The following is a 70889-nucleotide window of genomic DNA, read 5'->3' on the forward strand; positions in this document are numbered from 1 at the left end:
TCAGAAAACACACATTGATGGAAAGAAGCTCAATCGCAATGACCCAGAGGCACAAAGCAACTTGTTTTTGTATTATTATAAGACGTTAGGATCAAAATATTTCCACATCTGACGTCCATCCATATTGACGCAACTGTGATAAAAAACGGCACATCACAACCCTTTACCCTCATCTCTTTCTCACCTGTCTGATACCGATCCGATCGCACTGCGTGGAATGTACCACGTGCCGGGGGAAAACCGCGGGGCAGGGGTGACAACAACATTCAGTTTTATTGCCGGGACACTGACCTTGATTCTCACTATCACATGAGCTTAAACAGGGTAATGGAAACTCGAACAGACAAACCAGGCGGTCATATGGAGACCTGGAGACATAGCTCCCTTCCTTCTGCATTTCCATTTCCACTGGCAAATATTGCGAAACCCACGGCCGACCCAAACGCCCACACACCTAAAAAACAGCATACTTGGGAATCTGCAGTTCTTGATTTGCAGGTTAATGTTTCACCGCTGTTCACAGACACAGAACCTGGAGCTATCACTTGCTAACCTAACAGCTAACCTAAAATCACTGACATTATGTGTAATTTGTAAGGAAACGAACCGAAAGGGGCAAAGTACAACATTTGCAGTATGAATTTGCCAACTCTCGCCCGGTTTGGTTACTTTGCATCTGAGCGCAGAATGTGTCCCTTCAATCAAAGATCCGAACCAGTTTAGATATTAAAGACCAGCGACATAGACCAATGGGAACGGTCTAAATGAACGACTTGTCAATGCAAGCCAGTGGGCTGCAGGAGAGGTCTTCGTTCCTCCCGAAAGTTGCACCCAACACCCGACTGGACTCGAGAAATTTTGACCTGAGATTCGATTGGAGCAGAACCCAATTGGCCGTGATAAAATGTGGACCCAAACCCCTAAAGGGTCCTGGGGCGGGCCTCAGTTGGTGGTCAGGTCGAGCCCTGAAGACCTCTAGCATACGGTAGGCTACCTAGTAATAGAGCCCAAGGTAACAAAGCAGCACTGGGCCAAAGGAGATTGGTTGGCAATCCCAGAATGGTGTGCAAACATTGGCAAGGGGGGCACATTTTAAGGAAATTCACCAACATTGCATAGTACGGATCAGGAGGTACAGCCAATGGAGGTGAGGCTCTAAGCATCTCGAGATGGACTCTCAACAGAAAGACATTATTTGAACACCTACACCAAAGCCCAAGCCCAAGGTCACAATCCTAACCCAAAAACCGTCCTCACCTGCACCGTGCTCCAGGTCCTTGTCTCTGACCCGCCACTCCCTGGCATCCTCATCCTCCTCCTCCTCCGCCTCCTGGGCCTCGGTGGTGCAGCGGTAGCCCTTCTTCTTCAGCACGTGGCAGATCAGGACGCCCAGCAGGCCCAGCAGGAAGAAGACCGGCACCAGGACGAAGGCAATATACTTTGGGCTGTCCCCCTCAGAATCCCCTCCACCTCCGTCCGGTATGGTTTGTGCAGTCTGACTCGCTGGAGGATGGAAAGGGGTTAGAAGGGAGGAGGGAACGGAGGAGAATGCCCTACATTGCAAACATGACAATAAGGCGCCATGACAGTCCATAAACATAGAGGGTCCACAGGCAGATTGCGGCCTTAATCGGTGCTGTGTGCCAAATGACAGCTAGGCTCATTCTACAATATTGATATCATCTCAATATATTGGCGTTATCCTAAGTGCCCTTTCACTGAGTCTCGCTATCTTTAGCCGAGGCGGTGGTACATTTTAAACCCAAGAAGAGCAGCTGACGGAAGGCAGTGGGGGCCGGCAGCTGTCATCCAGATGGAATAACGGAACATGACAGAACTTCCGTGTTCCTTTCCCGCCAGAATCCCAACTCTGCCCCCGGTTTCTCCGCCACAGCGCCTGCCCCATCTGACTGAACCGGATGACTGGGTGCCGGCTGTCATGTCCAGCCGTCAAAGTCCCCCACCCCTGCCCCAGTGGGGAAAACACGCAGTGACTTCACCGCCACGGCGCTGACCGCCACTGTCAGGAATACGACATTTGGAATTGGCCGGGAGAGCGACAAGTAGCCAGAGCAGCGGAAAGCGTCGGGGCTGAAAAGAATGAATGAAACAACTTTTGTCATTCTTCTCGGTTCTAGACGGTTGGAGAACAAGTCAAAGAAACTGCAAAGCTCGAGCTCGTATGTTTGCGGACATGAGACGCACGAGTTCATTAGTGAAAGAAATCAGCCCCAGGAGCACATGTCCCCCTCTTCCTACTTCGCCTGTCGCCTCCCGTCATCCTGGTGGCCACGCCTCCCTTTCTTTCATTCAACATTCTTTGTGAGAGGGAGCGAGAGAGAACACCGAGTTAAGCCGGGTGTTTGAGGAAGTGTATACAGCCGAACAACAGTAGAGAGAAAGGATGTTCCCTACATGCATTTACAACATGTCCACAATCTAGGATGAGCACTGATCCCACAGCGGGCGGTAGAGGTCTGACATGGACAAAATAAATACATCGAGACCCTTTTCAAGCTCGCTGATGACACTACAATCACAAACACCGGACGGGGCCATGCCCAATGCAATGATCATTAAGTCTCTCGCGACATCGGCCCTTAGACTCCCGATCCACATGACCACACCTGGACGGGCTAATTCGCACAAACAGAGTCCCGGGACTTTAGACCCATTACGGCTGCTGCGTCTTCCGAGCGCTCTATTGTGGTCAAATTCCCCGGCTGTGCACGGCACTCCACGACAGGAAATGGAAGGCTCAAACCCTAGTAATAAAGTGGGAACTGAACCTGCTCAGCATCAGGATGAGTTTACGGTGATTTATTATGTTTACTACGTCAGAAGCGTTCCAGATGAAAACATTGAGAAGGTGATTGGTGCACTCAATCACAATGGTGGTGATGATTATATATATATATATATATATATCTCTATCTCGGGTGCTGTTGTTCTTCTTCAGTATTCATCCAGGTCGCCAGTTTGCCGACCACAACTAGCTACGCTGCTTTCTCAAATTCACCGCAACTGATTTTACCTTGCAAATGAATAAATAAATGAATGAATGGCCGTTTCTTACGAAACGCCAGGGAAATTAAGCATCAAATAAGGGATTTTAAAACAAAATAATCTCACGGATTACTACTTTAAATTTCTCGGTTTTTAATGAAATTGTGTCATCATCATTTCATTACACTTCACAGCCCCCGTGTTGTGCATTTCCTCATGACACCAAACCGCTTACTATGTTTTTAAGTGAAACGGTGTGACCCCGTGACCGGCTCGGTCCGGAGCCTTCCTGGCCTCCGCTGTTGGCCGACCATGTGAGGCATTCCGACACACACACACTCACACACTCACACACTCACACACTGGTGGCTTTGTCCATTGTCCTGTTCACGCATGCATGCGTGACTAAGCAACCGTGCGGGGGACGTACGCCATACGTTTCCGTACCTTCAGCGTACGGGCATTGTGCTCTGCCGCCCACTGTCCGGAACCCAGCGCGGTTATAAAGGGCGACTGTCCGCGGGGGTGACCGCCGTGAGGCCGGGGAACAGGGTACCAGTGGATTATGGACCTCTGTCCAGGAACCTGGATCAAATCACAGCATGCTCTACGTGACTCGACGGGGACACAGAATCCACTTAGGGTGACTTACGATGAATGAAAGCTCAGACACAACAGGGCCCTGGTTCATACGTCCAAGCAGAGACAGCTTCACACGAAACACTCGTCATGAAGCGTCATAGCTGTCACCTTCGACTCACAGACCAGTTGGGATTTCCTTGCTTGGAGATCGCATAGGGAGTTGTAATTATCTTAAATGGTCCTTCGCTGTCTCACTCACTCAATCTCCACCCAATAGCTCACTTAGTCTCACACAATCAATATCACACTCTCACACAGTCTCACACTCAAGTCGAGTCTGATAATCACTGACGCACCAGCGTTTCCGTTGACCGGTAATTGCCAGCTTTTGACCGGGAAAATCTGTTGAAGGCCGACATGTTTCAATCTCCCCGGTCATAATGTCCGGTGAAAATAATTCCCTCCAAGCACAATTTTAATTAGTGCCGGGTGGATCATTTAAATCATAAAGTCCACAGATCTGTTCATTTCTGCGCTCGGCGAGTTGCAACGGGAAGGGAATCGGTTTGGACGACCGAAGGCTGATCTGAAAGCTTTGCCTCTGACCAATCACGTTTGTCGATATAGAACTACGCCCCACCCCCTCCCTAGTGGACAGATTTTAAACACAGCAGACACACGGAGCGGAGACAGAGACGCAGCGTCCAGAACTCTAAGGAGAAACAGAAAGACGAGTTATCGTCGGGACACATACATCCATAGTTTATTTTTGGGGGATATTTAAGTTCCGACCCAAAGCAGACTGTAAATATTCATTGTGTAAAATATGTCGACGGGACGTCCCGACGAAGACGGACAACACCAAATTTTTTTTATTTAGACCTACTTGCCATATTTATTTTGGTTTTGATTTGATCAAGATTTTATTTTAGTGAAATGTTAATTTAAGAGGCTACACTTGTTACTTATTGTTCATGAACGGAAATTATTTGATTTCAAGTACAGTAGTAATAATCATAATATTTATTTATTTATTTATTTTTAAAATAGCGTTTACTGACGGAAATTATTTTATTTTTAATATTCAATAAAAATATATTATACATCGTTTTTAAGTTCAATAAACACATAATATTTGACCGGAATCCCTCCCATTTGTCCGGCGCGTTGAAATCTTCCAGGACACGTTGACAGGATCAAATTTTTTCCCTCACGGAAACTCTGTGACACACACACACACACACACACACGCACGTGTTGCCTCTTTTCCTGTCCTCTGAACCTCTTTCCACTTCTATTTCCTCTATTTGGTCCAGTATCATAACCGCAGTGCTTCCAGTGGAGTCGATTATCGTCATTAGCGTACGGTGTTCACATTAAGTGCAAGTGATGCAATGATAATGTTCCATGCACACATCAAATGTGCATGTGGACATTTCACCTTCATTTTCCATCTTGGTTGTTCCGATCGTTGTTTTTTTCAGGGGGGAGAAAAAGAAAAAAAAAAAAAAAAAAAAAAAGAGTGGACGAGGATTCTCCAACATTATAAGAAGCCACAGTGACATCAAGCTCCTCCTTCCACCATCAGTTTTTCCACATAGAATAAATACATGTCTGTCCAACTTCCAGGCCATTGCATTTTAAAGGTGCTTTCAAGGGTGGCATCAATGGCAAATACTACACGGCATGGCACACCCTGCCGCGGCACTCCCTGCTGCCACACAGTGATTCTACAGTCACCCTCCTGCATTTCGGACAAAATGACTTTGTAGCAGGGTGAAGTGGTTTCTTCGATAAAGCCATTTAAAACCCACCATCAATACCCCCGAGAAAACCAATTTTTCTCACGAGCTCTGCCTCTTTGCAACCGAGCAGGACGCCCGGCACAGAATCGGCTTCAGCGGGGGGGGGGGGGGGGGGGGACATTCTCATTAGCGGCCCTCAGCGCCGCCTCGAGTATGACCTTCCCTCTCCAGGCTGCGGGACGACACGCTGGGGAAGCGACCCCTCGGCCCAATGGATCGGTCATTTCCTGTTAGACAGGAAATAGTTTTGCTTGCTTGGAACATGCCATTTGGGTCAGGGAGGCGCCACCTCCCAGTTCCAGCTCCTCGAGTTCAATTTTAAGTAAAACCTGGAATTGTAGAACCCGTACAATATGTCCTATTCACTTCAAAACGCACAGCGACACCGCGTTGGCAGCAAAGTGACAAACATTAGACCGAACCCGTTGCTTCAGGCGTTTTTTGACAGGGGTTCAGCGCGAGGCCGACCGTCTTTGGTGTGATCTGCGGGGACAGCTTGACGGCAATTCAAACACAGACGGCGAGATCAGAGCAAACGCTGAGCAATATTGTTTAACGCGACACAATCCCAGAGTCCCATTGCGCCATGCTCCGGTTATTTGTGCATCTAATGCACATAAACCTCCGCAGCCGGGACCATAGCGAGAGAGTTTATGAAATCGCTTGACAATATGGCAGAAATTATTATTGCTGTCGTTATCCATCAGTGATACGATATCTGCTCAGAACTCTAGCATTCCAATAAACGTACTGCTGTAAAAGCTGATAGTGATACATTTCTGGTCCTATCTTCTGATTGACAGATACTCAGACAATAAAAAATAACCTCATAATAAGCAATAAACAGGAAGAACTTGACAATATGGACAGATATAGCTCACAACACATAAATTGTAATATTGAATTATAGTCCAGTCCTTGTTGCAACTCAACTGGAGCGACTCTCAAATCTCGTGGAGGGGCGTGTGTCCTCAGAGTCTATGGTACACACACGATTATTGTCGGTGGTCTCCAAACCCCTCATGCTGAATGTCTCAGCCTAATTGAATTAGAGCTTGGCCTTTAGATGGCTCTGTGTACAGTGTGGGGTGTGTGTGTGTCGTGATTTTCTTTCCTTTTTTTTTGTGTGTGTGTGTTACATTACAATACCATTACCGCAGTATCACAAACATTTTTTGATGTTTCTATATATACACACTGTATATTTAAGATATAATACAAGCAGATATGCATCATTTTACATGGATTCCAGCAGCTCAGTGAGATACGTGAAGTAAGCAGCGAGTAAATATGTATAATAATAAAAAAAAAAAAAAGGTTGGTAGTCTGTGTATGTATTTCAGTAATGTATGTATGGCTCTGTGTATAATGTGTTGTGTTGTGTCTGTGTAAGATACTCTCAAGAATGTTATATTTTAAAAAGGTCAGTATTCAACTTTAATTTTAAATAAATGGGAATAATTAGTAAAAATAATAATAATAGTTATTGGAAAGCACTAGGAGAGGTAGTTACATGGCTATTTACTTGGTGAAATAGCCTATACTCAAGAAAAAGCTTTATTTTTAATTCAAAGATAGCATGATCATAGTATTGTAATACTATCATAAAACTGATATACTATGATTAAACAACGATAATATTATGGTAAAACCGTGTATTACTATGACGACCGTGTGTTACATTTAAAAAGGTCCGCCATGCAAAACAATCGTCTGTGACAGTAATTCTATCTCCAAGAAACCACTCAAACAAAAACTACGAGCTGAATACGTTTGAAACGCGCTTAGCAACTTCCTGAAATTTGTATATGACGAGTGAGAAACGTTTCCCTTGAAAAGATGAAATAAAATAAAAACAAAAAATACACCGAAAGTGCGTGTACACGATTTAAACCACAAACACCACTTGCACGCGTTACACATCATCGTGCAAAAACGACACGACGACAACGGTTCCATCGTCTCAAAATAATATTTCACTTTTTTTTTTATATATATATAAGTTTCTAAAAAAAAAATCAATCAATCAGCAGCAACTTGTATTCATCTGTTACTACTTTTTTTTTTTTTTAAATCTTGACAACGCGTTTGAAGGATCCGAGCAGAGGGAGCGCGGACGACAACACCTTGGGGCAGCCGAGCCGCACGAGAAAGTCCAAATCCTCGGCACAACGCGTCCCAAAGCGCGTGAAACTTTTTAAAAGAAAACCAAAAGCTCAAAGAGTTGCCACAAGTGCAACTTTTTTTTTTGCGTGGGGTGGTGGTGGTGGTGGCGGTGGTGGTGGTGGCGGTGGGGAGCGGAGCATCCCCAAGCAGCTCCCCCGCGCCACGACTCAACTTTCCCCCCGGCCACTGTCACGTCAAAGCAGCCGAATCCACTTAGCTCATGGGGAGGTGCGGGGGATATAAGACGGGTGCATCCATGGATTCATCCCGTTTCTAAATCAACAACAATAATAATAATAATAATAATAATAACAACAACTTATTGTTAACTCACGCGTCGCGACGTGCACGGCCGCGGACTCATCCATCGAGGCGAGCGGGTGCGGTGATTGTTTTGACGTGCGGCGGGGCGCAGGGAGGGCCGCTGGTCCGAGGGACTTGCGCGCCGAGCTTTACCGCCCCGAACCTGCCCTTCCCTTCCCTTCCCTTCCCTTCCCTTCCCTACCCCGCCTCCCCCGCCCCCTAACCCCGCCGTTCCCTCCCTCTCACGGCGCGGAGACGCCCCCGTCCTTCAAGGGCCGCTCCGCCCTTTTTCCGAGGCTCGGCCCCTGACGAGTCACCGGGTGGAAAGAAGGAACCAAACCCCCAAAAAAAACAAAATTCGGTTCGGTTGGTGACGCATTCTGTCGAAATGCGTCGTTTTTGGCGAAACACAACAAAATAAATGTCGTGTGATAGATAATAATATATCGGATACATAGGATCTCGCTCTCTCGCTCAGCCAGCAGAAACTTCAGCGGCCGGTGGGGGCTCGGCTCTCTCTTCTGGTTGGAGAGTCACGGACGAACGACTCTTTGGCCGGAGTGACTCCGGACCCCCGAGTCATTTGATAGATGTGCTCATTTCGAACGAATCGTTCGCGAGTCTTGCATTACTACAGCCCAGGGGGGCGAGGAGCCTGGAGCCTGGAGCCTGGAGCCTGGAGCCTGGAGCCTGGAGCCTCTGCTTCTGATTTGAGCGCTTTGAATGTCTGTGAAATGACATATTTTGCTCTATTTCCATTTTTCTTTTTCAAATTATGAACGTTTTGTGTTGTTTTTTTTTGTGTGTCAAATGCCATACATTTATGGATATATGGTACATCCATAGTTACAGTACTTGGTTGTGGCGTGTTGTGCAACATGCCATAAACCCAGTCATTTGGAAAAGTGTGCTTTCATATTTATGTCCTGAGATATAACTGAAACTGAACTTTAAGAGTTTATTATGACCCCCCTTCCAAGGCCTTTGGCAACCCTGCGAGGGCCTAGCACCCCAGGTTTGGAACCACTGGGTCAAAGACACACACACACAGTGTTTCCCAACTTTTTTTCTTCCACGACACACTTTTTTACAAATAAATAATCCCTCCACACTAAACCCCAATCCTGTCAACCGCTACAGATCTTCAAAAACACATAACTGTGCTTATTCTTACACACGGGCGCGCGCGCACACACGCACACACACAAAATGAATGAAAATATACTCCTATATCCTATACTTTAAGGAAAAATGACCAATATTCTCTAGTGTTGCACTTCCAGCTGTTCAGGGTGAGTAAACAACCTTAGATTGCAATACACTTATCACATATATGACTGAAATGCCATATACAATCAACAGCACAACTAACACGTAACCAGCCATTCGAACTAATAATGACCACTCGGGAGCCGTGACGATGGAAGTGAAAACGTGAGGGCGGCCATCCTGTGACGCATTCCTATTTGTATGCCTATACCTGTATGCCGATTTGCAAGTCACATGTTAACGCCAGGTGTGAGCGTGGCCTTTACGACGCACGCATGGCCCCTGCCGCTGGAAACGGGGGTTTAAGCTGCAGCGCCCCTCTTCGACCTGCGGGCGGCGCTCGTGTCATGCAGCCCTGGCATGACGCGCTTCATTGGGGCGCAAGTAGAGTTACAGTGCATGAAACGGCTCATCGAGATCAATATTCTAAACACGATAGATGCCATTTGAAGATGGATTAGTGATTTAATTGCAAAAAAAAGAGCAAAAAGGGCCTACAGGAGCAGTCAACAAGGACCCAAGGCAACAACGCCATGGTTTATCCCACCAGGACATTTACTCGTATGAGGAATTAGTTCTGGGGAGGTTTGGTGCGTTTCACTACAGACAGTGAGCATTTAAAAGAATGTAAAATAAAAATAATAATTAAAAGTAATTAAAAGTAAACTACAAATAAAAATAAAATTGTCAAATTCATACAAATAGGCAACCAAAATACAAAACAGAAATGGATATATAAAAAGTTTATATGTATATATATATTTGATATAAAATAGATGATATACTAAATAGTGATTGTATAAACTGATATTAGAACAGTTTCCTGTATGTCAGAATACCAGATACACGTATACAGGTAAGTGATTAGGAACTGGAATAAAGGAAACCAGTGCCTTCTTTCCCCACAGAATTAAGTACAAGAAGGTTCTTGGATTTCACTACTATAAAATACAACTGAAGACATTGAGACTTTTTAAGGACCTGCAGACAGTGGTAGAAAGCTCCTTATTGATCCTTATTGATTGAGAGTGGCTGTTGACATTTGGACTGGACTGCTGAATTTAAACTCTTGGGTTGTTGACATGAAGCTTTTCTTTTGACTGGAAAACGTGTATATCTCTAATATCACCATCAAAACTGAAAAGCCTTTTATTATTAGAAGAAGAAGAAGAATCTTTAATTGTCACACAACACACCACACTACAACACATGCATACACACACGTGCTTTGGGTGGTGGCCGGTGAAATGAGGCCTCTGCATTTGACCCATCTTGGCTTGTCCTTCCTGCGGGGGGGGGGCAGCCAGGAGCAGTGGGCAGCATTCGTGGACGCGCCCGGGGACCTGGTAACGAGTGTCCATCGCTGGTCAGACGATGATGGGTGCATGTTTTTTGGTGGGGGTCCATACTGATGGTCGGTGGTGGAAACCCCATGTGAGCACGGGGTGAACATGGAAACTCCCGCCGGATAACCTGCCAGAGCACGGTGCCAACAGCGCCCCAGGTGAGAATTGAACCCAGGAGCAGTGCAATGCACTGCGCCACCGTGGCCCATTGGCCTGTTATGAAGCCTATTTCCAGTATAATTTGACAAAAAATTTTCATAATTAGCTTTGTTCTCTTCCCAAAAATGATCTCTTTGCATTTGTATGCTAAAGTCATTGATTGACCAAATAGTTAAAACCAGCAACCATGAAATCCTTTTTTAGTCAAGTCAAGTCACACTTTATCTATAAAGCGCATTTCATACCAGGGCAACACAATGCGCTTTACAAAGAAATACAATCAAAGGAAGAACATTGCTGTCAGCTGGTCATTTCAAAAGAATGCTCTTGAAACACAACAAGTAAAACAACAACAAAAACAACTACAACAGCAACAGCAACAACAGCAGCAACAATAGCAGCAACAACAGAAACAACAACAACAACAACAACAACAGCAGCAACAACAACAGCAGTAGCAACAGAAACAACAACAGCAACTGCAGCAAGAACAAAAACAACAACAGAAACAACAGAAACAGGAGAAACATCTACAGCAGCAAGAACAGAAACAGCAGCAAAAACAACAGCAGCAACAACTGACACAACAACAGAAACAACAGCAGCAGCAACAACCACAACAGCAGCAGCAACATCAACAAAAACAACAACAAAGACAACACACACTTTACTTATAAAGTGCATTTCATACCAGGGCAACACAATGCGCTGGACAAATAAATACAATCAAAGTAGCAACGTGCTGTCAGCTGGTCATTTCAAAAGAATGCCCCTGAAACAACATCAACAAAATCAACAACAAAAACAACTACAACAACAGCAGCAGCAGCCACAGAAACAACAACAACAGCAACAAAAACAACTACAACAGCAGCAGCAAAAACAGCAGCAGCAGCAGCGACAACAACAGCAGCAGAAACAATAGCAGCAACAACAGAAACAACAACAGCAACAACAGAAACAACAACAGCAACAACAGAAACAACAACAGCAGCAGCAGCAACAACAGAAACAGCGGCAACAGCAACTGCAGCAACAACGGAAACAGCAGAAACAACGGAAACAGGATCAGAAAATGTCTGTGCAATAAGAACAGCCAGTGCGGAATAAAAAGCTCTCACAGCATACGGAGCACACACAGAAGTCAGCTATCGACTGTAGTGAACAGCAAGGTTTTTAACCTGCTTTAAAAAGGGTTCAGCGTGGGGGCCCCTCTCAGGGCCCTCGGCCGGCTGTTCTGTTCTGTTCCATTTGCTCGGGGCGTAGATACAGAAGGCAGCCTCCCCTGCTTCAGAGTTGGTACGAGGGATCGTTATAAGACCACTGCCTGTGAACCTGAGAGTTCTTGCTGGTTCATGTATAATTAGCATTTATTTTATATACTGGGGTGCAAGGCCATTTATAGCTTGATATACAAGTAGATTAGTCGATATAGTCTATGCATCCGTTATATTTTTAGCAACATCTATAACGCATTTTTCTCCACTATACAATCGTTTATCACAGTCTGTCGATATAAGAAATAAGAACAAAGGATAAATAACCTCATCCACCAAGTTATTTGTTTCTTTTTTTACATCTGTGTATCCCACTATATCCAAGACAGTTCCTCCCCAAATGGACTTCCAACTCCCAACCTGCAATGCCTGTCTTTTAAAGCTTATCCCAAATCAATGACACAATCTTTAAATCGAGCTGTGCAAACGCCAGGAACAGGACTCATAGTCCGCTTTCTGTCTTTCCAACTCACTCACTTCATTTTACACTTTTGGATCAAGTTGATCTCAGTACCTAGATGGACCAGCAGGGGGGGGGGGGGGGGGCAAACCTCAAGTTGAATCGTGCACAGCAGCGCCCTCTTCTGGACAACTCTCTGCTGCTCTGTGATGGGACATACTTTATTCATCTTCAGAGAAAAAAATACTGTGGCAACAGCACTAATCGGAAACAAATAGGCAATAATAATAATAATAATAATAATAATAATAATAATAATAATAATAATAAATGTCATTTGTCATGTAAAAAATAACGAATAACTATAGTCATACCAACACTCTGGGAACCTCCCTCCTCAGGAGGTTATGGGGACACACGTTATAGAAACATCAGGCAAACGTTTTAACATTGCAATTTGTACATTTGATCTGTAAATATACTCATTTTCCAGTTAAACATTATTATTGAGTCCCTACCATGCACATCTGGACATCGTTGTCCTTTAATCATTGTTTTCTTTCCGCAAGTTCATCCAAAGTTTCGACATTCTATTTCGGGGCCACGTCCACGATAACCCAAATATCATATTGAGCAGTTGCTCTTCCCACAATACGATAAGTACTTTGGACACACTGCAAGTTATTTAGTTCGTCAAAAGGTACACCACATGAACTTGTACAATAGCTTTAACCTTTGAGCACGTTACAAACGCAGTCGTTTCCGGGTTGTGTTTGGAACATCCCCTGTGGTTTTTTTGTTTTTGTTTTTTTTTTTGACTGAAAGCATGACGTGCAAATCAGAGTCTTCATTATAACGCTTTCTCTCAAGTTAACTTTATTTTTCCTTTTCTAAGTTTTTCTTCTATCTGACGTCATTTTATTTCTGAGGTGGGCACATTTTTCGAAACTGATCCAGTTATTGTACGTGTTTGTTTTGCGCAGACAAACTGAATTAAAAGTAAACTCCGGACAACGACCTTGACTTTCTGTCGCAGCAGGGGTGGGAAAAGCGGTGAGAAGAGAGATACGTTACTAAAAAAGAACGACTCTGGTAAAAGTGATTCACTCATTAGTGACTAGCTGATATTAAAGTTCTTAGGAATCAAAAGTAAAAGCAAATGCTGTGGAGGAAAAAAAGCCTTTTTTTTCTCAGATTTTATTCTGGTTGCTAATGTTTCTGTATTTGTTGAGAGGCATAAAAGGCGCTTCATTCGATAACACGCATCTTTCACTCTGACATAAGAAAACATTTGGTGTAAATATGGCCACAGGTGTTCGGTCTCCATCAGTCGCAGCCGGTGGAGGGTCAGGTGCGGGTGCAGGTAGAGCAGCATCTCCGCTGGGGGAGGCCGTCGCCGTGGGCATAGCTTTCCCTCTGGGACACGCCTGTGTTGCCTTGATCGGCAGCAACGCAGATAAAAATTCAACTTACCAAGGGCAGGGTAGCCAGGTCTCCATGACAAACCCAGCCATCCCGCAGCTGACAAAAACAACAGTAACAAAGACAACAAAATCAACCCGCCCCAACGCTTAAAAAGTAGCCCAATTCCGCGGGACAACCGCAGACCTGGCAACACTGAACGGGGGGGCCCCCAGTGTTTGTTGACACTCCGCTCGCTGCTGGACATGACCCTTGGTTTACAACATGAACCTGGCGATAAAAGGCTCCATCAACGTCACTGGCTGCCAGTTCTCCTCCCATTTTATTAAGTCACGAAGGTGTTCCGGGGGGGGGGGGATGTATCGGAGTAAAAAGAAACTTTTTGAGCAAGGTAAAGGTCAACGGAAATATAATCACTCAAGTCAAGTACAGAGACACTCCAAAAAAAAAAACCCCACTTGAGCGCAGTAAGGAACTATTTTTACACTGTGGTCAGTGCCTTTAGCGTTGCATTCCACGTCCCATGTGCAATAACACTGAGAAGTGAGACTGTGTGTTGGGTTCCACAGGTATTACCACTCTATCCATACTGTTTCCATATTATTCATCATGTACATACATCTAACTATATTCACATTTATACCCTCTCACAGGCTTTTTTTTTTTTTTGTCGTTTATCTTTATTGTATCTTCTGTGTAACTCGCTGCGCATGAAAATGCGTAAAAATCCGCTGAATCCGTTGTTAAAACTTCAAACTGTGACATGGGGAGGAAAAAGGAAAAACAACAACAACAAAAACTCTGCGCAACGGCGAATAGGGGGCGGGTCCAGCGCTCACCTGCGCCCACATGCTCCCGTCCCCCCTGGCGGGGAGGCCGCTCCGAGGGGCCTGGGCCCTGCCCTAGATTTTGGGGGCGGGCGGGGGGGGGGGGGGGGGCAGCCACTCCGCCCGCCGCGTGCCGCCCGGGGTAGGGGAAGAGAACATGTGACGTCACCGTGTACCCGCCGCGCGGAGCACGTGGAACCGAGCATGCTGTGTTCTGCTGCAGCCGTAAGTACGCAACCTGTGCGCAGCACGCATTTCGAGAGTCGAGACGGTTTGTCCGTCACACGCGTGTGTGCATACTGTCACACATGTACGCAGTGAAGTGATGGCACACAATATGTCCGAGGAAAAAAATTAAAGTAAAAAACGTAATACAGTAAGTCGAATACTTATAGAATAAGATACAAATATATAGAATAAAACACAATAACAATAGGAATATGCCTATTGTGGTCTTCGGCCGAGTGCACGTCGACATACAAAACATGTACCGTGCAAAGGAATTCGTCTTGGTAAAGGTCGGCGCATTTGTGACATTCGTTAAAACAAAATACGCTTGCGATGTACAAAATGTGATTCCGTGCACAGGGTGGATTCAAATAAACGGCTACGGTAGGGGTTAAAATAGTAGAAGAATAAAGTAGAAATAATAAAAAAATATTTTTAAAAAAGGGGGGGGGGTCATATGCAATAAACGTTTACAAAAAAAAAAAAAAATAATAATAATAATAAAAAAAACAATAGAAACAATTGCAATATAAAGTACACCCGAAGAGAAGAAAAAAATAATAATACATAAAAAGAAAACGCAAGGGATACGTTTCTCGTTTCCGAGACGCGATAAATGGGCGGCGTTCCACCCGTTTCCAGAAAGTCTTGGCGTCGAGGAGCCAAGCGAAGGCGCTCACGCCACGGCGGGCGAATGGGGCTTCGCAGCTGCCACCGGCACTAGGGGCGGCGGCGGCGCCTCCCCGCCTCCCCCGGTGTTCTTTTCTGTTTGGAGCGTCGGAACCCGGTCGCCGTGCAACGTGAGCGCCGAGCCCCGTGCGGCGCCGGCCGCGCCCCCGCGACCAATGGCGGCGTCGCGGGGGCGCGGCGTCCCGGCGGCGGCGTCCAATGGCGTCCGCCGGCCCACGCCCCCGGCACGTGTATCCCTGCGTGTAAACCGCCAGGGAGGGAAGAGGGACGGAGGAGCTGCTTCCCAGAGACGGAGAGCGGCGGGCGGGCGAAGTCTGCGTTGACGCGTTTATCTCGGGGGTTGTTGTTTCTTTGGCGTGTGTGTGTCCGAAGCCATTCTTCCGGCTGCGCCTCTCCTCCGGGGATTCTAACAGACACCGGCGGCGTTCCGGTTGCGTCCGAGGTAAGCGACCGACTGGGGCTGTGGGGAGCGGTGGCAGCGGGTGCTCTGCGTCGGCGCGCACCTCGCTCGCCGTACGGGCGGTCGTTCGATGCAATGTGTCCGAAATGTGTTCGGAAGAAGTGTGTCCGTAGGCGCGCCGATGCGGTGCGGTGCAACGTCGTATTTGTGGAAAGCGGCTGTTAAACGCGACCGACTCTGCAGGCGCTGGTCCCGCTGCCGTCATGGCGACATGGCGCTCCTTTCCAACTTCCAGTTTCCAACGTAAACATGTTCGACCCGCCGGCTGCTTTGACGGGCGTTTTATTGTTCTTGCGACGTTAGGGCCGCTCGTTTACAAAAAAAAAAAAAAGAAAAGAAAACGGAGTAAAAGGTAATAATAACAATAATAATATTAATAATAATAATAACAGTAAAGAACGGCAAAACCCAATACCCCCCCCCCCGCACCATGATAATAACAACTTTGAAAATCTGGCTTTATACGATAAACGTTTAAAATCAACCACAAACAACAAATAAAATGCTTCTACAGAGCAGGCCCCCACCTTAACAGATAACAACAAAAATAGGAAGAAAAAAAAAAAAAAAAGTCTACACCTAAAAGATAAAGGAAAAAATGTCAATATACAATAAAGCGTAAAAAGAACTAAAACGCAAACAATTGGTTGGTTATACCAATATAATTTATACCGCAATGTAGTGCGTTTGGGTCACCCCCACCCCCACCCCCACCCTGTTTGTCCTAAAATCCACGGGGCAGGTTCTGAAACGCGCTGTGATGGTATTTCGGTCATGTGAAGCACGATGTGCTGAACACTTTGTTCCCACTGTCTGCAATCGCAGTGCAGCGGCGCGGCGCTAACCTCTAAACCTGTCTAATCTGGCAAATCCAATTCCTCCTGTGGGAGTGTGCGCGGCCAATGCATTTGACCCGGGAGGTTTTTAATTTTAATTGTTTTTTTGTTAAATACCCCAACGTTACTCGCGGTCTTCTCATTGCGTCGCGTTGGTGTTTGATTGATTGTCCGACAGTTGTGATCCAGTTATTCATTTAGTAGTTGTAATACCCACTTCCACCACTGGGAGAAAACTATCGCGGCGACACGATCAACAGTTACCGTGAGACGTTTTTTCCTCTTCCTGAATTTAGTTTTCTGTTCATTTATTATTATAAAGTCCGTTTATATTTATCTGGTGGTTGAAATAACATTTTAACATTTATTTCCCATTATTGAAATGGTTAATCACAGTTGAACGTTATTCAATTGTAGTTCTATATTCTATCCACTGGAGGCCGCTATGCTCCACGCAGTAGCTCCCGCGTCGTAGTTGTTTCTTGCTCTGGCCAAATTGATGGCGATACAGATCCTGCACATTTCTTTGCAGGCTTGGTTTAATCCAAGACTTAGACAGCGTATTAATACAGGGTCATATATCTCGTGGATATCAGACCAATGCAGCTGACCGATTGTGCAAAACATTGCTGTGTTTGTGAGAGTCGTGTCATGTGATTTTATGCGTTTTGAGTATTTTCGGAGGATAAATGCAATGCGTCTTTGTGGCCCTCTTGTGGCACAGCTCACCCTCTGTCCAGTCTCTCACAATGTTGCCTTTGTTTTGAAAAGTAATACAAGACCACAGATACTACCGGGCTGTCCAGGCATTTAACACCTCTGCACATTGCAAGTGAAATGCACATGTCAGAAATGCATACACAGCGCGGCCTTCAGTGGGGGAATGGAATAGTGGCGTAGTCAAAACGCCAAGTAACGTTCCTTAATTTGCTGACTGCTTGTCATTTGGGGCTTTGAGCACTTGACGCTCTCACAAACGACGTAGTTAAACTCAGCAATTCTAACACCAGTGGGGAGCAATAATTTTGCGTAGACCGGCCGAGAGAAGAGGTGCAGTGGCTGACTTGGCAGAGATTTCACATGGCAAATGTACACTTTGGATTTGATGCTGTCTCCTGGAGAGAAGACTGCACGGCCACAAAGTTCTTAAGGTTGTCTCGGGGCTTCGTTTACAAAGCTTAGCGTTTACCCTCGACAGGTGATGCAGTACCACCATGTTCCTGTTTTGGATGTAATGTTTGTAACCATGATAGAGCACACGGCAGGATGTGACACTCCAAAATGCAATATCAGCCCTGCTCGGCCAAGGTCCAAACCAGGCCCCCCCCCCCCTGCCCCGGGGAGGGCAGTTAACAAGAAAAAGCTGAGGAAGTTGGAGGCAGAGAGAAGACTCGGCAAGGGGGATGTAGAGCTGGAGGTGCAGAGTTAGGCAAGGACGTCTGTGTGACAGAAAAAATGACTTGGCTTTGATTCTATTATTGGCACTCTTGTCTTCCAAGACTGAAATCCAGGGGGAAAACTCGCCAGCGCCTAAGTCCAACATGGGCCATTGTGCCCGAAGGAGGAATTAACGTTTCATCTGAAGGGTATTGAGGTCTAATTATGCTTAAATGTAACAAGATGAGATTATTAGTGATTATCGGTGACGTCCAGCCACGCATTCTTCAGGCACCTAGCACATTCACCGGGAGGAACTGGAGCAGTCACAGATATTACATAATCGGATTCCACTCTCTTTATACAGTATGTCACTGGGTTTGAAGTGTCAAACGATCTCCAACTACCCAGTGCTCCCAGTACTGTGACCTCCACTTGGGAGCCCTGAGCACCCAAATCCTCTGATTAATTTTTCCTATTTGTGTCCAGTGGATCCTTGTATGGAGCTGTTGTGAACGGCGCCCGTAGTTTCGGATTCAGCATTCGCAGAACACAAACACCATGGACACGGGGGACAGGGCCCGAGTTACTATGAGGTCGTTACTAGTATAGTTACTTTTAAAAGAACCAAGTTAGATATTTTCAAAGTAAAGCATGTGGAGGTCGTTTGCCCAGTCCTCCGCTAGAATAATAACTAAAAGTGAATAACTATAAACAAACATTTAAAAAAAAAAACAAAAAAAAACGAATAAGGCAATAGTACAATAAAATAAATAAAAGTACAATAAAATAAATAGATAAATAATAACTGTAAATAGTAATATATAAAAGAAAACATTGAGAAAAGCCTTGAGACCGATCTGCGACACCCGCTGTGCTGCGTGTCGCCGCGGCACAAAAGCAGCCCGAGCGGCCCTCCCGTTGGCTGACGGCGCCGACCAATCAGCGGCCGGCAGAGCTCGCGGAAGCCACAGCCGAATACACGTGCCTTGTGTGCTCCTGCTCCTGCCCCTGCTGCGGCTGCGCGGCGCCGCGGACGGAGCCTCTCCCCGGGGACGCGAGCGCGCGGCCCCGCGGAGCTCACCGTCGTTGTCCGTTGATGTCAAACGGTCAGACTGACGTCGCCAGCGTGGAATTAGTTGTTCAGCGGCTGCGAGGCGATGTGAAGGGAATTAGGAACAGGTCACACATGTTCACACACGCCGTGCGCTTGCGGTAAGGGAACGTTGTTTTCTCTCGTCTCTCTCTCTCGTGTGTGTGTGTGTGTGTGTGTGTGTGTGTGTGTGTGTGTGTGTGTGTGTGTGTGTGTGTGTGTGTGTGTGTGTGTGTGTGTGTGTGTGTGTGTGTGTGTGTGTGTGTGTGTGTGTGTGTGTGTGTGTGTGTGTGTGTGTGTGTGTGGCTTTATGGGGTGCGTAAACAGCAATCACGCTCCCTGTTTTTATCTTCGTTTTTTTTGTCAATAAATGACGTCGTTGTTGTGTCCCCGTTAGTCTGCGGAGGGCAAGTTCACGTTGGACAAGGGTGCACCGCATCACATAAATATGATGATGAAATCAATTTACAATCAAAATATTCTCTGCGTTAGGGTGCAATTTGTGCTTGAAGTGACAGCGTCGTGTGTTTCTAACGGACACTGATTGCGGCTGATAGCCTCTCCCTCCCAAATTAAGAAACATAGCCCCGCCAAAGATGATAAATAGGCGTAAATCAACTTATATGCCGTAATATATGTGGTGTATAATTCATAACAATTCCACCACCAAGATTATTCCATATTTTTTGCACAACAAAATATTTGAGCAGAAGAATAGGGCTATAGTTAGGGAAAACGTGTGACTCTTATGGCAATCTAGTTTTTTTTCCACATGTTAAAATTGTATTAGTTAAGTTTCACTTTCTTTAACTTAACGCATGCCTTGCTGAACCATTATTTTCGAGCTTAAATATCTACAGTACTTGTTTGCATAAAACCTGATCAAGAAGCGAATCTCATTTAAATGAAATTACACATTTCAGAACCCGTGAATGCTCACTCCTGATTATTCTTCTTAATATCATTTTTTTTTTTTTTTATCCAAACATTCAAAAGCATTTGTCTTGTTTTTTTTTGTATGCATATATTCATATTCCCACAGAAGCTAGGCAGCATTTAACCAAACATTTTCAGGATTTATCAGCCTGTGAAGAGAGAATGCGGTAATGATACATATTGGGGCTGGGCTCTATTGAGTGTATTTCCTGTGAATATCGGTGAGGGGGATTTATGCAGATTTTAGTTTCATGCATGGGTGGCCCATTAATGTGGAATGATGGTTAAGCCAGTGCGTGATCTGGTGGCTGGGTCGCGGGGGCATGGCCCATCCATGTATTCTAGTAGCCTGAGCACAGCCCAACTCTGCGACCTATCTGCTGCCGCTTGTGTGGCCCCTGGAAGTATGCATGGATGCCAGCTGGTCTTGACGCCCACTCACACCCTGCCTGCACCCATATTTCCAGAGAAAAATTACTCCCTCCCCTACTCTGTTAATTCCTAGCGCACAGGGTATGTCATGTGCGAGTGTTGATCTTCCATCTGACCAAACATTGTCTTTGTGTAACATTTTCATAGTTGGCGAGTGGACGGTTTCACTTCATCGTGGCGGCCTTCAAATGGAGAAGAATCAATTACTTGCAGTTGCCCATGCAGTCACTTACACATTGTTCTACTGTCTTGAGACAAATGCCCATAGGCCGTTCTGCCCTGTTTTTAGATATTAATCCGTACAGGTATGCCTCACTTAATGACAGCATGAAACTAATTCTACAGTGTACCCACTGTAATCTACAACAACAGTTTATTACTGTAAATATTATTGGCATTATAAATATGGCTGCCTTTACACTGTTATTTTAGTATTCCTACTGTATTCTCAATGAACAGTATATTACTGAAAAACGATTTAAAAAATTTACATTTCAAAATGAAAACCTCTGAAAATTACTAGCGTAGAAATGTCCACCATTAGTCATTTACATACAATACACTGTAAATTCAACACAAAATAACATAACAGGGTAATGCTGACATTGATAAGATCGCAATTACCTTGTTAAGTAAACCATAGGAGCAGGATGGGTTTAAGTGTGTGGTGTTTATCGGCAGGAGGAAAGCATTAGGTGGTAAAATGCTCCGTCCACTTCGGTGCTGGCAGGGTCAGAGTTGTGGAGGGGATGACGTCGTCCTTTAGGGGCTTAAAGGATTAATTCTAGCGTTATTCTCTATCCAGGGAATAAATATCACTGGACTTTATACTTGCGTAGGTGACACACCTTGAGTGTCCATTCAGAAATAGCCACTGATCTACGCCCACTGACCACTTTATTAGGAACACTTGTACACCTACTTATTCATCAAATTATCTGATCAGCCAATCGTGTGGCAGCAGTGCAATGCATTAAAATCTTGCAGGCATGGGTCAGCAGCTGCAGTTAATGTGCACATCAACCATCAGAATGGGGCAAAAATGTGAGGTGGGCTGGTTTGAGTATTTCTGTAACTGCTGATCTCCTGAGATTTTCACACACAACAGTCTCTACAACAGTCTCTCGGTAACTCAGATAACCACTCTGTACAGCTGTGGTGAGCAGAAAAATATCTCAGAACGCACAACACGTGGAACCTTGAGGCAAATGGGCTACAATCGCAGAAGACCACATCGGGTTCCACTTCTGTCAGCCAAGAACAGAAAGCTGAGGCTGCAGTGGGAACGGGCTCACTAAATCTGGAGAAATGTAGCCTGGTCTGATGAATCTTGATACCTGCAGTGGCACACAGATGGTAGGGCCAGAATTAGGTGGTAATAGCATGAATCCATCCTCTTAATACCAATCAATCACCGCTTGAATGCCACAGCCTATTTGAGTATTGTTGTTGACCGGGTGCATCCCTTCACGGCCACGATTTACCATCTCCTAATGGCTACTTCCAGCATGATAATGCACCGTGTCTCAAAGCAAAAGTCATCTGAAACTGGTGTCATGAACGTGATGATGAGTTCAGTGTTCTTCAGTTTCCTTCCCAGTCACCGGGTCTGAATCCAATACAACACCTTTGGGATGTGATAGAACGGGAAATTTGCATCATGAATGTGCAGCAGACAAATCTGCAGGACCTGCGTGATGCAATCATGTCAACATGGAGCAGAATCTCAAAGGAATGTTTCCAACATCTTGTGGAATCCATGCCAAGAAAAACTTAGGCTGTTTTGAAAGCAAAGGGAGACCCTACCCAGTATTACTATAGTGTGTCTAATGTTCTCAATGAGTGTACAGTATAATGCCACAGAGATCGTGAGCTTTGTTGACCTTGGAATCATTTCAATGAAGTAAAACTAAAATGTCGTTTCCCCCCCCCCCCCCCAGGTCGCCTTTAGCAACTGGAGCAACACAAGAGGGTGAGAAGACCAGCCATAGTGAAGAGTTCTCTCTTTTCTTTTTTTTTTTTTTCACTCTTGCTGGAGCCATTTTTTCCCTCAAGCCTTTTTAGCCCATCTGTTGAAGTGTTTCACGCCAAGAGTTCATCAGCGGAGATTCATCTCCAGAGAAAACTGAAGATAGCAAGGAATCGTGTCTGCTATCATGCTCAAAGCATGATCTTCTCTCCTTTAGTTTTTCAAACCAAACCTCCAGCTATGATACCCCTGTGTAGACATAGCGGCCCTACTTAAAATCACCTTCTGTTCAATTAAATCTAGTTCAGCTGACACCTCAATCCAGCTGTCTCAGCCCCATCAAACCCAAGTATGAGTTATGAAAACTGCAACACTCGTGCTCGGGTGGCCAGGTCCACCGAGAAAGACGGGGGCCAGGAGGCCGGGTCGGGAGCAATGAACTCCCCGAACAATGATGATGACGCCGGCCAGCCTATCCCCGGCAACAAAAGCCAGGAGCGCGGAGGAGGGAGCGGGGCGAGCATCTCCTCCCACGGCAGAGGGTCCCAGTCAGGGGGCTCATCGGGGGAGGGCCGGGGGCCCACCTCGGACGACATGGACGGACTGTCCAGCGGGAACGATTCCGGTGAACGGGAGAGTGAGGGCGGGATCGAGACGGAGAACAGGTCCCGCGGGCACCAGTCCACCCGCAGCTCCCACAGCTCGTCCAACGGCAAGGACTCTGGCATGATGCTGGAGAACACCGAGAGCAACAAGAGGTAGGAGGAGAAACTTGAAAATAATGATTACAGTAACCATTATTATTATTATAACCTTTCATACACCGCATGCAACTCAAAGTGCTTCACAAGAATACATTACATGAAAATAGGTAAATATTCTACTCAATTTCGATTTTCAGTTATCAGTTTAGACCTTGAGAGACCACAGAAAGTGATGCTGCGTTCCACGGAAACTCAAAGTGTAATTCGTGTCGGTATCCCCGCCCCCCACGTGACGCTGCGTTCCATGGGGACTCGGAAAACTGTAATTCGTGTTGGTACCTCCCCCGCCAGCTCCTACCACAAGTACATTTCAGACCTGTGGGAAATACTGTGAAATGTGCAGAAATGAATTGGGATGGGAGAGACGATGGAAGGGAGAAATCTGAGCCAAGCATCTGACTGATGTAACCGTCTGGCATGGTTTAAGAAAATGATGCATGAGAGCTGGTTCGGGAGTGGGAAGCCAAATATGACATAACCTTGCAAAGGGCAGCATGACAGAGCAATGCAGAGGCTCCGCGCTGCTGTAGAACTGCACGGTGTTATGTGATCAATTACATTTCAATGTCACTTTGGTGTTATCACGCCTTCGTCGCTTTTCTCCAATGTTTCAGTTGTCTCTGCCTCGAGCTGCCACGATGATTGCATAATCGCTCGATCACGATCTTTTTGCAAAATAGCCAGATTTCACAGCCATATTTTTCCACAGGATTATACTTTGATGGTGGCATAAAATGAACAAAAAAATGTAATAAATTAAGTTAATGGCAATTATACAGTATGTACCTCAACCAAAATGTCATGATCCTGAGAACCCGACCTCCGCTAGTCCCAGATATATCACTGTATCTTTTCTAGGTAGAAAAAGAAGATTGCATGTAATAAAAGTAAAAGTCAGAATCCTTATTCATGAAAATTAGCTTGAGATGCAAAATCATTAATGGATCAATCTGCAGATTCCGTTATTGATTCCATTTTCCAGCATGATAGAATACGGTTTTGTTAAAATGCACATCGCTAATTCGTATTTCATCGTGTCTATAAACGGCTGACTGACTGCCCCCCATTGTCCCTCAGCTCCAACTCCCAGAGCCTGTCCCCGCCCAGTGGCTCACTGGCCTACAGCCTGCTGTCCACCAGCTCCGAGCACGACCCTCCGTCCACGTCGGGCTGCAGCAGCGACCAGTCGGCCCGCCTCCAGACCCAAAAGGAGCTGATGAAGGCCCTCAAGGAACTGAAGATCCGCCTGCCCGCGGAGCGCAGGGGCAAGGGACGCTCCAGCACCTTGGACGCCCTCAAATATGCACTCAACTGTGTCAAGCAAGTCCGAGGTGGGGACAACATTTTGATTGAGCTGAGAACAGAATCCTCAAATAGGACTGTATGTATGACTCCATTTTCTGTGTTTTATTGTTCATTTCCAGCCAACCAGGAGTATTACCACCAGTGGAGCGTGGAGGAGTGCCACGGCTGCAGCCTGGACCTGTCCACCTTCACGATCGAAGAGCTGGACGACATCACCTCGGAGTACACCCTGAAAAACACCGTAAGCTGGAAACCCATGCTCCTGGAATGCACCAAATATAATGTAACAAATATACAATATTCACGGATTCACGCAATATTCATTCTCAAGCTTTCCTAACCCCTATTGCTCCATTTCTGCTTCTTTCCAGGACACATTCTCCATGGCAGTGTCCTTCCTGTCGGGGAAGGTGGTGTACATCTCGCCACAGGGCTCCTCGCTGCTGCGCTGCAAGCCCGAGATCCTCCAGGGAACCGTCTTCTCTGAGCTGCTGGCGCCGCAGGACGTCAGTACCTTCTACAGCAGCACCGCGCCCTGCCGCCTGCCGCCCTGGGCCACCTGCATCGGCTCCAGTGAGTAGAGGCAGAGGAACGCTGCTGTATGGCACGTTACATAATAGGCAATATAAAGACATAGTAAATCGATCTTAATAACATTTTTAAATTAATGGGAATTATAATATAATTATTATTTTTGGTAATGTTATTGAAATTTTAATAAATTACATTTTTTTATTGAGATAAATTTTTCTTCAAATGAAACAAGAGACAACAGATATAGGCAGGGTGGAACATTTCATACACAAGGGCAATTCAGAGTGCTTTACATGAGACATAAAAGCGATAAAAGAATTAAAAACAGATAATCTCTCTCTCCAGTTTCCCCACCAATGGACTGCACGCAGGAGAAGTCCATGTTCTGCCGCATCAGTGCTGCCGACCGCACGCACGGCGGCGAGATGCACTACTACCCGTTCCGCTTGACGCCGTACCAGCTCACCATCCGAGACTCCGACGACGCAGAGCCACAGCCCTGCTGCCTGCTCATCGCAGAGAGGGTCCACTCCGGATATGAAGGTGATCATCAGTAGTGCTCATCAGTCAATACACACAACTTTAAAATAAGAGGGAGAGTGACTTTCGCTGTGTAAATCAGGGTTCTTACCAGGTACTTGAAGTACTTGAATTTTGTGCTCGGGAAATTTAAGTGCTGGAATACCTGGCAGCCTGAAGTGCTTGAAGAGTTGTGCGTGTGTATAAACACTAGTATAAATAAGTGTGTGTGTGTGTGTGTTGACCCTTATATTTTTGAAAATGAATAGAATATCTCAGCCAAATGCACCAAAATAATCCTGTGAGACTTATCAGTTCCTCCCTTTTTCTGTCCACCAGCTCCTCGCATCCCTACAGATAAGAGGATCTTCACAACCAGCCACACACCAAGCTGCGTTTTCCAGGAGGTGGACGAGAGGTAATGAAAATGATTGCAATAGGCTCAAATAACTGTGATTATGTAATGATTGCGGTAGCTCTACATTTTGACACAATTAAGTTGGGGTTTTTTTTAACACGGCATTTTCGCGAAGGTGTATCTTTGGTACATCTCTGCTATTGCTGCAAAATACTATACTCTGTTAATACTCTATACTAGGAATATTTTATAGTAGTTCTGAATATAGCTGCATTCAAAACTTAAAACCTAGTTTTTATTCTAACTGGTCATGAAGACTCACAACACATTGCTTAAATAACTCAGCTCTTCCTGAACATCACAGGAGCTGGGCTAGTTGAACCCCTCTGCAGCCTTGCATTGAACTAACACAGTTAGCACGCAGAACTGGAGTGTCCCTTTCACTACACGCCTTGAGTCTTTCATTGTGGTTTTAAATATAAGAATGTAAATTCATATGGATTAAAATGTAAAACCTTTAACATTTGCGCAGGGCGGTGCCGCTGCTGGGCTATCTGCCCCAGGACCTGGTGGGAACTGCCATGCTGCTCTACATCCATCCTGAAGACAGGCCCATCATGGTGGCTATCCACAAGAAGAGTGAGTCCACATTCCTCTTTAGCATCTGTACCACCTCTTCAACCTCTGTTTACACTCGCCTTGAATACAGTATCATGAAACTGTTTGATTTGTGATCCCCAGTTCTCCAGTTCGCGGGCCAGCCCTTTGACCACTCCCCTCTAAGAATGTGCACTCGCAACGGAGAGTACCTGACCATCGACACCAGCTGGTCATCTTTCGTCAACCCCTGGAGCCGCAAGGTCACCTTCATCGTGGGGCGGCACAAAGTCAGAATGTGAGTTGGTGTTCACTGTCATTGAAGAAGAAAAACAGGTTTTCATTGCAATTAGAGAACCACATATGCAAATTCCACCCCCCCCTGAAATTCTTTCAGTGCCCCCAGGGGGCCACAGATGCCAGTTTGGGAACCCTTTAATCCAAAACAATTTACTCTTAACACAGTTATCAGTAGTCGTCCAAATGAATGTTCCAGTAATTGTTAGCAGAGCTTTAGAAAACTGCCAAACTGCCAAGTCACATAGTATCTCTATCCAGTTGTCTGTCAACATGCGTATCTTGCTAAAAACGGGTGCTATTTTCAGACACCCAGGGAGAGAGAGATTCGAAATGTCTGTATTCAATTCTTAAAAAAAAAAAAATCAAATCACCAAGCGAAAATCACCGCAAGAAATTACTAAGTGAATCATCAAGGCCCTTTGTCTGGTTTGGTCTCTATGCAGGACAGCTGTCTAACTTCTGGAAATGGACTAAACAATTGTTCTCCATTCAGTGAACTTAACCAGTAGCAACAAGACAAACAAACAGACAGATGGATAGTTAAAACAGAAAGGGGCTTCAGCTGCATATCTTCAATCCTCTGGTCCCTGTCTCTCTCTCCAGGAGCCCCCTGAACGAGGACGTGTTCACCATGCCACGGGGCTGCGAGAGCCGGCTCACCACACCGGATATTGTGCAGCTGAGCGAGCAGATCCACCGGCTCCTGGTGCAGCCGGTGCACAGCAGCGGCTCGCAGGGCTACAGCTCGCTGGGCTCTAACGGCTCGCGGGGTTCACGCCGCTCGCACCAGCAGCGCCTCAGCGCCTCGTCCAGCGACAGCAACAGCCCGCCGGCCGAGGACACCGTCGCCCGACACAAACCTGTAAGTGGACCTGTAAGTGGACCTGTAAGTTTCTTTGTCGCCCCGCCAACGGGGCGACAAAGAAAAACAACTCCATTTATCTGTACCCCAGAGATGTGGATTTGGAAAAATACAGTAAATGTAATGAAAAAGTGTCCAATTTATTAGTCAATTTTTATTTTGATATCAATAAAAAGGTTAATGAGTAAAATTGTGTTTTTATTATTTTTTATTTTTTGCTTCACCTGAGCAGTGACAATGATTTTCCCTCTATGATTGTGTTTATGGTTGTCGGGTCATGATATTCTCGTTCATGAGGATTTCAGTGTCTTTCACTTGCTGCACGGGCTTGGTGGACGGGCTCTCTGGTTGAGTGCAGATGTGTCCTGGCTCTTGATTTGTGCTGTGTTTGTTGCAGATGACCTTCCAGCAGATCTGCAAGGACGTGCACATGGTCAAGACCAACGGGCAGCAGGTCTTCATCGAGTCCCGAAACCGCCCGCCACCCAGGAAGCACGCGTACAGCACAGGTATGAGGCCGTGGCGCCAGGGCGCTAAGTCGGTCCCACTTATGCAATAAACCTAAAGATTAACTACAAATAGGAAATAAATGGCTATATACAATATACTGTACCTAATGATAAAAATTGACAGTAAATATAAACCTAAAATTATATTTAAAAAAAATTCAGATAAATAAATAACTAAACCTAAGAAAGGAACTATTTGTCAATACACATAAAAATAACTAGAAGATAGAAAAATCTAGAAATATACAATTAACATAATAATTAACAATAAGAATGAACTTGAACAAAAACAAATAGACAATACATATAAACTATAAATTGACAAATAATATAAATAAATATACCTAAATAATAGAAAAATACAAGATTTTGGCAATATACAATAAACTTAATGATGAATAAGCTGGCGTTGCACAAAAGTGCCCAATTTGTTAGTGTATTTTTATTTTGATATGACTGAAAAGGTTCATGAGGAATATTTTATTGAGTTAAGGGGTAACTTAAGTAATTAAAACTTCAACTAATAGTGTTTTCTTCGCCGTCTCCAGGCGTGTCAAGCGGGTTCCGGGCCGTGGGCAGCGACCCCATCAGCAGCCTGCTGGCCGACATGACGGGGCCCTCCAAGGCGCTGGTGCACACCCCGCTCCTCCCCAAAGAGCCACCCACCGCCTACTCCTACCAGCAGATCAACTGCCTGGACAGCATCATACGGTGCGTTTCACCACATTTATTTATCCTTTTCCTAACTCTTTTTATATCTGATTGAGTCGATATTACATCAAATGATGACTCCTGAAATCCTGCCCCAGTCACCCAGCCCTACCTTTCAGATTCTCATCTCTGATCCCTCACACTGTTAAAACTATGGCGAGAAGTTCCCAAACAAAGAATGTTGTCGGCGGGAAGCTCTGATCCATCCATACATCTAGATAACTGGATATTGTCCTTTCTCCCCGCAGGTACCTGGACAGCTGTAACATTCCCAACACGATTAAGAGGAAGTGCGGCTCGTCCTCCTGCACCTCTGACGACGACAAGCAGGAGGCTGGCAGAAACGACAAGAGCAAAGGTGTGTGCGCGTGTGTGTCAACGGTGCTGAACGGACATCTCGAGTCAGCCGCGACCAATAGCCGTCGTAACGTCATAGCAAAAAGATGTGTTGATGTTCTGTACATTATGTAACAGTGCATGGATAGCGTCAAACCAGAACATGTTAGAATGGCTAGAATGCACAATCTGCGTGGTATTTTCAGCAAAACTTCAAAAACAGGTTTCTGAAATCCCTTTGAGAATGTGGTGACTTTTATGTGAATTTAATCTCATCAAAGGTATTTTTTCATCTTCTCTGCAGGTGTGTCAGTGAGTCGGGTGCGGGAGCCGTCCCCGCTGCCCCCCCTGGCCCTGGCCAGCAAGGCGGAGAGCGTTGCCTCGGTAACCTCCCAGTGCAGCTTCAGCAGCACCATTGTACACGTGGGCGACAAGAAGCCACCCGAGTCAGGTGGGCGTGGCCTCCACATCCTCCCCCCCCGTCGGCGTTTTTGTTAAAAGTCCTAAATGTTAGAATTCGACTTAGAATTCAGTCTCATAACCTTGCTCCCTTTGCTCCCTCCACAGACATCATCATGGAGGAGGCCCCGCCCACTCCTACATTGGTCCCTCCTGCCACCACGCCCACTCTGCCCACCACCCTCACCCCGTCCCCTCCTCCACCCCCGCCTCTCCTAGCCGCCTCCATCCAGCCGGAGAGAGACGGGCGGAGAAGCACGTGCGGAGGAGGCGCAGGGCGCCTGGGCCTGACCAAGGAGGTGCTGTCGGCCCACACCCAGCAGGAGGAGCAGGCCTTCCTGGACCGCTTCAAGGACCTGAGCAAACTGCGCGTCTTTGACCCCACCGCCTCCTCCACGGTGCGCTGCCATGCCACTGCCACCAACCCCCTGTCCAGAGGTACAGACCATTTTGTGGAAAACAATCATCCGCATCATTCATTCCTCACATGCATTCTGAGGTTAAAGGGCTGCTCCTTTTAACCAGTGAAGTTGTAGATCTAGTTTTTCCTCTTATACCGTTTTTACACCAAAATTAGCAAGTATACCCAGGTTTTTTTTAAACCGGGGTAAACCCACTTAAAATAGGTGATTGACGCCTTTCCCATTGCCAGTAGACAAGTAACTTCTAATTTTGGATTCTAAATCGTATATGAAATGATTGAATGGTACTCTGATATTCCTGCCTATTTACGCGCCACGGTCCGCACCAAACTTCATCACGCCGGTAAAGAGACGAAAATAAGGGTGTCTACCTGAGTGACGTGTTGCCATCACAGACGATCTGTACCTGAGCCGTTTAATACCTGTGACTATTGCAGAGTGATTTTTCACGGGAATGAAACCTACATGTAAGCTTTCCCACTAATGACAACTGCCAGATGTTAGCGGGTGTTACCGGATTATTGGTGTCGTGGAAAAATTGTATTATTAAAGGCACCCTCTCATCTTCCCTCCTCAGGCATCCGGTGTTCCCGTGACTACCCGGCTGCAGGGGGCAGCACCGGCCACAGGCGTGGCCGTGGGGGGAAGAGGGTGAAGCACCAGGAGACATCGGACCAACACAGCTCCATGGACCTGGGTGGATGCCTCCGTGACCCGGTGGGCAGCGGGGCGGGCCCCCTGCCCCTCAACATGCCCCTGGGGGCCCCGACCAACTCCTCCTCCTGGCCCACCTCCGTGGGTTCCCAGGCCAGCATCCCCTCGGTGCCCTTCCCCCCCGGCATGCTCCCCATTTACCCCATATACCCCCCCATCCCACAGCCCATCCCGGACCCCTCCCGCTTCCCCGCCGGCCCTATGGTGCCCCCGATGATGGCGCTGGTGCTGCCCAACTACATGTTCCCCCAGATAGGGACGCCCATAGCTCAGCCTGGCCCCAACCCTGTGCCCTTCTACAACCCCAACTTCCCCTACGCCAGCGCCCCCCCGGCGGAGCCCATGACCCCCATCATCTCTACCGTGGTCCCCCGCGCCCCTTCACGCAGCAGCACCCCCCAGTCCTGCAGCCAGACCCCCGCCGACCGCGAGGGCGCCGAGTCGCCGCTCTTTCAGTCTCGCTGCTCATCGCCCCTCAACCTGCTGCAGCTGGAGGAGTCGCCTAGCAACCGCTTGGAGGTTGCTACAGCGCTGGCAGCTTCGCAACAGCCCACACCCCCTGTGCAAGGGGGCGGGGCCACATGCCAAAGCTCAGCCAATCAGAGGAGCTCCACCAATACCTCTAAGGAAAATGAAAACGTGAGCAGGGTCTTACAATTTATACCTGTACATATAAGAATATCTTGAATAATAACTAAGTAAAGAAAGCATCATATTTGAATTAAAATTAATGTTAATGATTATGGTTGTTTGTGTCTTCCCCCAGGCTGAAGCCAATGAGTCCAATCAGGATGCCATGTCCACCTCCAGTGACCTGCTGGACCTCCTGCTCCAGGAGGACTCCCGCTCGGGCACCGGGTCAGCCGGCTCGGGGTCCTCAGGGACCCGCTCCTCGGGGTCCGGCTCCGGCTCCAACGGCTGCAGCTCCTCCGGCACCAGCGGCACCCGTAAATAGACAAACTCCCTCCCGTTTCACCTCCAGTCTCACTTAGTACAATCTTGAAATCTTAAAGCTAGACCCTGTTGACCTTTGACCGCTCTCCTGTCCCAGGGAGCAGCCAGAGCAGCCACACCAGCAAGTACTTTGGCAGCATCGACTCTTCAGAGAACGACCACTCCCGCAAGCAGCCTGCAGGGGCTGGCAGCAGCACCGGGGGCGACGGCGGCGAGGAGCAGTTCTTCAAGTGCGTCCTGCAGGACCCCATCTGGCTGCTGATGGCCAACACCGACGACAAGATCATGATGACCTACCAGCTCCCCGTCAGGTATGTTTCCTACCATCACTTTACCCAAGTTCCATCGCTTCACTTTGAGAAAAGAACTGATATATAAAAGGTAGAAATCAGAATTTCAATTTTTTCGCCCCATACCTCATGTGATCGCAGTTGATATTTTTTTTCCTGATTCTCAAATCGAATTTACATACAGCCAATCAGATCATAGCATCACACTACGACCATATGAGGACGTTCCTCTCTAAACCATTTTAAGTTGGTACCCGTCACTCATGGATCACCATCACTTATGAATATTAATGAGGCAGAGACCACGCCTAGTTCTGGAGGTGGTTGAGAGTCGTCATGGATAAAACTATAGAAAACATATTGGTCATTAACACATTTACGAAATCCTGCTGAATGTTTTATAAAACCTGGAAGTAGTTTGAGATTATTTATTGCAGGGTCAAACTTCATCTCAGTCACATGATATTATGTCGGCTTCATATTGCCAGCTTTGTAGTGACCATGTCCCCCCCCCTCCCTCTCCGTGTGCCAGGGACATGGAAACGGTTCTGCGGGAGGACCGTGAGGCGCTGAGGGCCATGCAGAAGCACCAGCCCCGCTTCAACGAGGAGCAGAAGAGGGAGCTGAGCCAGGTCCACCCCTGGATCCGCACCGGGCGCCTGCCCCGGGCCATCAACATCTCTGTGAGTAGTATAAAATGGGCTGCCTGTAATAAATGTAGATTGTGTGGGGGGGGGGGGGTTACACAGATTTGTGCGTGCGTGCGTGCGTGCGTGCGTGCGTGCGTGCGCCAGGAAATGTAAAACAAACCAAGAACTAAATACGGCAGTTGGCACAGCCCCTGGTCTGAGTGAGTTGAAGCGGAGTGTTCCCCCTGGTGGCCACAGACATTCATTACTGTGAGAATGGTCACGTAGCCAACAGGTGGCAGTGTCACGACGTGGTTTCCTACGAGGATACAAAGTCATGTCAGCTACCATCCAGCCCCCTCTGAGGGCACATTTTAAATAATAATAAATGTGGGGGGGGGGAATTTTACAAAAAAACGAAGATGAACAATAAACCTTAATGACAAGAGTACGGACCGAGAGTGGAATTATCAAGTGTCTTTACGTTCCCCTCGTCAGCACAAGTTAAAGGACCATACAGGTGTCCTTTAACTTGTGCTGACGAGGGGAACGTAAAGACACTTGAATACCTCTGACCGTTTTCCTAATGATAGCTCACATTTTTGGATTCTTAAAGCAAGATTGTCTCTCTCTCTTCAGGCTTTGGGGAAATTAGAGCTATGGCACAAACTGACTTGGGCTGAAACTCAATTTGACACCTCTACGGTCCTTTAAGGTTGAGGGGGAGTTTGCGTCTCTCGAAAGATAATATCAAAATCTAATCTTCTCTCTCTCTCTCTCTCTCTCTCGCCCCTCCCCAGGCCTGTACAGGCTGCAAGTGTCCCCCTGTGGTGCCCCCCGCCACGCCCTTCGACGTGGAGATTCACGAGATGGAGCTGTGCGGCGTGCTGCCCACACACGAGGGCGCCACCGAGGCAAAGAAAGCCCCGGCAGACACCGCCATGGACCAGTCCCACCCCGAGGAGGAGGAGGAGGGGGAGGAGGAGGAGCGGGAGGCGGCCAAGCCCGGCGTCGGCCAAGACGACCAGGAAATGGCGACGGAGGCGCAGGAAGTGAGCTCGCCGGCCGATGGGACAAAGCGCGTCAGGGACGGAGTGTGACGGGACGACGACGTCAGATGAACGACGATGAAGATGCACCTTGCTGCTTTGAACAGGAGGGGGGGGGGCGCGCTCAGCTCAGTTTTCCCTGTGCCGAGTGGAACCCCTCCCCCCTCGTCGGCCATGCTGGGGGGGGTGGGACAGGCCCTGAGGTCGCCCTTCTCCCAAACACCCCGACGACACGCAAAGCACCTTGTACAATGGAGATGCCTCTGAAGGCAACGGTGCGATGATTTTTAAAATGGAGGACGGTGCAACGCCGAGTGTGTCAGAGTCCAAGTTGGGACGTTCCCCCAATCAGCGATTGTGTTTCCTGTTCCCCCAGAACAATCAGAATGGAAACACTTAAGTTATCTTTTTGTTGTTGTGGGGGTTTTTTTTGTTTTGTTTTTTATACATAAAAAAAAAAAAATCTTAAGTTTACCTTCACCTGTACATTGAGAATCATGTTGACTTTATTTTGTAAGCATTGTATATTTTTATACTTTCTGTCTGTACATACAGTTGTTGGGAGGGGGGGGGGGGGGGCGTCACGTAGGTTAGAACCGAGAAGTGAAATGGTGACGTGTAAATAGGAATTGTTTTTCCCGCGGAAGGAGGAAAAACACAATCCGGCGACCACCTCTGCGTAAAAGACGGAGCTCTCCTTTCTTTCTTTCTGGCCGCACGACACCGTCCAGGCATCGGAACACGGGACGACGGGGCGCGGAACCCACCCCCGCAGGGGACGGTGGCGGTTTCCCCTCCGGCCGGGCATTAAACATTAAAGGACGTCCGCGCGACGAGGCGCCGTTCTCTGGACGCGCCCCAGCGGACGGAGCGACGGATCAAGAAGAGGAGAACAGAGGCGGAACGCGGGTCTTTCCCGGCGCCTCCAGAATCTGGACCGTTCCCCGTGGTTTGACGAGGTGCTGAACCCGCGCGGGACCCGTGGAGGTTTTTCTCCCGCCGCCCGGGCATTAAACACTAAATGTCGTCCGTGCGAAGAGACTGAAGAGGAGAAAGGAGAACACGGGGCGCCGAGAGCCTGGACTTGTTTCCTTGAGTATATTTTCCCTCCCCGCACCCTCTTCCTGTGGCACTGTTACCGGTTGTGTGGAATCCTCTATTTGTAAATGGCGTCTGTCGTGGTGTGTCCGTAGCGACAGTTTCTAAATATTTTTGTGAAATTCTTTGTACAAAAAAGCAAATAAAATTGACTTGGAAATGTTTCCAGATGTGCGTTGTTTTTATTTTATTCTCGTGTTTTAAAAACAATTTGGAAAGCAACACGGATGTGACACCAAGTCCAGCAATTAGACGGTCCCGTTCGACGCAATCGTCGAATAAAACTCTGCGAGCAAACATTTACGTTCCCCCTCACGATTTGTTTTTATCGCATTGTTCCTCCCGTGCCGTCTATTGTGGTGGAAGGTTGTTTTTCGCAGCATTCGGACCTGGCAGAGGAGGAAGAAGAGGGAGAGAGAGAGCGTCCAGACAGCCTTACTTCACCACATCTCCCTTTTATACTCGCTGCGGTTTCCACCCCGGGCTGCTGCCCGCGGCTTAAAAAAGACAAGGAATGGCCTCATTTGGAGGAGGGGAAGAAAAAAACAAAAAAACAAAAACGCAGGCACAAAGTTCACGTGAGTTCATGTTTTGGGATTCTGATCAGAACGGCGATTGGGGGTTTCACGGTATTCCAGCCTCCCGCTGGTAACGAGCTGTTTTTATTCAAGACTGGATTGCTGTACAGAGCTTTAAAAAGGAAAAAATTGAGTTATTGGATAAATGGGATGGTGGCTGTGTTTGAAACGTCTCAATAAGGTTTTTCAAAAAAAATAGGAACCCAATGTTTCAAAATGATCACACCTGCCTAATATTGTGTAGCTCCCCCTAGGTGCTACATGTCAAAGTAACATCCACATGAATGCCAGGACCACAGGTTTCCCAACAGAACATTGCCGAGAGCCTCACACTGCCTCTGCTGGCTTCTTCCCACAGTGTATCCCGGTGCCATCTCTTCCCCAGGTAAGCGAGGCACACACCTGGCCATCCACATGATGTAAAAGAAAACGTGATTCATCAGACCAGGCCACCTTCTTCCATCGCTCCGTGGTCCAGTTCTGATGCTCACCTGCCCATTGTAGGTGCTTTCGGAGGTGGACAGGGCTCAACACACACCGGTCTGCGGCTACGCAGCCCCATACGCAGCAAGCTGTGATGCCCTGTGTGTTCTGACACCTTTCTATCATAGCAGCATTAACTTTTTCAGTAATTCCAGATTCAAGAGGTTTATTTGTCACATACATACTGTATACATACATGTATGCAGTGAAATGTCTTAGATTATGCACAATTGTTTCTAAACTTAACATAATAGCTAACCTAATTTCTACCGCACTAACTGATTCCTGAAACCTAACGCAGTTAGTGAATAGAAAAATAGAAATTGAAATAAAATGAGACTCAAAAAGATAATACAAAGTGGGGGTACAAAATTGAAGGGAATAGAGTTATGTATATGGGATAGGCCATTTGTACAGATATGTCCAGTACAGTGCATGTGAATAAAGTGAGTATGGAGATATAGAGTACAGTATACAACAGTACGACACAGCGATACAGTATGCAGTACAGTATGCTACATACAGTACAGTAAGGCAGTGTGAGTGACTCAGTGCTTTTTGTTAGGACCCCTGGTGAGGTCAGCATTGACAGTCCTTATGGCTTGCGGGAAGAAACTCCGTCTCAGTCTCTCTGTTCCCGCTGTGTGACTGCAGAGGCGCTTGCCCGACCGCAGCAGCTGGAACAGTGCGTCGTTGGGGTGGTGAGGATCCTTCATGATCCTGCGGTCTCTGCGACTACACCTCCTGGTGTATAAGTCCTGCAGGGAGGGGAGGGTAGTTCCAGTGGTACGTTGGGCTGAACGCACCACCCTCTGCAGGGCCCGCCTGTCCTGAGCAGTACAGCTCCCAAACCAGGCAGTGATGTTTTCTGTCAGGATGCTTGAGGATCCTCGCCGAGGCCCTGAATTTCCTCAGCTGCTTGAGGTGGTAAAGACGCTGCCTCGCCTTTCTCACCAGAGTGTCTGTTTGTATAATCCATGTTAAGTCCTCCATCATGTGGACTCCTGCATGCACTGCTGCATGATGGTTGCAGGCAGGTGTGTGTTTGTTTTACTACTTGTGAGGACCGGTTTTAAAAAGTAAGCCAGGCCTTTGGGTGGCGGTGCATTGAAGTGGCCATGTTAAGTTCAACACGGGCACTCTGTCCATCAGGTCACACACACACACAGGAACACACTCATATACTTATGTATTCCATTTCACCAGCTGTTGAACACACACACACACACACACACAGCCACTGGATTCTGTGCATTGTATATGTTTCTGTTTTCGGATTCTGACACCGGATTCTGTTTTCCACTGCTCCCGATATTTTACTCAGCTGCCTCTTTCATTCCTTCTAATCTTTCTTTCCTTCCCACCCCACGCCTCCATCCATCCCCCCCTTTGACCACGCCACGCCACACCCCTCCCCTCTCCATCACCCACCTCTTCCCTTCTTCTCCTCTCTCCACACGCCCCCTTCTCTCCACGCCTCCGGCCTGCCCTCCCCGCTACACCTCCTCTTTTCCCCTCTCTCTCTCTCTCTCTCTCTCTCTCTCTCTCTCTCTCTCTCCTTCCCTTCCCTTTCCCTCCTTCCTCTCTCTTTACTTCCCCCCCGTCCTAACATCGCAGGGCGGCAGGACAGGATGGACGGCAGACTGTGTTGGTGGGGTTTGGTCGTCCTCGTCACTTGGAGGCTGGAATGGACCAGGGCTCAGAGTGGCAATTCCACCAGGTGGGAACTGTGTGTGTGTGTGTGTGTGTGTGTGTGTGTGTGTGTGCGCGCGCGCGTGAGAGAGAGAAGGATCGAGTGTGTCACATAATGGAGGTGTTTATGTCTTGTGGATTTGGGTGTTCCGTCTTTACCATTGGCTGAGGTTTCAGACTGCAGCACATGCCTACGTAGTGCATTCTCTGCTCAACCCACGTATTCATTATTTTTCTAAGTGTGTGTAGCAAATGTGTGCGTGTGCGTGTGTGTGTGTGTGTGTGTGTGTGTGTGCGCGTGCAATGCGCTGGTAGAAGCATGAAGCCACTGGTGAAGATGTGGCCCCACAGACCAACGGCCAGACACACACCGAGCGATGACGCCATCGTCGTGGTTATCTTGCAGCCCCCCCTTACAGACCTTGGCTTCGGCCGGATTCGATACGCGGAGCCTTTTTTTTTTTTTAGGGACGCCCCGCTCGCACCGGTTAGGGTCTGGGTCTTTCTTCCGTTCCAGAAAAGAGGCTTTGCCCCACGTTTGAGGGAGCTCGCTCTCAGCCGGGGCTGGCGGAGGCTTCATGTGCGACCGCTCGGGCGGCTTTGGAGAACATCACAGACCTCACGGATGCCGTAATAAGCAGGCTGGCAGGTTCGTCTTTGTTTTTTTTTGGGGTTTTTTTTTTTTGACCCGAGTCACGGTGCGGGCCTGGGATGACGTGACAGAAAGGCACGGGGAACAGAGACGTCGCTCGGCGGGGGGGGGGGGGGGCGGAGAGGAGGAACGGTCATTACGGCAGGACGTCTACACAGTCCTCAAATTATGACGACGGGCTATTTTAGCTTGAAAAAATACCACAAGATCCCCGAATCCTGCCAACGAGCGGCTGTGACCCACTCTTACCCCCCGTACCCCCGCCCCTGTGTGAATGCCTCTGGCGTGGACAGCTGCCCGCAGCGTCGAAGATAGACCAGAACCCGAGCCGCTGGTCTGCTCTCCGGGGCAACGGAGGCAGGAGGTCTGAGCCAGCGAGGAGCCTGAAGCCGAAAACACAGCGTATCGACAGGACGGCGGAGCTGCGGGTTTGAAAACCATGAACTGCCTTTAAGGTTCTTTCATGAGACGTTTGTGCCCAAATTAATGAGTCTGGGGACGTGCGCAGTTAAATTGGAGGCGAGTGTAGCCCTGCTTTGATCTGAGTGTGCGTGTGCGTGTGCGTGTGTGTGTGTGTGTGTGTGTGTATGTGTGTGGGGGTGTGTGGGTGCCCGTGTGTGTGTGTGTGTGTGTGTGTGTGTGTGTGTGTGTCTACTGAATGTGTGTGTGTGTGTGTGTGTGCACATGCATGATAATTGCAGGCAGTTTTGTGTGTGTTTGACAATAGTTTGAATCTGGCTGTTTCGTTTGCCAACGCGAAGGATGTTTCTGGTGGCACTGTGTGTGTGTGTGTGTGTGTGTGTGTGTGTGTGTGTGTGTGTGTGTGTGTGTGTGTGCTAGTTGTATAATGTTATATAATGCATTCGACATTGCTGGCTGTCGGTTTGGCCAACCTTTTTAGAGAACACAAACCAGGAGAGTTCATTGGTTGGTCCCGGAGCCAGAGAACAGAGACAGACTGTGCTGCTGTGGTTTCCAGTGTGTACATTAAAGTGTGCGTGCGCGTGTGTGCGTGTGTGTGCGGGTGTTTATGAGTGCGCAAGGGCTTTACGCCATCGGATCCTGTAGCCTTCGTCGTAAGTCGTTTTTTTCATGAATTAGAACTTCTAAAATGGAACAGTGAACAGCAGTGTGTGGTGTTTGCGTGTGAACACCCTTCCGAACTTCATCTCTCCCTCTCGCTTCCCTTCTTCCTTCGCCTCCTCCTCCCGCAGGCCTCTCTTCCGCTGTGGAGGCCATGTTGTCACTGATTCGGGCTTTATCGCGAGCGAGGGCTTCCCCAATCACTACAAGCCCAACAGCAAGTGCACCTGGTACATCACGGTGAGTAACGGCAGGAAACCACCGGGAACCCCGACGGGACGACTCTACCATGTAATGAATTACATTGCGGTTTGGTTTTTTTTCCGCGCCCCGCCCCTCTCAGGTTCCGGTGGATCAAGTGGTCATGCTGGCCTTCCGCCTCATCGACATGGAGGCGGACCCCACGTGTCGCTACGACTACCTGGACATCTACAACGGCCACTCGCAGCTGGTGCAGAAGCTGGGCCGCTTCTGCGGGACCTTCCGGCCCGGCGCGGTCATCTCCACCTCCAACACCATGATGCTGGAGATGACGTCGGACGGCAGCACGGCGGGGAGGGGCTTCCTGGTGTACTTCAGCGGAGGAAAGCCGCACGTGGAAGGTGTGCTCCGTCTCGTTGACAAACGGCCGAGATGAGAGCTCGCGGAGCTCGACGATTGACCTCCTTCCCTCTGCTTCCACCTCCAGAAAACCAGTTCTGCGGCGGGAGGCTGACCAAGTCGCAGGGCTCCGTCAAGACGCCAAACTGGCCCATCTCCAATTACCCGGCGGGCATCAGCTGCTCCTGGCACATCTCCGTGGAGCCCGGCAATGTCAGCCAATCACCACGCGCCTCGCGTCCCTTGCGACACGTAGATGTATTACACTCACATCGTCCGATTCACTCGTGGAATTAGCGCGCGTCTCACCATCGCCTCGACGTAGACAGGCTTCATCCTCCGGACTTTAAATAGTGAAATCAGGTGTGCTGATGTTGGAGGAGAGAGAGGAATAACAGGGCACTCGAGGGGCCCTCCGCTAGGGTGTGTTTAAACCCCCAGTACAGTATGCATGTGTGTGTGTTTGTGTATCTGTACATGAGTGAGCGGTCGCCACCTAACTGTGGCCTTGTGGCGAATGAAAGACTCCATTCAGGCGCTAAGGCGCGTTGGCGTGCACCAACAGATTGAACCGTAGACGAGAGGGGAAGGAAGAGAGGGCGAGAGAGAGCCTAAATGCCCTTCTGTGTTTATCCCCGAATCGGAACGTCCCGCCCTTCCAGTGATTGCACTGCACTGGATTCATAACACCTCGAGTCGCACATTCAAATGAGCCGGACTGAAAAGAAAACTTCATTCTTAACGACCCAGCATGAAGTCCATGCGGCCTGTGTTTGTGCGGATGTGTCTGGACCTTGTTTCGCGCGTGTGTGTTGTTAATCCCGTCTCGCTCCCAGGTCATCGAGGTGAAGTTCCAGAAGCTGGACCTGGAAGCTGACACCTACTGTCGCTACGACTACGTGGCGTTCTTTAACGGAGGAGAGCGCGTCGAATCGCGGCGGATCGGGAAGTACTGCGGCGACAGAGTACCGGGGTGAGACGACTGTTCAAACAGCGTGTCTCCAGGAGTTGTCAGTCCTCCACACACCCGAGAAACCTTTACTTCATTTGCTCTCTTTTATTTTGGTTTACTTTCTTTAATTTCTCCACTTCTGTTGTTCTACTCTGCTTTCATGCCTTTTCTCGTCTCTTTTCGTCTCTTCCTCAACAACAGAACTATAGTGACCAGTGGGCACGAGCTCCTGGTCCAGTTCGTCTCCGACCTCAGCGTGACCTCCGCTGGCTTCATGGCCTTCTACTCCGGCGTGCCCCGGGGGTCCCGAACACCCACAGCCGGGGGAGACTTTATCCACGGCCCACGGTCAGGCTCGGTGGAAACCAGAGGACCAGTCGTGAAACCCGCCAAGGCCCCCAAGCCGACACGCAAGCCTAAGCCAAGTGCGCGACTCAAGCCCGCCCCAAAAACAACCACTAGACCCGCGATCAGACTGCCGGTGAGGCCCCCGCCGCGGACCCCTACAAGACGTCCCGCAGTTAGGCCCACTCTCAAGCCTAAACCAGCTAAACCAGCAGCAAAGCCCTCCGTGAGGAAGCCCACAGCGAAGCCATCGGTGAGCAAGCCCACAGCCAAGCCCCCTGTGCGCAAACCCAAGCCTAAACCCACGACCAAACCTAAGTTTAAACCCGGCACGAAGGCCAAACCCACAGCAAAGCCGGCAGCCAAGGCCAAGACTAAGCCCACCACCAAGCTGAGCACCAAGCCCGCCAGGCCAACCCCTAAGAGCGCCCTAAAGCCAAGCACTAAGACAAAGCCTAAAGTGACGGCCAAGCCAGGACAACCCAAGACGGTCACCAAGAAACCTGTGGTGGCCAAGAAACGTGAGTGGAAATTAGTTTGATGAGGTGTCGAGGGTCATTTTTCGTCCATATTTATCTATGTTCATTTGGGTTTGGGTTTGCAATGTGTTTCTTTCTGTTCAGCTTTACCACTGAACCCGCTGTGTACACGAGTCTGTAAGAGGAGCGGAACCCTCCAATCCAACTTCTGCCCCAACGACTTTGGTAGGTGGGACCGTCGAAATTTCATTTCTTATGGTCGCGAGATGGTAGAAGAAGGGACGGGGCCAGCTCAGATGTTCCTGTATCATTGAAGCCCATGTGATGGTCAACAGCAACATCTCACTTTGATATTTTGAGCCCAATTGAGTTCAAAATATCCCCCAAAAAAAGTATTTTCATTGAAAATATCTAACGTTATCTCTCCCTGTTCCCCTTCCAGTGATAACGGGCAAGGTCATGTCATTGACGCCCGGCGCGAGGGGCAGCGTCTTGGTGGAGATGTCCCTTATCAAGGCTTTCAAGACAGGACGGCTAAAAATGACCAAATCAGGACCGACCACATCGGTCAAAATGACCGCCACCTGCAAGAAGTGCCCGGGGCTACAGAAAGGTAGGGCTATACAAAAAGCGTGTGTATAAGCTCTGTAACGTACTGTACTTTATTTATTCCCGTTGAAGAATTCGATCGAGATTCGGATTGAATTCTAAAAGTTTGAACCGTCCGTCTGCGGTAGGGTCGGACTACGTGCTGATGGGGAAGGTTGACGCCCTGGGCAACGGTCTGCTCAGCCCGTCCAGCTTCAGTCTCCTCTACAAGCCCATCCACGCCAAAGCACTGGCCAACTACGCCCGTCAATCCTGCTGACATCAGCGCCGGAATCCACCAATCAGGGAAGACCAGACCCCGCACCTCCCCAGTAGAACTCTGAACGAACAGAGGGAACAAAATGTTATTGTTACTTGTTAAAAGTAACAAAAAAAGTGATTCTTCACTATGTCTGGAGGGACGCCACCTCGAGACGGCCATTAATTGATATTGGAAAATATTTTGTATTTTGTATGTAAATTATATTTCTACGATTAAAGGATCAGAATCGGAAACAGAATCGCAATATGTTCATTGGGCCAAGTTTACTGCCACGTGCGAGGAATTTGTCATGGCATAGTTGGTGCAAAAGAAAAGTAGCATCAAAAAGAATGCGGGAATCATGAAAGCGGAATCACAAATTTGTGCTTTTTATGTCTAGAAACTCTGTAGCGTACACGTCAAAACCCTAGCTGTCAGCCTTGCCGTTTTCCCGGGATTCACCCATATTTTACCCTTCTTTCCCACTGTCCTCCGGGTTTTTTATATTCCCGTAATTATCTCATATTTTTAACGTTTCTATAAAAAAAAAAAAAAAAGGTTGGCGGCACCGCCGATCTCCACTCCGCTGACCGCTGTGCGTCCCCGCTCCCCTTTCCTCCAAACAAAACCAATAATAACAGTGTGCATGTAACCGTGCTTAACGAGGACACTCTCTCAGTCACCCCCCCCACCCCCACGCCTAAAACGGGTGCCAATGCAATCATAAGCTGTTTTTGCACCACAGGAACCTGGTTTTAAGAACTTTTGGAGGAACCGTCCCTTTTTCATGTGTCCGCTCTTCAGGACAGAGGAACCTTCTTTTTTAGCTCCTACTCCAGGGCAGCGACTAACCGGCACGAGAGGAACCTTCGGTGACCTAAGTCCACGGTCCCTCGTCCCCGGTGCACCGAGGACAGTCCGCCCCGGTTGAGTCGCATCGCTCTGGGTGCGGACCAGCCTCAGCGGTTATAAGAAAAAGACAATAAAAAATACGATTTTTTTTCTTGTAGATATATTTATTTCACTTATATTATTTTCCGACGTTAATTGAATTAAACAAATATATGCATGCGGTGTTCCCGATGCGTGCCTGTGCCTTCCGAAAGTCGGAACAAACTTTGAAAAGACACCTCACAGATCAAATGTAAGTGAAGATTCAGAAACCAGATTGCTCATTCCTCGCCTCAAATTTGTCCAGAAACAGATTTTGGTGGACTGATCAGGTGAAATAAGTGAAAGATACGGGGTCAATTCAACACGGAACTCACGCTGAAACCCCGTTGGCTGACATCACTTCAGAGTTCCAGTGCAGTGGGAATACAACCAGAAAAAAAGCGCTTGAAGGTATTTGGTTCTCGGGGGACCTCCCCAGTTTCTAGTTCCCCTTCAGGGAGTCCCCAGAACTGTTCGGTGCAAAAACACCTATTCATACAATATGGCAAGACAACTTGAATCATTTACTGCAAATTTCCTTGAACGGCAGAGCAATTGCAAAGGTTGAACGTTTATTGCAAATATATAAAGATGAATGAATGCTTTAATATATCACGAAGAAGAAGTTTCAATACAAAACACCCTGTGATGTACTGTTATTGCTATAATTCTTAAAATACTAATACTACTACTACTACTACTACTACTAATAATAATAATAATAATATTATTATTATTATTAGTAGTAGTAGTAGTATTAGTATTATTATTATTATCATTATTATTATTATAGGACTTAAACCTGTCTATTCTGTAAAGAAAGGAATAGGAACAGCATGGTACTTGTGCCATGGGGAAAAAGAAACCTTCCAATAGGCAGGGTCTATGTCTCTAGACGTCGTCGTCGGGGTCCGCCCTGCCACACATGAAGCAGCAGACGAGGGAGCAGCAGCCGCACAGCAGGGAGAGCCCCAGCAGGATGTAGACCAGGGTGGTGGACCAGAAGGCAAACAGGTACAGGGTCTTGTTGCAGTAGTCCACGGCTGTCGGGTCGTAGTTGGGTTCGTAGATGGAGTAGATCCACACGTTGCCTGGCAACAGAGGAAGCCAAAGCGGCACGATGAGGCGTATAAAGTTATGCTGTTTTTTCCTCAAATAAGTTAATAACCCCAACAAGGTCATCAGACCAGTGGTTCTAAACCTGTGGGTCCCAGTCTAAAAGGGGGTCGCGGGTCCCATTTTGAGTGGTTACTTTCCTGATGTTCCTTTTTTTTTTTTTTTTTTAACCTGTGCTGTCAGCATGCTGGGAATACAACACAGAGTACTTGTATGCCATTTGCATTCAGGACAGAGTTAGTCTGCAAGTGGAGTTCAAGTTCTCAACCTGCACTGCAACTCTTTATTCAGTCTTAAATCATCAAGAACTGCTGCAATAACTCTGTCCTGTGGATGCCCTGTAGAAGGACAAGAGCACAGTTTTTGGTTATAGAGAACCACCACCAACCCACCTCTTTGGAGAACCATTTATCATGTTTGGGTCTATAAACAACTGATCACTACTCCAGGAGGGAGATATTCAACACGGGTGAGACAAATAAACACAGAACCAAACAACATTGACACTAAAAACAAACATTGGATGATAACAGGTTAATCAGGTGCAGGAAAACTGGAACCACAACCGGTCACGTGGCACGTTATGGGGTGCACTTGAAGCAGGTGTGTGTGTGTGTGTGTGTGTGTGTGTGTGTGTGTGTGTGTGTGTGTGTGTGTGTGTGTGTGTGTGTGTGTGTGTGTGTGTGTGTGTGTGTGTGTGTGTGTGTGTGTAAGGTGTCCACCAGTGAGTGTACAGGACTTATCCCAATTGGTTCTGGTATATACAGTAAGGTCGGTATTATGACATGGCACCTCCAAGCAGCGGAAAGGCCCAGACGCCCCCCCTCCGAGCTCCCTAGCTGTGTAGACACCCCACAGCTGCAGGAAATCCCTGAGCACTTGGCCCTGCAGCCACAGAAGACCCCCGGGCCCCTAGGGAAGCCGGAGGCCGGCGCAGTAACCCGCACACCGGGCCCCGAGGAGCATAACCCAGTCCCAGGTAGCCCGAGGAGACCCCGCACCCCATGGGCGCACACATACAACGCACCCCCAAGTGCAGGCACAAGACGCAGCAGCAGGCACAGAACCCGGGCCGCGGGCACCAGGCACGGACCACAGGCCCGGATCCAGGCCCCGCGCCGACAGACGGACACCGCCCAAACTGCTCCCCCCTGAAGGCGGGCCGGCGGCACTGCCAGCCTCACCACAGCCGACCAGGCGCCCCGCCCGGCCGTGAGCGCCGAGCACCCATCCAAGCACCAGAGTGTGCTCAGCGTGGGGCACCCGGATGATAATATGCTAAACTGATATATCCCAGCGAGAAGCACGCTGGGATAGGAGTGTGACAGGCAGGATGGCAGCTGCCCGCCGGACCCCCAGCCGCATTGTTCGCACCCACCCTGCAAGCCCTACGCCTATTGTGTGGTGTATGTACTGAGCATGACTTTTGGCACTGGAAGAGATAGGCGAAGCGTGACCTGATTTCCTGATGTTCCAATGAGGCCTATATGATATTTAGATGCTGCCTCGATAAAACAGTAACTTGCCGCATTATTTCACAGATTTATTTTACAGGGTTAGGTGATTTCTGTTTGCTGCTATAAGAAAGGCCCTCATCTGTTATCATTTTTAATACTTAAGAATAATTTTAAATACTTGCAACCTTTTAAAATATTTTAAATGTTAAAATTGTATTATATTTTCCATATTTTTTCGTCAAAATTAAGTTGAATGAGGAATGTCCAAAATATAAAAAAATATAAAAAATAAATTACAAATATTAAATTGCGACCCATTTGATATTCTTCAATATTTTTTACAATATTTTCCAATATTCGAAAATACAATGTCATTAAAAATGGCAAACAGGAATTGATTTTTTCCATATTATTTTCTTTGGTCAAAATAAAGGTCAGTGAGTGAGGAAGTCTTTGCCTTTCCGGGCCTTTCTCTGGAGCGAAACCCCAAACAGTGACAAACTCACCAGCGATGAACCAGCAGAAGATGAAGAGCGAGGTGAGGGAGTTCCAGGTGGTGCAGCAGCAGCTCAGGAGGTTTTGGGATTCGTCCTCTTGCTGCCGGGCGCAGGGCAGGCAGGACAGCAGGGACAACAGCAGGCTGAACACCCCCACCACCACCAGGTAGATGGGGATGTAGTGCTGGCGGGGACAGTCGTTCAGGTACAACGCTCCTGCAGGCGACAAAGAGAGTGACATTTCCTCCTTCTCCACCATATTTATTTGTATTATTATTGTCGGGGGGAATTTGCTGGAATTGGGCGTTCGGTAGTGAGATAAAAACACGGGAAATGCACTGGAATTATTTTATACTTTCGTACTAAAAACTTTATTTTATTTTTAGTTTATTGTAATTATTTTTATTAATTAGGTAATAGGCAGGTTTATTGCATACTGACATTTTATATACTATTTTATAATATTTCTTTATTATTATTGCCTATTCTTTTGATATGATCTATCTATCTATCTATCTATCTATCTATCTATCAGCAGGGCCTGAGAGCCACTCCCTTATGATAGACAGATATTACCATAATTACACTTATAGCGGTGCAAAACAAATTAAACCTCTGTCTGTCTGTCTATCTATCGTTAACTCTATCTCTCTGTCTGTCTGTCTGTATTTGAATAGCCTCTGGTTACCATAATATAAAAGAAGTAAAAAGTGCAAAGTAAATGAATCCACCAGGACATGGACACCCGCCTCAGAGATATGCATCGAAATGGCATGAAAAACAATTGATACAGCACACCCCGTATTTAATGAGGCAGCAAATAAAAAACAGTCACTCACCTATTACGATCTCGGCGATGGGCAGGATGCAGAGCCCCACCTTTGAAACCGCTGACGACAGACAGAGTATACAATTACCGTCTTATCGCTTTCTTTTTTTTTGTTTGTTTTGTTTTGTTTTTTGATATTGTGACATACTGTTTGTTGAGGCCAAAGTCAGACAAGACGGCTCACCTAATATGGGCATTGGGGGTTGGGGAGGATTTCGGATGCGTTCCATCACGGTTCTGTTCGACATCGTCAGCGCTGACTCTGAGGGAGACAAAATGCTGTTTCGCTCTGCAGGTCACTGGTCCCCCAGAAGAGTGGGCGTCGGTGCGAAAACCCTCAAGGGTTAACCAAGAAGAACTAGAAAAGGGACATATTTTTAGGATTAGTGTTGGCCTAACCCCAACCCCAGGACAAGGTGGCGGGAAACAGTTCATCATGGGTTCATCAGTGTCTGGTTGGACTGATCTGACGATGAACAGCAAGTTCAGGTCGGGCTGTTCTGAGGCGGCGCAGACCTTCAGAATAAAAGTAGAGCGAGCTATTTGTCGTTTTTGAGAAGAAATTGTCTTCGACAAACTGACGTAGTTCATAGTAAACCGGGCTCATATATAAAAAGAGAAATGTTTGCTGAAATGTAGGTTTGTGCACAGTAATACTTTATTTTGGCCATCAGTTAGTCTGAAAAACACAATTTGGTGGACCAAAACCTGAACTTTTACTCGCTTTGGACTGCGTGCTTATGGTTCAAAGTGCAATTTAAATGTGTAACTCACAGTCCAGCACTGACAACCAACTGTTCCTATTTGTGTCTGGCTGTGACTCAGGTTAAATACGTACAGACGATCCCGACATACTGGTTCCACGGCATCTTGCGAAAATCACTTCACACCGCCACTCGTTTGTTCCTCCGCATTGTTTGCACGGAACCATCTCTGATCATTTATTTTCTCAACCACAGGAGATAATAATAAGTATATGAGTAGGTAAATAACAAATAAGGGTTTTTATAACAAAATATTGAGATATGTGCATTTATATATTTTTAAATTTTGTAAAAAGAAATGCATTTTGTTCATTCACGTATGACTATTAAAATGAAAGACTTTTTTGGAAACATAATTTGTTAAAAGTGTTAGGAGGTACAAAATGTACATAGAGCTGTGTCGCCCTTTTCAGGGTCTAAAGCTCGCTTCACACTGAACACCAGAAATTACGAGAACTAACCGGAATTCCATTCATTCCTATGGAGAGTCGAATCGGCACGCGAAAAGCTGTGACGCCCAATACCCACCCCCGATCGAGGCTCTGTGATGCGGTAGGAATTCAGGACCTGGAGTGAACTGGGCTTAAAATGAAGTAACTAAGTCACGTATATAAAATAATCACGTCATTAACGTTAGGTTGAATGTCACCATATACACTATCAGCAAATCTCTTTTCATAAAACTTTTGTCTTCTCTGCAAATGCTATATAAAGGGAGTTTAAAACCCTCACTCATGGAACATGGTGATTATTCAGCTGAGCAAACTCCTGCGTATTCGCTGTTGAGTCGAAAATCAGGCGCAGTTCATACGACGGCCACTAGGGGGTGGATCCTACCTGTGGTTTTTTTGGTTTTTGTTTTTTGTTTTTTTGGGTTGTTTTTTTTTAAGCCACAAAACTCCCAAAATGAGTTCACTCAAAAAAATGAAAGTGGTTTCAAAATGAGAGATTTTTTTTCTGTTTTACATGTCTTCATATCCAGTTCATATCAATGATTGATTCGGACGAGTGGTTTCACCAACTAGTCAACTAGTCGACTACTATAACGACTAGTTGACCGCTGTTGGCAGCGGTCAACTAGTCGTGGACAACATAATATTTGTCAATGTCACTAGATTTACAATAATTATGAGTAATTAATAATAATTATAAGTAAAATAATTTGTTAAAATATGTACTTACATTTATATCTCAATTCAGCTATGTAGTATTTAAGAATACTCCTAATTAATTTAAAGGTGCAGTGTGTAGAATGCAGTGGCATCTAGCGGTGAGGACGCAGATGTCAACCGACTGAATACCCCTCCCCGTGGCGGCGCAACCTGGCGGCCTTCGTGGAAAGGACGGTGGCCGTGAAACTCGCGAAAAACACGAAAGTCCCGCTCTAGAGCCAGTGATTGGTTTGTCCATTCTGGGTTTCTGTAGAAGAAACATGGCGGTGCAACATGGCGGCCTCCGTGGAAGCGTGCCCGCTCCCCATGGAGCTAAAAACGGCTCATTCTAAGGTATCGCCAACACAACGATGCGTATTTTCATCGTATTATACACTAGTTAAAACATACTTGTGAATGTTATATTCCATTTCGGCCAAGTCTGTTCCGTAGATTCTACACACTGCACCTTTAATGTACAAAATACAATTTTTATCGGTACCCAGAACCCCTCTCCCAGGTGAAAGACGACTGTTGGGAAAAAGTTGGCAACTAGTAAACATCATTAGTAGTCATAAAAGCCCTAATTTGGGCACACACACTCACACACACGCACACGCACACGCACACGCACGCACACACACACACACACACACACAGCGGAGATTAAAGTGCGGCGCCTGGCACTTGATAAAGGAAGGGCTTTTCGCTGGCAAATGAATAAGCAAATGTGTTCAAATGAGGAAGGAAAAGTCCGTTTGCTCCGCAGGAAGAACAGTTTGCCCCCGCGAAGTTACGCAAGAGCGACACACGCAAAATTCAACCTTTAACGAGGGAAAACAACCACTCGGAACCACCCGCTGTGTGGCCGAAGAACGAAGAAACAAAGTCATACTTATCGCGAGTACTTCGGGTCTTGTTTGAGAAGTCTGGGTCTGACACTTAAACGTTGGGTGTGTCTGTCTGTCTGCGTGTGTGTGTGTGTGTGTGTGTGTGTGTGTGTGTGTGTGTGTGTGCGTGCGTGCGTGCGTGCGTGACCGACGAGGTTCCTCCCCTCGCAGTGATAGCCGCACCCCGCAGCGCTCGACCGCCGACGCACGCACGCACGCACGCCCAGGCGCACACACACACACACACACACACACACACACACACACACACACACACACACACACACACACACACACACACACACACACACGCGGAAAACGAAATGCAATTTTCGTCCGAGTCATTCGCGGTCAGCTGACGTCCCCAGCTGACGCCGTCAGCTGACCGCATCGCAAGTTGTCCGCTCCACTTTCACTTTCATTTCCGACGGAGTCAAATAAAGTAGGACAACAGTAAAACGAAGCAGAAAAATCAACGGTCAAACGACAACAGTTTGACAAGATGCAGTTAACCCAGAAATGGACAGTAAACAATTAAAAAGGCATAAAAATAGACAATGGACGGGAAAATTAACCCGAAAATTAACAATAAACAGGACGATTTTTTTCAGCGTGAAACCGACCTTAAAACGAACACTTAACAATATGCAAAAAACCCACGTTGGTTTTCCTCTGAATGTAATTCCATTATGTTCCAGTAGTCCACACTGGGATTAGAGTAACACATTGACATTATAGTTACACACTGGGATTAGAGTAACACATTAAGATTATAGTTACACACTGATATTATAGTAACACATTGAGATTATAGTTACACACTGGGATTATAGTAACACATTAAGATTATAGTTACACACTGATATTATAGTAACACATTGAGATTATAGTTACACACTGGGATTATAGTAACACACTGGGATTATAGTAACACATTGAGATTATAGTTACACACTGATATTATAGTAACACATTGAGATTATAGTTACACACTGGGATTATAGTAACACATTGAGATTATAGTTACACACTGGGATTATAGTAACACATTGAGATTATAGTTACACACTGATATTATAGTAACACATTGAGATTATAGTTACACACTGGGATTATAGTAACACATTGAGATTATAGTTACACACTGGGATTATAGTAACACATTGAGATTATAGTTACACACTGATATTATAGTAACACATTGAGATTATAGTTACACACTGGGATTATAGTAACACATTGAGATTATAGTTACACACTGATATTATAGTAACACATTGAGATTATAGTTATACACTGGGATTATAGTAATACATTGAGATTATAGTAACACACTGAGTTTATAGTAACACATTGAGATTATAGTTACACACTGATATTATAGTAACACATTGAGATTACAGTTAAACACTGGGATTATAGTAACACATTGAGATTATAGTAATACACTGAGATTATAGTAACACATTGAGATTATAGTAACACACTGGGATTATAGTAACACATTGAGATTATAGTTAAACACTGGGATTATAGTAACACATTGAGATTATAGTTAAACACTGGGATTATAGTAACACATTGAGATTATAGTTACACACTGGGATTATAGTAACACATTGAGATTATAGTTACACACTGATATTATAGTAACACATTGAGATTATAGTTACACACTGATATTATAGTAACCAATTGAGATTATAGTTACACACTGATATTATAGTAACCCATTGAGATTATAGTTACACACTGGGATTATAGTAACACATTGAGATTATAGTTACACACTGATATTATAGTAACACATTGAGATTATAGTTAAACACTGGGATTATAGTAACACATTGAGATTATAGTAATACACCGAGATTATAGAAACACATTGAGATTATAGTAACACACTGGGATTATAGTAACACATTGAGATTATAGTAACACACTGAGATTATAGTAACACATTGAGATTATAGTAACACACTGGGATTATAGTAACACATTGAGATTATAGTTAAACACTGGGATTATAGTAACACATTGAGATTATAGTAATACACCGAGATTATAGTAACACATTGAGATTATAGTAACACACTGGGATTATAGTAACACATTGAGATTATAGTAACACACTGAGATTATAGTAACACATTGAGATTATAGTTAAACACTGGGATTATAGTAACACATTGAGATTATAGTAATACACTGAGATTATAGTAACACATTGAGATTATAGTAACACACTGGGATTATAGTAACACATTGAGATTATAGTAACACACTGAGATTATAGTAACACATTGAGATTATAGTTACACACTGGGATTATAGTAACACATTGAGATTATAGTTAAACACGGGGATTATAGTAACACATTGAGATTATAGTTACACACTTGGATTATAGTAATACATTGAGATTATAGTAACACACTGGGATTATAGTAACACATTGAGATTATAGTTAAACACTGGGATTATAGTAACACATTGAGATTATAGTTAAACACTGGGATTATAGTAACACATTGAGATTATAGTAATACACTGAGATTATAGTAACACATTGAGATTATAGTAACACACTGGGATTATAGTAACACATTGAGATTATAGTAACACACTGAGATTATAGTAACACATTGAGATTATAGTTACACACTGGGATTATAGTAACACATTGAGATTATAGTTAAACACGGGGATTATAGTAACACATTGAGATTATAGTTACACACTTGGATTATAGTAATACATTGAGATTATAGTAACACACTGGGATTATAGTAACACATTGGGATTATAGTAACACACTGGGATTATAGTAACACATTGAGATTATAGTAACACACTGGGATTATAGTTTCCTGTTGTGTGCAGAGAGAGAGAGAGAGGCACGTGACCCGAGGAGCCAGCGCTTTAAAATGGAGGCCGCCGTGTTCAAAAAGTTCGATTTTTTTTTGTTTCTCACTTTGATCCCGCGTGTTTGTCTCTCTTTAAGGAGAGTTTGCCACAGCACAATGTTGTTGTTGTTTCCCCCCCCCCTCCTCTAAAGCGACGTCAGATCATGTCGCGGAGAAAACAAAGTCTTCGATTCTGTATTGAAAAAAAGGCAGCGGTCGAGGCAGTACTCAGGTAGACCTTTATTACAGAGTAACAAGGGCCGAGCCGGTCTGCAGAACAACTGATTTTTCCAGACCCGACCTGAACATTTTTATACATTTGAGTTGGCCCTTCTTATCTTTTCCGGGGCAGGTCCTTCCTGTTTCTCCCCTATTGTCTCTGTAAGATGCTGGTTTCCCCTCTCCTGCTTCTTGGACCCACCCTATTGTCATCCCTTAGATGGATAAGCTAAATATATATGAGTAAATGGCTCAGTTAGACTGAGCCGCCCTCAGTTACTTCCTGTGTTTCCACCCTTACATTTGCTTGTAATACATGTCTGACAAAATGGTACACATTACTGCTTTGGTTTCACACACACACACACAGGCCCGCACACACACACACACACACACAGTAAACATTTATACTAAAACTACAGTCTGCACTGGAGCATGAGGAGGTACACTGTTAACGTTCACTGAACTTGTTTTAAGCAGAATGCAAAAACATGTTCAACGTGCACAAATGTGTCATCTCATAACTAACCTTAGCTAGGTTAAACAGCAACAAAGAATCTGTGTTTTTGCTCAGGTAACATAAAGTTAACGCGCGATTATAATGCTAAAGAAAGAAGTAATGGTACTGTGTTTAAAGACCTCACCTTAAGGTGTGTGTTGCAGTGTACACATTCAGAAATATTTCCCTCTTTTTGGCGGGAATGAAGCGGCGACGAGAGCTGAGACACCGGTCTGCAGTGGAGCAGAGTGAGGAGAGGAGAAAAGGAGAGACGGGTGAAGAGCAGAGAACACTCAATACATCAATGAGGTTGCCCTGGCCAACCTATTTGCTATCCTTGATTGATTGGCTGTGTTGGTTCCTGGCTATGTTGGAAGGGGACGGCCGGCTATTAACGTCCCGTTCGAAGCAATCGAGGGCTAACTGCTGCAAGGTCTGAAAGTGCAGGAGATAGCCGAGCTGTACGACGTTTGCCACCACGCCATCCATCGGAGGATGCAACGCACTGGATTGAGGGAAAGAACTCATTTTGAAAAAACAACTGGAGGAGACAGGTTTTAGTTGACGACACATGGGAGGTAGGATGAATTCTCATGGAACCAGGTGGCTTTTACTTGATGACAGTGGGATTAATGATCTTTTCAATGACAAAGATAACAGTGACAGTTTCCAGCAATCTGTCTTCGGGGGAACATTTTTGGAAGAGAGCCAAACGGTCTGACCTGTTGTGTAGTTGGGAGCTGGTACTCGGTGGCGATCTGCCAGTCTCTTTATATTTTCTGCAGAACGGAGAAGGGCTGCGTGTGCCTTTCTGACGGCGGCAAAGATGGTGTTGGTGCTACAGATGCTTCAAAGGGAGACAGACCGGCCCTAGGCAGAGGAGTTGTGGGCGTACTCGATCCAAACCAGGCCGGCCCTCGAAATGGAAGGTTTGGAGGCGGTGGCACAACGTAGGGTTACCTCCTGGTAAGCCCTTTCCACCTGCCCATTGGTCTGTGGGTGAAAACTGGAGTAGAGACTGGCTTTGGCCGCCAAGGATTTGCAGAAACCTTCCAGACCCGGGAGATAAACTGGGGACCCGGGAGAAGAAACTATATCCTCAGGTATACCATGAAGGCGAAAAACATGGTTAGTCAGTGTGGCAGACAAAGGAGCGTGGTCAAGCACCGGCTGCGGGCAACAGCATGGTTGCCTTTTCCGCGGCTGCCTCAAAGCGGCGCTGATTGGTCCAACTCGAGGGAGGGAGATTTCTTAATGTTTGTCTGTCTTCCGGAGGGGATCGGCGCACGGGCTTGTCAGGAGCCCAGCAGAGGGACATCATTTCCTCCTGCACATTTGGGCAGATGATGCGTAAATGGTGCGCTACGTGTCCTGAGTGCCAGTTAGTCAACCTTCCGGCTACGCCAAGAGCACCCTTGAGGCCTCTCCCCCTAGACGAGGTCCCGTGGTCCCTATGGGCCTCATCGGGCCCTTAGACCGCAGTGCCCTTGGGTATAGTTTTGTATTAGTTCTAGAGGATTATGCAACTCTGTACTCTGAAGCAGTGCCCCTGTGCAGAATTACGGCCAAAATTGTGTGCAGGCGCTGTTTCAGGCCATCTCCCGAGTGGGGATTCTGAACACTACCTTTATGTCACGTACACTTCGGGAACTTTACGAGTTATTGGGCGTCCGCTTAATTTGACGAGCGTTTACCATCCCCAGACTGACGGCCTGGTAGAGCGCTTTACTAAAACGCTGAAAAACATGATTCGAAAGTTCATTCACGACGATGGCTGCAATTGGGACAAGTGGTTGGACCCTGTGTTGTTTTTGTGCGGGAGGTTCCCCAGGCCTCCACGGGATTTTCTCCCTTTGAACTCCTCTTGGAGCACTGGGAGGAAGGTCCTAGCACCAGTAAGAATGAAATACAGTATGTTATGGACCTGAGAGCAAAGTTACACGCGCTGATTCGGCCGTTATCATAGTAGAATTTGTGGAAAGTCAGCTCTCCGTGGGGAAGCCGGTGCTGTTTGACCCTAACTTCTCTCTCCCTTTCTGTCTGCAGACTGGCGGATCAAAACAGAGGGCTGGACGCAGTCTTGTCCCAGGAGGTGGAGGGGACCGAGCGTCTACAGCACAGTGGAGAAGGATTGTTTAGCCATCAAGTCGGTTCCCTCCGCTAGGGAGGGACAGTAAATAAAAATAACGGTAGACGGTAATAATAATAATAATAATATAATAATATAAACCTTAAGACTGACAGTAAATAGTAGGACAATGAAATGGACAACAAACAGTGACGGTCAACAACAGTGAGTATATTGTGTCTCAGGTGGTGTGGAATCATGGACGACTAGGCACAGTTCAGGGGCGTCGCACACAAACAGGTGGATGGTGAGAGGACTTGCCACGAGCACAGAAAGAACAAGCAGCCACATATTCTCAGGTGTCAGTCTCCATGGCGGGCCACCAAAAGTGCCTTTGTGAGCAGGGACAATGTTCGGTTGGCTCCGCGATGGTAGGAAAACCGGAATATGTGGACGCACTTGCATGACCTGGGAATGGACGGAATCTGGGACAAAGAGATAGATAACCGGGCCATTTCCTGGGTCAGGTTGATGTTGACCAACCACTGCTTCAATTTCCCAGGTCACTGCTGCCACAACACAAGAAGGAGGAAGGGTGGTGTCAGGACTAGAACTCTCCTCCTCAAAGATACACTGCCGAGAAAGAGCATCAGGTGTAACATCTCTGGAACCAGGACGGTAAGTAAGTGTGAAATTCAATCTACTGAAGAACAGCGCCCAACGGGCTCGTCTAGAGTTCAGGTGTTTGGCAGCTTGGGTGTAAGCTGAGTTCTTTTGGTCAGTCCAAACCACAAACGTATGTTCCGTTCCTTCCAGGCAATGGCCAATCGCACACTTAGAAGCAGGCAATATTCAGTCCCGGCACCAAATGCAATGTCGCACATGAATGGAAACAACAAATTGATCTAGTGTTTCCTTTCGGTATTTTTGCATGCCTTAACACATATATTACACTATCTGAGATTATTCTTATTCTTTGAAATTTGACACAACTGCAGTCTCCCCTTCTTTCTATGTGTTAAATGAGTTGTGTATTAGTGTGAAGACTTTTCAAAGTTGCTATCTGATGTCTTGTATCTCTTGGGGTAGGATTTGGATCTGGAAGGGGACTGGGCTTAGGCCAGGAATAACTGGCCTCAGTTTGGTGTTGGGGGTACGTGTTGTGTGGATGGGAGGGTTTGAGCAGCCACGCCTGACGCTTGTTGGTTGGGCTAACAGGCGGCAGGTAAAACCCCATCCACACACATACTCAGGATAGGAGGCCTGTCATGACATATTCCATCTGCTCCTGGCTAACTCTACCTAGCCTCCTCTTTGCAATAAACTGGTGTCTGCAACCCATCGTCATCTGTGTCTCTGTGCCGGAGGGCCCTGAAACGCCACTTGGGTGGTGAGTGGTAGGCCAAACTACCACAACAACGTCCATCTTTTTGCACTACACTGGAGTTTTCTGCCTCAACTAGAGACAACTTACCTTCTTTATGGACGCCTGGAACCATCACAGCCTGAGAACGGCAGGTAGCCAGTCTCCATTAGTGGTCGACCAATATGGGTTTTTCAGCGGCCAATGCCGATGTTTAGAGAGTGGGATTGTTGCAGAAATTAAAGGGTCGCTTTAATCTGCAGTTTGTCAATTGGTGGTCTTAAATAAAGTGGCAGACAGACGCTGGTTTTACCTGTACAAGGGTCGGATCAGAGATGTGCTGAAGTTCTCTGAGTCGAACAGTTTATTTTCAGAGTCAGAGAATATGTGGTCAGTTCGACGTCACAGATACAGAGAATATACAGTCAGCTTGACCTCACAGGTGCAGAAAATCATTGGTCGGGCCAAGATAAGAAAAGCTTTGAGGATGGGGCAAGCTTTTTGGCAGGAACCCAAGGGAGGACACAATCTAAAAGCTTTGTTAAAGAATTAACCCTGTGCGCTGAAATAAAAGTGCGTGACTGGAGGCTACATGAAGTTGTGTTCTTCATTATGTGTGTGCATATACAGTATGTTTATGTGATTACATTGATTAAGATATATTGTTAGAGGATGGCCGATATATAACGCCTAGTCTCCATACCGCTGGACAAGATTCAGAAACCTTGAAGACCCTGATCAGGTATGTAACAACAGTTGGATGTTTTGTTTTAGGAACCAGTATTCAAACTTACATTTAAATAGTATAAACTACTCATATGTTACATTACAGATAACATTGTAATGTAATTGTTTTAGCAACCCACAGCTGTTTTCTTGCATCCTCATTTGCACATTTCTTCCACATTCCAACTCTAAAGGGAAAAGCCACTCTGATGCTATTTCTCTGCAGAAATCACTTTGGCCAGCCACATAGAGTGACTTAATCAGTTATGCCGTGATCTAGTTAACTATTTTAAAGTTGTTTTAGTCTGGAGTTCCTATTTAAAATGTACAGGCTAGTTCAGTGGAGTGGGGCCAACGCACACGCGCACACACACAGAGCCATAGCTCAACATTCTAAAATGCATACCTGAGCTTTTAAGTTCATAGTTTTAAGGTGCCACAGCTCTTTAAGCTACTTCAAATGTCCAGTCTGCTGAAACAATCGCACCAAAGTTTATCCAAAGTTCCAGAAACTTTACATTGTAATAGGTCAGAATCATTTATTTTTGCACACTCCCCTGGAGAAAAAAATGTACAAAACCGTAAACAATTGTAAACTTGGATTGTCAATGAAGCTCTACGTTGCAAAACTATAGTATAATAAAGTGGTGTAACGCGGTAACAATCTTAAAGGGCCCCCATGGAGCGCAACATTGACCGCCCGCTTCTGAATGGCTTCTGTTCCGCAAGTAAATTTCCCCCCATTCATTTCTCCATTGACGTGTCAGAAAATCCTTCTATAAAGAGTTTTGAGCCTGGAAGCAAGCCAACCAACGAGCAGCTGCGTCGTGACCATAAAACGTATGATTTGGAGCGAAACAAAATGGGGTAAATGGCAGAACTGACAAACGTAACTTGTAACAGCCTTTTCTTCCATTGTCAAATGTTTTTTGTTGTTGTTGTTGTTGTTGCTCTGAATCAAGCGGTTGCATATTCTCCACCCTCCCCTCCAGCTCTCCCTTTCTCCACTCCACTCCCGTCCGGTGTCGCAGCTCTCGTCTCCGCTCCGTTCCAGTCAAAATGAGGGAAAAATATTTCTGAATGTGTACACTGCACGGTGCATGCACACACACACGCACGCACACGCACACGCACGCACACGCACGCATGCACACACACACACACACACACACACACACACACACACACACACACACACACACACACACACAATTAGGTAAGATGTAAAGTCAGATATTTAATCACAGTATGTAATGTTAACTTGACGTTACTTGAGCAAAAACACAAATACAATGATGTTGTTGTTTAACCCAACAAAGGTTAATTATGAGATAACAACACATTGGTGCAAGTTGAACACGTTATTGCCTTCTGTTTAGAACAAGTTCAGTCAAAGTTGACGTCAAGACCTTCCCGCGCAGTCCACCGCGTCGGTTACATCTTTGTTTCGAGTCGGTTTGAATTCTGATCACTATTTGGCGCGGCAGTTTTTGAAAATTAAAAAGGCGTATCTCTTTTCTTTTTCACTTTTGGAATGCATACTTGGGTCCAATAATGCGTTGGTATTCTGAAAAATAAGCATTTTCTCTCAGAACTTGCTTTATAATTTGAATTTGCAGCATGAGCACATTTTGCTTCCATAGAAGTGCTTTAAAAAAAGTACTTGAAAGTCCTTGATTTTCATTTTGCAATGCCAGCATGAAAACTGTATGGCAGTATAAGTAAATCTAATTTGAGTGTGTACGACATTAATTTACCTTTTTTTTTTTTTTTTAATCTACCTGTTTTATTACGTGCGTGACGTATGTTGCTGTAAACAGCATACAGGCATGTGTCTCACAAAAGCTGCGCCGCCTTAGTGACGCATTATCTCTTATGACATAAGTGTACTGTGACACATCTGTGTCACGAAGTAGTGCCTTACAAAATGAGAGGTTTCCGCTGTACCCGCTCACGACGCCATCCACGCCAGCATGCAATAGAAAATGATTCATCACATCTGAACTGATCAGAGATTCTTCCGAGAGTTTAGTCTCCTCCGGGAAGGAAGAAAATCCACGACAAGTGAAATGTCTAGGGGACGATATTTTCTGTTCAGAGCTAGATTGGGAAAAATTGATAAATGGGTGTATAAATACGAATAAACTTAGCTTTGGGTGCCATTGTTTTTAGCTCACGAGCCGAGGAGATACCTAGTGTGAACTCATGAGGTCTAGTGCTGATAATTAAAGTAATTATAAAACAAGATTTGGGCAATAATGGGTATTTATAAAAGCAAGGGTGGGCCTGGTTTCATATATGATGCTGTGATCTTATTGGCTGTACGTAAATTAGCTTATCTTAGTGAGAATCAGAAAATAGATTCCCTGAAAACTAGGGAGTGCTGTTTAAAAAAAAAAAAATGGAAACAACAATTCTTACTATATTAATGAGTTAAGAAAGACGTGAAATGATCCACTGTTTTTCAGTTCTGATCCCATTACGATACACATGTGCCGATACTGATTCTGATACCAGAGCTTTTTTTTCTTATTATATATCCCTTTATAATCGCATTCCATTTGTGTGCTTTATTATAGTTGATATTTTAATATATTCCAATTGTTCACGCTCAAATGTAGTGCTGGGTGTGTGGGGGGCCTTATGCACCGTTCGGCAGCTCCGATCAGAGCGATCTTTTCTCCAAAAAAAGCAAATAAAAACTCTTAAATGTGTTTAATTTACTCCGTTTCCAGCTGCTGCGGAACCGATCGCAGATCACTCCTTTAAGAAAAAAAATGTAATTTTTGAAGAAGGCGCACTCTCACTCTCTAATGTGTGTTCGCTCTGCAACAAACTGGATGAACTCCTTTTACTCTTTATTGCTCATCGCATGTACATTGATTTGCTAACATTAGTCAAAACATTTAAGATTCAAGATTCATAATCGATTATTTATTTCCAAAGAAAGTACACAATCGAATGCCAGTTTCAGCATCTGAGTCTTTTTTCAAATGTTCTCATTCTGTTCGGATTTTGTTCCTGCAGCCCTGCAACGCAGCTGAACGGCTGCTTCAATCCATGACTGTTTGCCCAACTCCAACTGCCAGTTCCTATTCATGCATTGTGCTTTACAGGTTAATTATTAAGGCAGACCATTAAATCAGCAAAATGAAATGGGTTCACGGTCCAGCGCAAGCTATGGAGTGGAATTTGGATCGGCACGTGAATCGGCACGTGAATCGGCACGTGGGTCGACGACGTCACAAATGCGCCCATGTTGATCGAGTTGCTTGTGTCAAAAGCACAAGTAGAGCAGCTACAGGTAGGCTTCCTCAGGGACTCGACCAGTAAAGCGTGTTCGTGACATGCACGACTAGATTTCTCTTCAGCAAAATATCGGTTATCTGGTTGTTTTTGATTCCCGCGATGAAACAGTTTGTCATTGGAGAGGCATTCCGTGACATTCTGGGCTTGCAGATGCAGAATGTCAGAATGACGGGAACGATGCAGTGGACAGATAACATTTCCTTTGTTTTCTCACTCTTCGAGTCAGTTGGGTTTTTGGAGATCCTTGGTTTGTTTTAAAGAGAGACCACTAGGGAGAAATGGCTCAGCTAAAGTTTGTATTTGTGAATCATTACTGTGTTTTTGCACAGGACATATTTTGATTAAATCAATCATCAATTGGAGCAGCAGCAGCAGCCCACCAACAGCAGGATGTAGCTCAGGGTGGTGGTCCAGAAGGCAAACAGATAGAGGGTCTTGTTGCAGTAGAGGTCCACATCCGTTGCCGTCTGGTTGTAGTTGGGTTCGTAGATGGAGTAGATCCACACGTTGCCTAGCAACACAGGGAGACAAAGCGGAGTATGAACAGCTTGGAGGGGGTCGAGAAGGAGAGGCGGGGAGACGGCAGTGCACGGAGCAGCAGCCAGAAACACACAACATACCTATTTTACTTTTCATCTCTAGGTTTTTAATATATTCCTATTTAAATTCTGCTTTTATTCAATTAATTTATTTTTATTTTTTTTACAGTGATCGAGAATATGAAAAAGAATATAATAATCCCGTATCGCGTGGTATCGCATCGTTTCCGCCGTCAATTCTCATGTGTGTTTTCTTGCCGTCACTCTGCGATTTTTGATAAAATTGATTCAATACATTTTATAAAAATTAGAAATTCATTTTAATATTTAAATAATTCAACGAAAGTGGAAGTGCAGAAAGCGCGGAAGATTTGTATCGTCAAAATCCATACCGTAGGGCAAATTCGTACCAGTGTAATTTCTATACCGTTTCCACCGTCCACCCCTAGTTAGGCGACTACTGCTACTACCGCTTCTAAAGAAACTGTTGCCATTTAATATTTAAAAATAATTGCTGTAATTATTGTCTCCATCCATTCTCTGGAGAGAATCCGAAACAGCAGAACTCACCTGCTATGAACCAGCAGAAGAAGAACAGCCTGGTGATGCAGTTCAAGGTGGAGAAGCAGACGCCCAGTGTGTCAGTGCCGGTCAGCAGGGTCAGCAGCAGGCCCATCACCCCCACCACCACCAGGTAGATGGGGATGTAGTGCTGGCGGGGGCAGTCGTCCAGGTACAACGCTCCTGCACAGAGGGAACCATTTCCACCTCTTCGAGAAACTTTTCAGTTGTCATCGTATCAACCGTCTGGCTTCAGATGTCAGATAAAACACAGGAAACGCGCAGGAAATGCACCAGATGTGCGGCATCGTTGAATATCCTCTGGTTAACCACAATGTACAAAGTTGAAAAAATCAACTAAACCTTTCAGGATCATTAATTTATTTGGCCAAGTACATTTTCATGATGGTAAGGATGCAACAAGGCGGGTGCACTGCTATACAGACAATAAATAAGCGTGACAGTCTGGAAAAAAAATATACAGAACATACAAAATGCAATTCCATGCAATGCATAGGATAGATTTCAAGGGTAACTTTTGCAGGTCGGCATAGCCAGGAAATGATGTAGCAATTCGATTTAAGAATGATTATTGTATTTTTTCGCTTAGAATTACAGCTGGTCTCATTTTTGTAAATGGCCACCTGAAAATCGGACCTTCCCAGCCAGCTTGAACGTGACCGAGGAGGTGTGAGACGGGACGGTGCTTGCGCTCAAGTGAATGGCAACTTGGCAAGTAGAAGAGTGTGTTTTATATTTTGGATTTCGATTTTTCTTCCCAGGGATATAATGTGAAGACTGACAAAGAGCCGCTCCCGCTCGCCTCTCACACCACGTCGCCGGCCAAGATGGAAAAAGAATAGCCCCTTTTACCCCCTGCAAACTCGAAACAGCTCAGTTGTTCCAGTATTTTTGCGTGGAGAAAAATCAAGAAAAAAAGAAAGAAACTGAGAGTTGCTCTTTAAAGGATACGGTTAGGCCTCAGCAACAGTTTGGTGCTCGTATTGGCCCGAAGGGACATTCATACTGTATATCATTTCTAGACACCGCGTATGAAGCAGCAAATAACAACCGGTCACTCACCTATTACGATCTCGGCGACGGGCAGGATGCAGAGCCCCACCTTGACAACCGCTGAAGGCGACAGGATACACCTTTACTTTCTTACTTAATAACACGCACCCCATTACCTCCCGGGGTTTTTGATTTTCCTTTTCTTGTGTTTTTCAGACATTGTGACACAGTGTATTTTCAGGCCACCATCAGATAAGGATACTCACCTTGTTGGGGCGCTGAGCGTTGGGGAGCATTTTGGATGGGTTCCGTCAGGTCTGACATGGCCGGTGTTGACTATGAGAGACAAAGGCTATAGAGCTATAAATGCCAAAGCCTACGATTCACATTTGCCGTACGAACGCTTATTTTACCAACCCGTACAACCTTCTCGGTACTTGTTGAGCTGACCTGGCTCGGTGTGCGACCGTGCCCCCTCGAACCGACAGCCGCGCCTCGCTGCACTGGATCTCCGGAAACTATCCTCCGGAAAGAGTGTTGTTGTCTGAGAATGATTCTCGCGGGTGCAGAGTTCTCCGCTTTATGGGAAGAATCTCCAATCGGCTCGGGCACATGATCGGAAAAAACAGGAAGTGGAATCGACATAAAAGGTGCCATGAAATCTGTTTGAGACAGAGCTTTGGTTTTATTTGTTTATTTGGTTTCTCTTTCGGGTTGCATTGTCTGTGAGAACTTTTTGCTGTGATTCCATTTTATTCATGTAGAGCTGCAAACGCAGGTCTCGGATATTTTTGAGTGAATGAATCTTAGTTCACATTTCTGATTTGTTGCCTTTTGTATATCAGATTTTTTTTTTTTTTCCCGTCTTTTTACATATACTTTCCACATGACCCATATGCCATTCTTGTTTTGACATCAAACAGCAGAAAAAACACTTAAAATCGACCCGGCTTGCGCACTTCATACTAAGGCCTACGAGCACAGCCCATTCGGGGCAAGACCTCCAAACGGCCATGAATGGGTTAAAGTCCCGGTGGGGTTTCCCCCAGTGCACTGGGGCCATCGATGGGAGCCATATACCGGTCATCACTCCACCTGAAAACCACGCTATTTAAATTGAAAGGGAACGCATTCTGTCCTTTGGCAAGGGGTTGTGGGCCGCAGCTTTTTGTAAGGACACAAACAATGTATATGCCTTAGTTCTACTGTATTTGGTATTACGCTCAAAGTCAAAATTGTCTGTTTCTTTTCGATAGTTTTACCAACATCTGCACAGGAGTTGTTTTTTCTTGTTCTTTCATTAAAATACACACACACACACACACACACACACACACACACACACACACACACACACACACACACAGTACAGTATAGAATAATGATTCTAAAAAATAAATAAAAGATGACATACACTTTTTGTTTAACCCATATATAACGTTATTATAATATGAACATATATAAGTAGCCTAATGACTAATGAACATTGCTTTTCATGACCATTTTATAGTTTGGATCTAGTTGACATGTTATTAAAATTTGAAATGTGTGGAGTCCACTACACTTTCCAAAAAAGGTGTAGTATAGGTGTAGCATAGTACAGTTGAACTCGTCATCCTCAGATAGCTCGGGAGTCGAACACTGGCTGAATGACTGAGGCTGGGCAGGAATGATTGGGGGAGAGTGGATGTGGGCCTGGGGAGAGTTTGAAGGTGGGGTATCCACACCGTACAAGAAGGGAGCCACGGATTTTACCCCATGGAATGAACGGAGGGTGTGGATGATCCTGGTGAGAGGGACCAGAAAAGACACAATCCATGCGAAATGGAGGAGGTTTGGCGCCTTTGCGATGAAAACGAGGCGTGTACTCTGTGATCCTGGGGAAAGGTTTGAGGATTGAGCACGATCCTGGTAAAAGGGAGCAGGGCATGCATAATCTTATTTAAACCGAGGAAAGCAGGCCTGATTTGGGTGGGAGCTTGACTGTGATTTGGCCAGGGTGGAGAGGTGGTGTTGGAGGCTGGTGAGATTGTCTTCCTGCAAGGAACTGTGTGAGCAGGCACGTCATCTTCGACTCATGGGCGTGTTGGGAGGCTTGCAGCTTAAAAGAGCAATTGTCAGTGGGTTTTTTTTTATGTATCATTAACTTACAATCTAGGGCTTATGGAAAAAAATCTTACAGGCATAAAATGTAGGTTTTAATTTCACAGATAAAGACCTTTTTTTTCACATCTCGGCTGGTGAAGTCACATTGGGGAGAAGTCATCTCTGCCACAGCGCAGTAGCAGGGTGGTAGTCAGTCGGCAGGTCAGTCAGCCAGATTCACCGCTATTTAGAAGGATGAAGTACTATGTTTAGGACTTATTGTCAAACATGTCATTATTTGCGATCCTTTGTTGAGGACCGCCCAGCGACATATGATCATGCAGCAGCAGCTGCTCAACAGCAGGACATAGCCCAGGGTGGTGGTCCAGAAGGCAAATAGATGGAGAGTTGTTCACAGCAGTAGGAGTCCACGTCTGTGGCCGTCTGTTTATTGTTGTGTTGGTAGATGGAGCCCCACGTTGCCTAGGAACAGAGGAAGCCAAAGGAGGATGAACAGCTTGGAGTTATAATTTCTTCCCTCTGAAAATACAGTTCTGAAGTTTGTATGTTTAATCGTTTTTTTATATTTCAACTTGTTGTGAAATTTTGCAGTTGTCATCATATCAACCTTCTGGCTTCAGATGTCAGATAAAACACAGGAAAAGCGCAGGAAATGCACCAGATGCACGGCATCGTTGAATATCCTCTGGTTAACCATAATGTATAAAGTTAAAACTAAATCATTCAGTATCATAATCTATTTATTGGGCCAAGCACATTTTTGTTGTGGTTGTAGAGACAACTGGCAGACTCTCAAGCATAAATAAGCTCAACAGTCTTAAAAAAAAAGGAAAACAAATCTACAAAAATATACAGAACATATCAAATGCAATTCTATACACAGTTTAAATGTAAAGGATAATATATTATTATTATATCCTTTATATTATAATAATATATATATATTATATATATTGTATATTATAAGTAACAGTATGGAACTTGTTTTGGTTGTGAGTATACACCGATCAGCCATAACATTAAAACCGCCACTAATAACCACTAATGTTCCTGTAGCTCCCCCTCGTGGCACAAAGTAGCTCTGACCCATGGAGGCATGGACTCCACCAGACCTGAAGATGTCCTGTGGTATCTGGCACCAAGACGTTAGCAGCAGATCCTTTAAGTCCTGTAAGTTGTGAGGTGGGGCCCCCATGGATCGGGCTTGTTGTTCCAGCACATCCCACAGATGCTCGGACCCTAACCCCGACCATCCACAAGATGTAGAAAAAAACGTGATTTATCAGACCAGGCCACCTTCTTCCATTGCTCCATGGTCCAGTTCTGATGTTCATGTGCCCATTGTAGGTGCTTTCGGTGGTAGACAGGGGTCAGCAATGAGCCTTGGGCGTCCATGACCCTGTTGCTGGTTCACCGGTTGTCCTTCCTTGGACCACTCTTGGTAGGTACTAACCACTGCATAGCGGGAACACCCCACAAGACCTGCCTTTTTGGGGATGCTCAGACCCAGTCGTCTAGCCATCACAACTTGGTCCTTGTCAAAGTGGCTCAGATCCTTACGCTTGCCCATTTTTCCTGCTTCCAACTCATCAACTTCGAGAACTGACTGTTCACTTGCTGCCTCATACATCCCACCCCTTGACAGGTGCCATTGGAATGATATGAGCAAACCACAACATTAAAACCACTTCACCTGACAGTGGTTTTAATGATGTGGTTGATCGGTGAAGATGGGATATTCTGTACTCCAGTGTAATAATAGATGGTTTAACTTTCTGTCTAATTGTAAGCCGTGGGGAGGACAGCACAAAAATTGCACGTGTGTGACTCGTGAGTCACGGATTCTTGTTCACCATCCGGTTCGCATTTTAGGTCTTGATTACGGTTAATTACATAACATTAACTCATTTGGGATGACAGTATATTTAATGCAGTAAAAAAACTAAATAAAAGAAATACAAAAAAACACATGTCCACATAAATACATACATGTTTCATACATGTAATGTGATGTTGGATTGTTGCACGTCAACAAATTGCTCTCTGGGATATCAGTAACAGCTGCACTCCATTGAACTAAAAGTAGTCCGTAATCCCGTAAAGGTTTTAAAGGTTCTATCCAAACGGTATTTCACTGGATATTCTTCATCCACCGTCGTCCCATGTGCTTTGGGCGGGGCATCCGGTGCAGCGGGTCGGCAGGGCAGCCGCCAGATCCGGCCATCGACGGATCACAGATCGGTCAAACACGCGCTGGAGGACGTTTCCACGTAGACGCAGCCCCGGGACCCTGGACGGGAATGGCCTCCGCGTAAGTCGATCACATGGTTCCGCCCCCCGTCCGAGTCTCCTGTCTGGACCCGGGCGCTTCCCAGGAGGGAGTCCCAGAGAAGACCTCTGCTCCATAACTAAACACACACACACACACATGGATATACACACAGATGATGCATAAATTAACTGCTGGTTCAATTCATTTGTTACACGGCTCTGTGGAATACTCGATCCTGATGGGTCAATCGCGGCCAGTCAGTGGTCAGTTATAATGACATGCAGTACATGCACAGAGCATCATAAGATCTGAGAATAGTTTGTTCCATTTTCCGATTCTTCGTTAATTTGCACGATGCATGACGGCTGCAAAGAAATTTAGTTCCACGAGACTTTGTACAGGAGGTAATGATTTGCAGGGACAACGAGGAGCGGGAGATCCCTCCGAAGCAGATTCTACTCGGAGGAGGAGCGGCCATGCGCCAAAGCCATCGACCCCGGTGTTGATAATATGGAGGTGACTATACTTCTTTTTTTTTAATCTAGGTTGGGCCTGCACTTATTTTGTCTGTTTTTTTGGGGGGGTCTTGAGGATTTGTTGCTTTTTGGACCGGTGTGCACACAAGAAGGAACCCGTCGGTGTGTGCATGCTTGTTTTTTTCCCCCATTTTGTTCCTGTGTTGTCAATATTTAGACAATTAGACAATTGTGAGCTATCCGGTGTACTATTGCGGTCATTTGAGATGGAATATGACTGTAAAGAATAAAAACAAACCACCCTCAAAATGAACAATTTAATAGTGCAAATAAACCTAAAAATATTGTCTATTTTTAGGTTTATTAGTACTGTTACAAAAGAAAGAATTGGAAAAGAAAGATTTAGCGACAAGATGAGCAGTAAACAATAAATACAAACCTAAAAATGAACGACAAGCAATAAAAATACACCTAATAAAAAACAATAAAGAAGAAGCCCCTGTACCAACTGTTCATGCACTGACAAAAAACAGGAAATTGTGCCACAGGTTTGCATCCACATAAAATGGTAATAGAAATCCCAAACGGCCAAATAACAAAAAAAAAAACATTGTGTGTGTGTGTGTGTGTGTGTGTGTGTGTGTGTGTGTGTGTGTGTGTGTGTGTTTAACCTGTATGGATATGTGCGTGTCGGGGTATCTCCTGTAGAAGATGGTCCTGAGGTTGAACTCGGGGCCGCCGTCCTCCTTGAAGACACGCGTCCTCACCTCGCCGTCCTCACAGCGCACCACAGCGTAAACATCCGGGGCTGGACGACACAGAATTTTTTGGGTAGAAAAGGAATAGGCGTGTGTGTGTGTGTGTGTGTGTGTTTGTGTGTGTGTGTGGGTGTTTGTTTTGTGTTGACATGCGCGCGGCGGCTACCTGTGTGCTTGGGCTGGCCGAGCCCCGACGCCCTACGGAGGTGGACGGTGGTGACCACGCTGGGCGGTGGGAGGAGACACTGGAAGAGAGAGGGAGAGGGCAGGTCCTCCCTCAGCTCCCTGTGCGGATGGAGGGACGGAGAGACGGAGGGGCGGAGGGATGGCGGGGCGGTTGGATGGAAGAAAGGAAGCCGGTGCGGACGGAGGGGACGATAGAAGGAAAATGCCCACACGGGCGAAAGGACACCACAGATAGAAAGATGGACAAGCAGAAAGAAAGTAGGAAAGAGACAGAAAGAAATGGAAAGATAGACCGGGAAAAGAAAACAGACAGAGAAACAGGAAAAAATAAATGAATAATTACACGCCGAAACAAATGGAGACACACAAACAAATAAGCACATCAAATGAAAAACAAATGCAAATTGTGAAACTGTGACAGATGTTGAACAATGCAGAATGGAAAAAAAAGAAAGACGGAAAGAAATAAAACGAGGATTCACAAATACACAATAAACAAAAACACCAAATCCCGCCATCCAAACAGGAAGTGGGAAGCCGCCCACCTGAGTCGGAGGTGGGAGTGGGAGAAGAGGCGGAGCAGGAAGCGGCCGGTGGCCCCGGGCAGGAAGGTGGTGGGCAGCAGGGCGTAGCGCCCCGGGGCCAACGTCCCCCTCAGCGTCACGCTGCGGGAGTCCATGTAGACGGAGCTGGCTGCCTGCTCCACCACGCACTGCACCCGGCTGCAGCGGTTCACCTCCACCTGCGGGTCAGATCGCAAGCCGTTTAAAGTGGCAATCCGTGGGATCCATTCCAGACCACAACGTTTGTGTCCTTACTCTCGTCCTGGAGCCAGGATCACGTTCTCTTCTCGAAATTTTTTCCCTCCTCCGATCGATAGGTTGTTTTTGTTTTCCCTTCTCATCAAGTTAATTTTTGTTTGTGGCGGACCCCACCACCATCAATGGAAACAACTTAGAGGATTGAAAGGCTGTTGATACAGAGTGCCAGCTAAACAGACATAGGATGAAATATAGGATTTTTTTTTTTTTTAACAAAGTGATCTGACCTCTTCAATGATGAATGCTATTTTGTCGGTGCATGTGACCAGGCGACGGCACGTGGAGTGGAGGAGCGCTGGACAAGGCCAGAGACAGTTCAGCTCAGTCTGATTGAAATGACACGTGGACAGTTTGGATGGAAGTTTTTTATTGAGTTTATGTCATGGCATACAACAAATGGAACAAAGAACATGGAGCAGGGATGTGAAAATGAGCACACAAATACAAAAACAAGATTGAAAATTGAAGCTGAGGGTATCATTGTCACAACATAACGATTTTAAAGAAAATATCTCTGGTATTTTTCAGCAGGTACAAAAACCATCACCACTGTTGTAATGGAAAATAACAAGATACACCTTGATTTGCTTGTGTGAACGTTTTATTTGCATTTCCGTTGAGCTACTCAGCAACAAAACTTTATTTGTTATGTGTATATATATATATATATATTTTTTTTTTTTTGTTTACATATTGTACATGTGACTCCTCTGTGTATGTGC

The 70889-nt window shown here is 46.1% G+C and overlaps 6 protein-coding genes across 7 annotated transcripts in view; 2 read left to right on the forward strand and 4 right to left on the reverse strand.

Moving 5' to 3' along the window:
• Positions 1-8031, reverse strand: part of rell1 (RELT like 1) — a 23659-nt gene extending 15628 nt beyond the window's left edge. The window contains exons 1-2 of the mRNA XM_080023679.1: positions 7894-8031; positions 1258-1503 (exon numbers count right to left, since the gene is read on the reverse strand). Of these exons, the coding sequence (XP_079879805.1) occupies positions 1258-1503; positions 7894-7927 (280 nt within the window). The 5' untranslated portion in view covers positions 7928-8031. The remainder of the gene's footprint in view (positions 1-1257; positions 1504-7893) is intronic.
• Positions 8032-15758: 7727 nt separating this feature from the next.
• On the forward strand, positions 15759-35157 carry per1b (period circadian clock 1b). Its single transcript, XM_080022969.1, has 20 exons — positions 15759-15922; positions 22555-23341; positions 24425-24678; positions 24772-24893; positions 25024-25225; positions 25532-25729; positions 26045-26123; positions 26596-26702; positions 26805-26958; positions 27564-27822; positions 28220-28331; positions 28880-29042; positions 29291-29400; positions 29683-29829; positions 29946-30275; positions 30837-31612; positions 31740-31920; positions 32025-32238; positions 32750-32900; positions 33647-35157. Exons 2-20 carry the CDS (start codon positions 22935-22937, stop codon positions 33944-33946), a joined length of 4266 nt encoding a protein of 1421 aa, XP_079879095.1. The 5' UTR covers positions 15759-15922; positions 22555-22934; the 3' UTR covers positions 33947-35157.
• Positions 35158-37662: 2505 nt separating this feature from the next.
• Positions 37663-42966, forward strand: LOC307247307 (procollagen C-endopeptidase enhancer 2-like). 2 transcript variants are annotated; one of them, XM_080023442.1, is made up of 9 exons: positions 37663-37774; positions 39613-39721; positions 39825-40083; positions 40170-40294; positions 40918-41054; positions 41235-41899; positions 42002-42082; positions 42300-42470; positions 42595-42966. In XM_080023442.1, exons 1-9 carry the CDS (start codon positions 37686-37688, stop codon positions 42723-42725), a joined length of 1767 nt encoding a protein of 588 aa, XP_079879568.1. In that variant the 5' UTR covers positions 37663-37685; the 3' UTR covers positions 42726-42966. The 2 variants fall into 2 exon arrangements, with proteins under 2 accessions (XP_079879568.1, XP_079879569.1); XM_080023443.1 differs by lacking the exon at positions 37663-37774 and adding an exon at positions 38721-38853.
• Positions 42967-43711: 745 nt separating this feature from the next.
• On the reverse strand, positions 43712-50514 carry LOC307247603 (transmembrane protein 272-like). The gene is made up of 5 exons (XM_080023780.1): positions 50350-50514; positions 47724-47897; positions 47550-47600; positions 46720-46926; positions 43712-44731 (listed from the first exon to the last, which is right to left on the reverse strand). Exons 2-5 carry the CDS (start codon positions 47785-47787, stop codon positions 44532-44534), a joined length of 522 nt encoding a protein of 173 aa, XP_079879906.1. The 5' UTR covers positions 47788-47897; positions 50350-50514; the 3' UTR covers positions 43712-44531.
• An 11273-nt stretch (positions 50515-61787) lies between these two features.
• On the reverse strand, positions 61788-63879 carry LOC307247091 (transmembrane protein 272-like; the record flags this gene model as incomplete). Its single annotated transcript, XM_080023156.1, has 4 exons — positions 63815-63879; positions 63618-63668; positions 62544-62717; positions 61788-61945 (listed from the first exon to the last, which is right to left on the reverse strand). The coding sequence occupies exons 1-4, from the start codon at positions 63870-63872 to the stop codon at positions 61788-61790; spliced, it is 441 nt and encodes a 146-aa protein (XP_079879282.1). The 5' UTR covers positions 63873-63879.
• Positions 63880-67885: 4006 nt separating this feature from the next.
• LOC307247232 (calpain-5) overlaps positions 67886-70889 on the reverse strand; it is a gene marked incomplete at its 3' end in the record, with an annotated part of 12691 nt that continues 9687 nt past the window's right edge. Inside the window, 5 exon segments of the mRNA XM_080023332.1 lie at positions 67886-68062; positions 69074-69210; positions 69327-69445; positions 69892-70106; positions 70108-70171. Coding sequence (XP_079879458.1) covers positions 67886-68062; positions 69074-69210; positions 69327-69445; positions 69892-70106; positions 70108-70171 — 712 coding nt within the window.

This window comes from Zeus faber, assembly GCF_960531495.2.
Source record: "Zeus faber genome assembly, chromosome: 22".
NCBI lineage: Eukaryota > Metazoa > Chordata > Actinopteri > Zeiformes > Zeidae > Zeus > Zeus faber.

Excerpts from the sequence above, each read along its gene's own strand:
- per1b (XM_080022969.1), top strand. The coding sequence starts at position 22,935 with ATGAGTTATGAAAACTGCAACACTCGTGCTCGGGTGGCCAGGTCCACC. Across the intron at positions 30,276-30,836 it reads CACCAACCCCCTGTCCAGAG|GCATCCGGTGTTCCCGTGAC; the intron begins GTACAGACCATT and ends TTCCCTCCTCAG. Across the intron at positions 31,613-31,739 it reads CCTCTAAGGAAAATGAAAAC|GCTGAAGCCAATGAGTCCAA; the intron begins GTGAGCAGGGTC and ends GTCTTCCCCCAG.
- LOC307247307 (XM_080023442.1), top strand. The coding sequence starts at position 37,686 with ATGGACGGCAGACTGTGTTGGTGGGGTTTGGTCGTCCTCGTCACTTGG. Across the intron at positions 37,775-39,612 it reads CAGAGTGGCAATTCCACCAG|GCCTCTCTTCCGCTGTGGAG; the intron begins GTGGGAACTGTG and ends CTCCTCCCGCAG. Across the intron at positions 42,083-42,299 it reads CTTCTGCCCCAACGACTTTG|TGATAACGGGCAAGGTCATG; the intron begins GTAGGTGGGACC and ends TTCCCCTTCCAG.
- LOC307247603 (XM_080023780.1), bottom strand. The coding sequence starts at position 47,787 with ATGTCGAACAGAACCGTGATGGAACGCATCCGAAATCCTCCCCAACCC. Across the intron at positions 47,601-47,723 it reads ACCCCCAATGCCCATATTAG|CGGTTTCAAAGGTGGGGCTC; the intron begins GTGAGCCGTCTT and ends GTCTGTCGTCAG. Across the intron at positions 46,927-47,549 it reads CATCGCCGAGATCGTAATAG|GAGCGTTGTACCTGAACGAC; the intron begins GTGAGTGACTGT and ends TGTCGCCTGCAG.